The following is a 71,189-nucleotide window of genomic DNA, read 5'->3' on the forward strand; positions in this document are numbered from 1 at the left end:
TGTCCGACAGGCAAACACTGAACCGCTGGCTCTGAAAAGTTCCTCGTTGGGTGGGTTTGATTTCTCAGTGTTGCCAAATGTCCCACCAATGTATTTTTCATCCATCCCTCATCTAACAGGCCCCCTGGAGGGAAAGATGCACAGAGCCATCACCCCAGCCATGCACAAGGCTTGGTCTCCTCTCTGGGCAGAGGCCAGGGGACAGACTCGGGTAAGTCACAGTCCATGGGGCAGATAGTAGCAGAGCCAGCTCCAAGATGAAGCTGATTTCATGAGACAATGCTCTTACTTGCCATTGTAAAGGGGGGGGCAGGTGCTGGGTCCCCCCACATAAAGCAGAACTCCCTGTCCTACTGCTTTAGGTACCAGACCTTATTCGCCTCCCAAAGCTGGGAACAGAACTCTGGATTCCAGCCCTCTAGCTCTAACACACAAGACCCCACTCCCCACTGGAGATAGGACCCAGTAATCCAGGCTCCCAGCCCCTGTCCATCACTCTAACCAGTAGGTACCACTCCCCTGCCAAAGCTGGAGATAGAACCCAGGAGTCCAGGCTCCCAATTATAGCCATTTGGCACCATTCCCTTTCCAGAGCTCAGAACAGACTGCTGATGCAGAGATAACTGCTTTTAACTAAATCTTTATCTTAAATACAACTCTCCTTCATTAGCCGGCCATGAGACTAGCCCTCACCCCAGCCCATTTAACAGGGCAGCGCCCTAACCCCTGAGCTATGGAGCCAAACAGCTTTACCCCCTGCCCACCTGAGTTCAGCACCTGTGTCGATGCTCTTGTCTGGGTCTCACCCAGGTGCTCCAGCTACTGGAGTGATGACATCTCAACCCCCAGGGGGAAGCTCATGGGGACATCTCGGGGGAGACTTTGGAGTCTGCCATGGAGCCTAAATCACATCTACTAACGCACCACTGCCATGAGATACCCACAGGCTAAGGGAGCCTACACCCTGCCCACACCTCCTATGATCTCTCAAAGAGAGCACTGGGGTGGGGTGAGGTGAGGTGGGGGAATGTCTGGGCACTGGCTTCTCTGGGGCCCAGTTACGGAGCTTTCCTGCCCCATGAACGAGGGGAAAGGCAGAGCCCAGTGCAGTCACTTCTTTAGGGGGAGCGGTGACAGAGAAGGTAATTTCCAGCTGTACCCTTGAGAGACCTTATTACATTGTCTAAGAACCTTCGGGGTCCATTCTATTCAATGAATGGTTTATGGCTTACGGGGGGTGAGATTTTATGGAACCTCTTGAGTGGGAGATGGGACAGACGTGAGACCAGAGGGTTCAAAGGGCTACATTGAGCAATGTGCTAGACAAGAATGGGCTTTTGGAACAACAAGGGCTAAGTGGTTTTCCTGACGGATTTCTAGGGAGAGATGAATGCAACATCCCCACATCTGGTTATGCAGAAACCCACCCAGCCCTTTGTAGCTAGGCCCTGAGGTGTGGGCCATTGTCTGCTGATCACCTGGTACACGAGGCCAAGATCAAAGGCCCAAGCATATAAAGGAAAGACTGAACTGTTCTTGATTCTGAATCTGAGAGTCATGAATCTATAACCATGTGGGGAAAACAGTTGTGCGTTTGAAGGACCGACACATACTAGAGCCAGGAGCTGGAGTTGGGGTCGCATCTGATAAGCTAGTTAGGCCTGGTCTACACTATGACTTTAATTTGGATTTAGCAGCGTTAAATCGAATTAACCCTGCACCCGTCCACACAACGAAGCCATTTATTTCGAAATAAAGGGCTCTTAAACTCGATTTCTGTACTCCACCCCGACGAGCAGAGTAGCGCCAAAATCGATATTGTCATTTCGAATTAGGGTTAGTGTGGCCGCAATTCGATGGTATTGGCCTCCGGGAGCTATCCCACAGTGCACCATTGTGACCGCTCTGGACAGCAATCTGAACTCGGATGCACTGGCGAGGTAGACAGGAAAAGCCCTGCGAACATTTGAATTTTATTTCCTGTTTACCCAGCGTGGAGAGCACAGGTGACCACAGAGAGCTCATCAGCACAGGTAACCATGCAGGCCGATAATCGAAAAAGAGCACCAGCATGGACCGTACGGGAGGTACTGGATCTGATCGCTATATGGGGAGAGGATTCAGTGCTAGCAGAACTTCGTTTGAAAAGACGAAATGCCAAAACTTTTGAAAAAAATCTCCAAGGGCATGATGGAGACAGGCCACAATAGGGACTCAGATCAGTGCCGCGTGAAAGTCAAGGAGCTCAGACAAGCCTATCAAAAAACAAAGGAGGCAAACGGTCGCTCCAGGTCAGAGCCGCGGACATGCCACTTCTACGCCGAGCTGCATGCAGTTCTAGGGAGGGCCGCCACCACTACCCCACCTCTGACCATGGCTTCCGAAGTGGGGATAATCTCATCAGCTACACCTGAGGATTCTGCGGACGGGGAAGAGGAGGAGGAGGAGGACGACGAGTTTGCGGAGAGCACCTAGCACTCCGTTCTCCCCAACAGCCAGGATCTTTTTCTCAGCCTGACTGAAGTACCCTGCCAAGCCAGTATCCAAGACCATGACCCCATGGAAGGGACCTCAGGTGAGTTTACCTTTTAAAATATAAAACTTGTTTTAAAAGCAAGCGCTTTTTAATGATTACTTTGCCCTGAGGACTTGGGATGCATTCGCGGCCAGTACAGCTACTGGAAAAGTCTGTTAACGTGTCTGGGGATGGAGCGGAAATCCTCCAGGGACATCTCCATGAAGCTCTCCTGGAGATACTCCAAAAGCCTTGCCACAAGGTTTCTGGGCAGTGCAGCCTTATTCCGTCCTCCATGGTAGGACACTTGACCACGCCATGCTTGCAGCAAGTAATCTGGTATCATTGCATGACAAAGCCTGGCAGCGTATGGTCCCGGTGTTTGCTGGCATTCAAGCAACATCCTTTCTTTATCTCGCTGTGTAATCCTCAGGAGAGTGATATCGCTCATGGTAACCTGGTTGAAATACGGGAATTTAATTAAGGGGACAGAGGTGGCCGTTCCTACTGGGCTGTTTGCTTGTGGCTGAAAAGAAATCCTTCCCTGCAGTTAGCCAAGCGCAGGGGGGGGGGAGAATTGGCCCAGCGCTTTTCACGTTTGGCTAGCAAGGATCTTCCCTGATACCAGCCACGCAGTGGGGGGAGGGGTAAAGCGATCATCCAGAGAATTGGAGCGGGGGGGGGGGTTAGTTTGTTTTCTGCTGCTGAAGGTTAACAGGAAAACTGCAGCACTCAACGGGCTTTGCTTGGTATGTGGAAAAGGAGGGCGCAGAAGCCGAAAGACAATGGCTTACCATGGCCGCATGCAAGCCGAATTCTGTTGCCCGGACCTGCGTCTGTGATCTCTAGCAGCAAAGCCACAGGCACTCAGTATTAAGAGGCAAAATGCAACCTTGCACAGAAATCACGTGCTATGTAATAGTGTTGGTCACCGTGAAAGAGTATAAGCATTGTTCTGCAAAATGTATCTTTTTAAAAAATTCTCTCCTTTTTTCCCTCCCTCCAGCAGCAGCAAATTTTTCAAGCCTCCCTCCTCCATCCCAAAGGCTATCTCAGATAAGGCGTCGGAAAAAGAAGACGCGAGACAAGATGTTCGCAGAAATCATGGAATCCACCCGCAGTGAAAGAGCTCATCTGAATGAGTGGAAGGACACGGTTTCAAAGTATAGGAAAGAAGCCAGTGAACGTGAGGACAGGAGGGACCAACGTGAGGACAGGAGAGACGCTCGAGATGAGAGGTGGCGGCAGGAAGATCAGAGGAGGCAGGATGCAAGGCTGGGGCTGCTGCGTGAGCAAACAGCCATGCTCCAGCATCTGGTGGAGCTTCAGGAACGGCAGCAGGATAACAGAGTGCCACTACAGCCCCTGTATAACTCCCCTCCCCTCTCACCATGTTCCATAGCCTCCTCACCCAGACGTGTAAGAACGCGGGGGGGGGAGGCTCCGTACACCCTCCCATTCCACCCCAGTGGACAGCCCAAGCAAAAAGCTGTCATTTTTTTAAACCTTTTTTTAGTGGCCTTTTCCTTCACGCCGATCCTCCTCTCAAACCCCACCCGGGTTCTCTCCCTCTTTTTATAATCAATTAATAAAGAATAAATGATTTTTAAACGATAGTGACTTTATTTCCTTTGAAAGCAAGCTGGGGGAAGGGGGAGGGTGTGTTCCTTAAAGAGAATGAGTCAATAAAGGGGGAGGGTTTTCATGAAGGAGAAACAAACAGAAATTTCACACTGTAGCCTGGCCAGTCATGAAACTAGTTTTCAAAGCTTCTCTGATGCACAGCGCTTCCTGGTGTGCTCTTCTAATCGCCCTGGTGTCTGGCTGTGCGTAATCAGCAGCCAGGCGATTTGCCTCAGCCTCCCACCCTGCCATAAATGTCTCCCCCTTACTTTCACAGAGATTGTGGAGCACACAGCAAGCAGAAATAACAATGGGGATATTGGTTTGGCTGAGGTCTGAGCGAGTCAGTAACGATCGCCAGCGACCTTTTAAATGGCCAAATGCACATTCTACCACCATTCTGCACTTGCTCAGCCTGTAGTTGAACAGGTCCTGACTCCTGTCCAGGCTGCCTGTGTATGGCTTCATGAGCCATAGCATTAAGGGGTAGGCTGGGTCCCCAAGAATAACTATTGGCATTTCAACATCCCCAACGGTTATTTTCTGCTCTGGGAAGTAAGTCCCTTGCTGCAGCCGTTTAAACAGATTAGTGTTCCTGAAGACGCGAGAGTCATGAACCCTTCCCGGCCAGCCCACATTGATGTTGGTGAAACGTCCCTTGTGATCCACAAGTGCTTGCAGCACCATTGAAAAGTACCCCTTGCGGTTTATGTACTGGGTACCCTGGTGCTCGGGTGCCAAGATAGGGATATGGGTTCCATCTATCGCCCCACCACAGTTAGGGAATCCCATTGCAGCAAAGCCATCCACTATGACCTGCACATTTCCCAGAGTCACTACCTTTCGTAGCAGCACCTCAGTGATTGCTTTGGCTACTTGCATCACAGCAGCCCCCACAGTAGATTTGCCCACTCCAAACTGATGCCCGACTGACCGGTAGCTGTTTGGCATTGCAAGCTTCCACAGGGCTATCGCCACTTACTTCTCAACTGTGAGGGCTGCTCTCATCTTGGTATTCTGGTGCTTCAGGGCAGGGGACAGCAAGTCACAAAGTTCCATGAAAGTGCCCTTACGCATGCGAAAGTTTCGCAGCCACTGGGAAACGTCCCACACCTGCAACACTATGCGGTCCCACCAGTCTGTGCTTGTTTCCCGGGCCCAGAATCGGCGTTCCACGGATAGAACCTGCCCCGTTAACAACATGATCTCCAAAGCACCGGGGCCCGCGGTTTGAGAGAATTCTGTGTCTGTGTCCATGTCCTCATCACGCTTGTCGCTGCGCTGCCATCGCCTCCTCCTCCTCACCTCGTTTTTCTGGTCCTGACTCAGCATAAACTGCACGAGAACGCGCGAGGTGTTTACAATGTTCGTTACTGCTGTCTTGAGCTGAGCGGGCTCCATGCTTGCCGTGGTATGGAGTCTGCAGTGTTCACCCAGGAAAAAAGGCGCGAAATGGTTGTCTGCCGTTGCTTTCATGGAGGGAGCGGTGAGGCTGTACCCAGAACCACCTGCAACAATGTTTTTTGCCCCAACAGGCACTGGGATCTCAACCCAGAATCCAATGGGCGGGGGAGACTGCGGGAACTATGGGATAACTACCCACAGTGCAACGCTCCGGAAATCGACGCTAGCCCCGGTACATGGACGCACACGGCCGAATTAATGTGCTTAGTGTGGCCGCATACATACGACTTTATACAATCTGTTTCCAAAATTCGAACTATATAAATTCGGATTAATCCCGTAGTGTAGACATACCCTTAGAATGAGTGGTTCTATTGTTGTTTTTAATACGTTTTCTCTGTCATGCTTTCACTTGGAGATCTGAGAACGACCTGTGTGGTAACTAGTACTGTGGCAAGTTCTGTAATTGTGCAATTAAGGTGTGACGAAGTGGGGATTTCCCTTTATGTTGTATGTGAGCCTATGTGAGTCTTACTGTTTTGCATGAATGCTGTGTGTGCCTCAGTTTCCCTGTGTATTGCACCAATGTCTAGGTGGTGGGAATAAGGGGGGGTGACTTTTGCAGGGGCTTCTCCAGCTGCCTGCACAGATACTATGGCTGCCCCTTCGTAACCTGAGACCCAGGAGGGGGATGAGACCAGGTGACTCTTGGCCTGGGAAGCAAGACAAAGGCCGGAGGAGGAGCAACGGGCGGGGCAGGGGTCAGGCAGCTGGAAGCGAGTCAGTCTCGGCTGCCTGGGGACGCAGGGGGAGACCAGAGCCCTGGCTCTGGGCTCCCCTCCTCCCAAGATGGACTTGGCTGAAAGTCACTGATTTCTGTGCTAACAACTTCTGTCCTACGCTGTGTTCCTGTCGACTAATAAACCTTCTGTTTTACCGGTTGGCTGAGAGCCATGTCTGACTGTAGAGTTGGGGTGCAGGGCCCTCTGGCTTCCCCAGGAGCTCCGCCCGGATGGACTCGCTGCCGGAAGTGTACGGTGTGGAAGGGGATGCTGAATGCTCCAAGGTGAGACCCAGTAAGGTCGAAGCTGTGTAAGCTTCTTGCCCTGGAGACAGTCTGCTCAGAGAGGGGAGGCTCCGCTCCCCCAGAGTCCTGACTGGCTTAGTACGGAGTAGTTCCAAAACATTGCACCGGTGACTCCATGGAAACTGGTGGTAAAAGTGGGATAAACTGCACCCCGTGGACACAGCATCCTGCAGTAAATGACTCGGGAGCAGTAAAACAAAGGGGGATTAGCGAGAAATGGGCATGCTGAAGGCTCCAAGAGGTGTGGTTCCAGGAGGCAGAGAAGCCTACAGCTTAACCCCGAGAGAGGTGGACCCCCGAGAAGGGCTGTCGCACTGAAGGGGTTCCTCCCAGGGATTGTGGGGAGCTGAGAGAGCACAGGCCTAGGAGTCCATGGCCACTTGGGATCAGCATGGAGATGGCCTATAACTATCCCCTTAAGAAGGAAATTGTAGAGCTGTGCAGAGAGAGAGGGCTGCACATTGGAAAGCTCACCAAGGCACAGCTGATTGCTCAGTTGGAAGAGGATCCCCCCTCTAAGGAGCTGGTTCCTGACCCAGCTGGGGGTGAGAGAGAGGCTGGGAGCAGCCGGGTCTCCTGGAGACCCATGTCCCTGACCAGCAGCGGGTCTCCACTGGGTTCCCTGTCAGTGGATCTGAGACGGATGGAATTGGAGCTGAGATTGAAGGAGTCAGAGGACCATGAGAGGTAGGGAAGGCATGAAGCAGAACAGCAGGAAAAACAGAGGCAGCATGAACTGGCGATGGCCGAGCTGAGAGGCAGAATGACCTGGCCAGGGGTGAGTGGGGATGGACCCCAGAGTGCCAATTCCGCTGGGAACCTTGACACTAAATTGCAGCCCCAGGTTAAGGAGGGGGGAGATATAGATGCCTTTCTCGTGGCCTTTGGAACCAGGCTGGCCCTGCGGAAATGCTCCAGTGTCTAGCCCCCTTCCTGGGTCCCAAGGCCATAGAGCTGTTTAGCCAGATGGGCCGGGTGGCAGACTAGCTCCCACTCCTGTCCCCAGCATATATGTCTGCGTGGGCTCTCCTGGGATCAGGCCCCTCAGACATCCAGTGGGAGCAGAAGGTGGTGGTCAATGGAGAGTCATTCCTGGGGTGGTGAGATCATGGGACAGAGAGAACTGTTGTCAGGCCCCAGGTGGTGCAGCCTCTCCAGGTGCTGAGGGGCTGTGACACCTGGGTGAAGGTCCTACCTTTCAGCCTCAAGGAGGCACTGGTCACCTGCCAGCGCGATCAGTTACTGAAGGGGAAGGAGAATTTTACCCTAATGTACATTGATGATATTTGTGCCATTAGCCAGACCTGGGAGGACCATATGCCCCAGGTGAAAAGGGGCTGAGTCGCCTTCAGGATGCAGGGCTGACTGTAAAAGCTGGGACGTGCAAGGTGGAGATGGCAGCATAGGCGTGCGCAGCACATTTCATTAGGGTGTGCACCCAGGGAATTTTTTTTTTTTTTTAAAGGCAAACATTATAAAAGTTGGGGTGTGGGAGGGAGTGCGGGGTGTGGGAGGGGGTGCTGTGTGCAGAAAGGGGCTCAGGACAAGGGATTGGGGCAGAGGAGGGGTGTGGGGTGTATGTGGGGGCTCAGGGAAGGGGGTTGAGGTGCAGGAGGGGTGCGGGGTGCAGGAGGGGTGCAGGGTAGGAGGCTGGGGTTCAGGAGGGGTGCAGTGTGCAGGAAGGGGCTCAGGGCAAGAGATTGGGACAGAGGAGGGGTGCAGAGTGCAGGAGGCGGCTCAGGGCAGGGGATTGGGGTGCAGGGTGTAGCAGGGGGCTCAGGGAAGGGGGTTGGGGGCAGGAGGAGGCTGCGGGGCAAGGTGCAGGCAGGGGGCTCAGGGCAGGGAGTTGTGGGGCAGGGGGTTGGGGTGCAAGGTGCAGGCAGGGGGCTTAGGGCAGGGAGTTGTGGGGCAGGGGGTTGGGGTGCAAGATGCAGGCAGAGGGCTCAGGACAGGGAGTTGGGGTGCAGGAGGGTAGGCTGTTTGAAGGCAGGCCCGGGGCTGGGGATCTGGGCTCCCCCGTCCCGGCAGGCAGGCAGGCTCGGGGGCCGGGCAGAGGGGGCCGGGCTGGGCGCTTGGGGCCAGGCCGGGCAGAGGCAGCCGGGCGGATCGCAGAGGGGCTGGGCTGCTCCCAGGGCTGGACTCAAGGCCGAGAGTGCCGGGCCGGAGCCCCCGAACAGCGCCGGGGAGCTGAGCTCGCAGTCGGGCTGCGGGGGGGGCCTGTGGGCCCGGCTCGCCCCCTGCCCCGGGCCTGCTGGCTCCCGGGCCCCACTTAAGGTGGGCTGGGCTCAGGGGTGGCCTGACCCCCCCGGGTGGTGCCCGGGCCCCTGGCCAGCGCGGGGAGCCGCAGGCGGGTTTGGGGCCCTGGACGCTGGGGGGGGGGCTGGGGCAGCACCCCCGCAGGCCACCTTAAGCGGCTGTGTTGGTGCGGCCGGGTGGGAGGCTGCCAGGGAGCACATGGGGCTGTTAAAGCAGCCAGCCCGGCCCTGGGGAAGGGGAGCCCGCCTCAACAGGGTGCAGGCTGGGGGCTCAGGGCAGGGAGGGGGGCTGCAGGAGGGGTTCGGGCTCCGCCCGGCCCGGCACCACTTACCCACAGAGGCGCGCTCCCTGCCTGCCAGTGCCCCACGCCGCTCACCACGTCCCCGCGCAGCCCCGGGGGAGGGGCAGCACAGGGCTCTGCACGCTGCCCTTGCCACGCCTCCAGGTACCTCCCCTGAAGCTCCCATTGGCTGCGGTTCCCCGTTTCTGGCCAATGGGAGCTTCGGGAGGCGGTGCCTGGAGCAACCCCTCGGCCCCAGAGACATGGTGCCCTGATGGCTGCTTGTGAAAGCAGCGCGGGGCCTGCGGCACCACGGGGGGCAAATCCCGCGGGCCGGATCCAAAGCCCTGAGGGGCCAGATCCGGTTCCGGCCCATGGGCATTAGGGTGTGCCCGGTCACACCCCGTGTGCACACCTATGGATGGCAGATGTGCTGTGCTTGTGCCACAAGGCGGGGAGCGGCTGCCTAAAGCCAGAGCTGGCCAAGGTGGGGGGCGATAAGAGACTGGCCTGCTCCCCAGACTAAGAAACAGGCCCAGGCTCTGTGTCAGCTCCTATTACTGAGCTATGCAAGGAGGGTAAGCCAGACAAGCTGGTCTGGACTGGGCAGTGCCAGAGGGCTCTCTGCACTCTGAAGGAGGATCTGGTCAAGGGCCCAGTGTTGGGAAACCCAGACTTTGACAAAACCTTTGTGGTGTTCACCGATGCCCCAGACACAGAGCTGGACGCGGTGCTGAGGCAGGCCAATGCAAGGGGGGAGAAATACCCCATCATGTACCTGAGCAGGAAGCTGCTGCCCTGGGACCAGGGCTATGCAGCCATAGAGGAATGCCTGGCCATGAATGGGCTCTTAAAAGACTGCAAGCGGATCTATTTGGGTGACACTACACTGTGTACCCAGACCACTTGCCCTGACGTGGGTGCACCAGATGAGAGGGGCCAATGCTGAGTTCCTGAGGTGGAGTCTGTCCTTCCAGGATTATGAGATGGAGGTGGTCTACGTTAAGGGGAGTGCAAATGTAATAGTTGGTGCTTTGTCCTGGAGAGGGAGGCCTGAACTTCACCAGGTCACTGGCTAAAGTGACCCCGCTCAGTTCGATCTTGAAGGGGGAAGAGATGTGACGAAGTGGGGATTTTCCCTGGTTATGTTGTATGTGAGCCTATGTGAGTCTTACTGTTTTGCATGGATGCTGTGTGTGCCTCAGTTTCCCTGTGTATTGCACCAATGTCTAGGTGGTGGGAATAAGGGGGGGTGACTTTTGCAGGGGCTTCTCCAGCTGCCTGCATGGATGCTATGGCCGCCCCTTCATAACCTGAGACACAGGAAGGGGATGAGACAAGGTGACTCTTGGCCCGGGAAGCAAGACAAAGACCGGAGGAGGAGCAACGGGCGGGGCAAGGACCAGGCAGCTGAAAGCAAGTCAGTCTCGGCTGGCTTGGGTCGCAGGGGGAGACCAAGGAGTGAGGCTGCTGACTCCCAATGAAATCAATGGATGTCAGGAGCCTCAACAGGAGCCAAACTCCTTGTCAGCCTTTAGCTCTAGGGGCCTTTAGGTGCCTAAGCCCCTTTGTAAACCTAGCCCCTGGGGCTGGCCCATGGGAGTTGGACACCTCATTCCCTTAGGTCTCTTGGAATAGCTCAGCCCCTCCAAATAGCAAAACAGGACACAGCTATTCCTCTCTCCTGACCGGGGATGTGGTGTTGATATCACAAGGTGGCAGACCCCCTTGGTCCTGTCTTAGGCGCATGGTTGGCTTGTGCTAAGCCCTTTGTGCTGGGGAGAGCTCCCCGCGCTATGGGCCTGAATGGACACAAACAGGGTCAGCGTCCGTTCCAAGGTCTGTTTGTTTTACGGGGCCACTGGCCCAGTGCACTGATGTTACCGGCACTGGTTGCATTGCACAATGCTGCCCATTCCGCAGTGTTAGCTGAGCCCGGGAGTCCCTTCCACCCCCCACCCCCCCCCCGACTCCCCACGGACTCTATATAACAGGCACCTACTGGGGGTACAGCATCAGCGACACTCTGCAGACAGCTCGTCTATTTCCCAAGGGGACAGGAGCTGAGGAACCAGGACTTTGGCCAGGAGGAGACCGCGCCACGGTTAGTTCCTGAGCTGATCTGAATCTTCAGGCCGGAGATCCCACAGGTATAGACAGAGGAGATGGCTCAGTTAATTGGCTGCGGGAGGGCAGAATGTCGGGTGGTGAGGGCAGGCGCAATTAGGTGTCAGAGCACTTGGATCCTCTACCCAGCTGTAGGAAGGGGAAGGATCTATGGGTTAGAATAGTGGGGGGCTGGGAGTTGGGATTTGTGGGTTTTCTCCTTAGCTCTGGGATGAGAAGGGAGTCCAGTGAATTAGAACAGTGAGGCTTCAACTCGGGGTTCCTGGGGTCTAGCCCCAGCTCTGGGAGGAGAAAACAATCAATCAAATAATCAGAGGCAAGGAGGGGGGAGTCTGGGAGTCAAGACACCTGGGTTCTATCCCCAGCTCTGGAATAGGAGTGGGGTCTAGTGGTTAGAGCAGCCCCCCACACACACTCCAGGGGATTAGTTTTTGGAGTGGAATCCATTTTAATCAGGACTCCTGGGTTCTATCCCCAGGTCTGGGATGGGAGTATGGTCTAGTGGGTTAGAGCGGGGTGGGTTGAGACTCAGGACTCCTGCCTGTAGGAAAGAATATGTCACCTAGAGATGGGAGTAGAGGGCTCAGCAGACCCCACTGTGGTTCCTCTGAGCACTGGAGCAGGACTTTCCACCAGTTTAGATCTTACCTGTGAGCTGCAGAATTTCAAAACACAAAGCAGGTGAGAGGGGCTGGGTCAGTTCATGCAGAGAGGGGGGCTCAGAGCTCAGGCTGTCTGCTCATTTTAAAGTGTCTCTTTAAAGGGGGAATAAAGAGACTGGGTTGAGAGGACATAATCGCCACAGGGCGACATTCAGCGTCCCATGCTGTGCAAAGCTGGGCTGACCGTCTGACCAGCAGTACCTGGGTCCCCTGTGGGATACTTAGAATCCACTGATGCCAAGCACATGAGCTGCTACTGCTGGAGGACTGTGGCTGAGGTCTGCAAAGGGGCCTAAGGGAGTTAGGGGATCTCTTGTGGGATTAGGACATCTAACTCTGGAAGGCTCCTTTCAAAATCCCAGCTCAGGTCCCCCATCTGGCAGACTCATAAACCTCTGGGGATCAGCTATGAGAGAGATGGAAGCACAAGCTGGGTGGGGGTTACAAAGCAGTTCTGAGTGGGGGATCTCTCTGGAGATTAGTTTTGGGGTGGGATCCACTGTCTAACCCAAGGGGAAATTTGAGACCAGTCCTTGCCTTGATGCATCCCTTCCTCACCCATTTCCTCAAGAAGCCCAGTAGAGCTGGGGTGTTCACATTCTGAACCACCCTCGGTGAATTGCCTCCCACCAGAACCATTCCTAGATTTTAAAGCCAGAAGAGGCCATTCAATTCTCTAACCTGACCTCCTGTATATCACAGGCCAGAAAATTTCACCCAGTTACCCCAGCACTGAGCCCAATCACTTGTGTTTGGCTAAAGCACCTTCCACAAAGCTGTCTAGTCTGGATTGGAGCCAGCCAGAGATGGAAAAGGTGGAGTTTGTTCCCCTTGGTCATTTGTTCCAATGATTCCCCATCCTCACCGTTAAAATCTGGGACCTTTTTTCTAAGATCAATTTGTCTGGCTTTCAGCCCTAGGTTCTTTCTCTGCCATTCTCTGCTAGATTGAACAGACACTGAGTGTCTGGTGATTTCTCCCCCGGAAGGTCCTTATACACTGTCATCACCTCTCAGTCTGCTGTTAGATACATTAACAGATCGAGCTCTTTAAATCTCTCACTCTCGGGCATTTTCTTTAGCCCTTAAATCATTGTTGTGTCTCTTTTCTGCTCCTCCTCCCATTTTTCAACATTCTTTCCAGAAGGTGGACCCCAGAACTGGATGCCGTATTCACAGTACACCAGTATCGGTCCCACCAACACGGTATACAAATCACCTCCCTGCTCCTACAGTCTAAAATGTGGCTAGGGTGAAACAACCACAGAAGGAAAGGAAAGCGAAAGAGAGGGCTTCAAATCAATCTTTCCTCTATTTACCTGCCAAGTGAAGATATCAAGGGTCATTGTTTCCCTAGAAAGAGCTGAGAACAAAAATAATTGTGTCAACAGCAGAGCTTTCTGATCTCTGCTTGGCTAACAGAGTCAAGGACTCCTGCTTTGTATAAAATAAAACAAACAAGCCACGTCTCCTTTTCAATCCGAAGTCTAGACTCCAGGTGTATTAGATTAGGAGATTGCAAAATGCCCTGATACCGTGGGGATGGGCGAGGCATTCAAGGACTAAGGTGAGGCTGGAACTAAGGGTACGTCTACACTACCTGCCGGATCGGCGGGTAGTGATCGATCTATCGGGGATCAATTTATTGCGTCTAGTGTAGATGCGATAAATCGATCCCCGATCGCTCTGCCATCGACTCCTGTACTCCACCGTGGCAAGAGGCGGAAGCAGAGTCGACGGGGGAGTGTTGGCAGTCAACCCCGCGCAGTGAGGACACGAGGTAAGTCGACCTACGATACGCTGACTTCAGCTACGTTATTCTCGTAGCTGAAGTTGAGTATCTTAGGTCGATTCCCCCCTCCAGTGTAGCCCAGGCGTAAGAGCATCAGCCCCATTTCATAGAAGGGGAAAACAGAAGCACAGAGAGGTTAAGTGACACCATAAGTACCAGCAACATTTTTTTAGGGCCGTCAGAAACAGGAAGTCTGTCAGACAGGCAGTGGGGCCTCTAGACAACCAAGGTGCTAAAGGAGCACTCAAGGAAGACAAGGCCTTTGTGGAGAAGCTAAATGAATTATTTGCCTCCATCTGCACTGCAGAGGATGTGAGGGAGTTTCCCCACACCTGAGCTATTCGTTTGGGGTGACAAATCTGAAGTACCATCCCACATTGAGGTGTCAATAGAGGAGGTTTTAGATCAAACTGATAAATTAAACAGTGATCGGTCCCCAGGAGCAAATTGGATTCACCCAAGAGTTCTGAAGGAGCTCAGATATGAAATGGCTGAACTGCCAACTGCAGTATGTAACCTATCATTTTAATCAGCCTCTGGAGCAGATGACTAGAAGGTTGTGAATGTAATACTGATTGTTAATAAAGGCTCCAGGGGTGATCCTAGCAATTACATGCTGGTAAACCTAACTTCAGTACCAGGCAATTTGGCTGAAATTATAGTACAGAACAGAATTATCAGACACATAGATAAACACAATTTGTTGGGGAAGAGTCAACACAGGTTTTGTAAAGGGAAATCTACTAGATGGAAATCACCAATCTACTAGAATTCTGTGAGGGGGTCAAGCATGTGGACCAGGGTGATCCAATTGATATGATGTACACAGGTGGATCACTGCATAATTGCCCTGTTTTGTACACTCTACCTGAAGCTCTGGTACAGGCCATTGTCAGAGGCAAAATATTGGGCTAGATAGACCATGGTCTGACTCTGTACGGCCACTCTGAAGTTCTTATCTCTCAATGTGTCCTCAGGATCATCTGGCTGGTGCCATGGCTCTGAAAGTGACCCCCGTGCTGCTGCTGCTACTGGCTTCTGCACTGGTGCTGTTGGGAGCATCAGCCAGCCAGGAGCAGTATGAGCGGTTCCTCCTTCAGCACTTTGATGCAAAGCCAAAGGGTCGTGACGACCGCTACTGCAACAACTGCATGCGCTACATGATGAAGGAGGACAGGAGGAGGGACAGAAATCCTGGGCCAAAAGTCTGCAAGGAGACAAACACCTTTGTCCATGGGAACAGCGATGATATCAAAGCCATCTGCACTAGCCATGGAGGCAGGAACTATGTAACCAGAACTGGCCAGGCCATGCGCCAGAGCCTCAGACCATTCCAGGTCACCACCTGCACCTGGCATGGAGGGAAACCCCTCGACAACTGCCAGTACTGGGCGACCCGAGACTCAAGGATGATCATCGTTGCCTGCGATGAGCATGAGCACCCTGTGCATTTTGCTGAGAGCCAGATCTGACGGGGCGATGAGGAGGCGACTCCCGATTCCCTCGGATTCTGCTGCTGCCTCTTCTGGTGCAGGGATCTTGGGCTGAAATGTCCTCATCATACGCTGCTGTCCTGTAGTGCCCATTATACAGTATAGCCGCCCCTTCCCCACCCCACCCTCTGATGCCCCTAGTGCCTATTATACAGTATAGCCGCCCTTCCCCACCCTTCACCCTCTGCTGCCCCTAGTGCCTATTATACAGTATAGCCGCCCCTTCCCCACCCTCTGCTGCCCCTAGTGCCCATTATACAGTATAGCCGCCCTTCCCCACCCCACCCTCTGCTGCCCCCGTGCCTATTATACAGTATAGCCTCCCCTTCCCCACCCCCACCTTCTGCTGCCCCTAGTGCCCATTATACAGTATTACCACCCCTTGCCACAACCCCACCTTCTGCTGTCCCTATGTCATCTCCCCTCTCTGACAAATAGCAGCCGTCTCAAACAGTGTCCTTTCATTAAGAACTATCTGCCAGTTTCACCTTGCTGGTGTTGCGTATTCACTCTAAGAATGGATAATCCTCACATTCGTCATTTTAAGTGTTATATTCGTCATTATTCTCTTCATCATTTTTGAACATTTGTCTCCTACCTGCCATTCTCTGTGCTCCCTAAACGCAATAAAACCTGAAACCTGCAAAGCAATTACTGTGTCACTGTAACGGGGTCGGCACCTGCCTCTCGCTAGTGACCCCTGTCTCTGGCCAAGGGTGCCTGCAATCACTCAGTTCTTTTCAGCAGGGCACCACCCACCTCTCACGAGTGCCCCCTCTGGACGATGTATCTCTTGGCGGGTCTTTAGTGACTCAGTCCTCTGGCCAAACTGCCTACACTGCCCCTCCCTTCTGGGGTACACTGTCCAACCAGGCCTATCTCAAAACCTTCAGTAATGTCTTGTAGCCCTCCCCAGGCTCCAGCGTCTCTGTAGTCTTCCCCAGGCTCTGGTCCTTAGTCTGACCAACAGGGCCTCAGTACCCTTGTTGGCCAGCTTACATGTGAATATTCCTGCTCTGGGGTGGAACATCACCCCCAGGCCTTCCTCTCTGAGGGCTCTTCACCTGCCCTTTAGTCTTCTGACCCCAGCTCTCCAGCTGGGTCAGTCTCAGTTCAACCCCCTTCTGGAGGTAACAGTTCCACGAACAGTCCCTTCTCTGGGCCTGTCTGCACCCCCATGATGGGGTGGAGGGTGGAGACCCAGGCTCACCCAGTACGCCAGGTCCCAGCCCAGAGACTCTCTAAATAGCAGCCATGTGACACGTCCCTTTAACTAACTGTATATCCCTGGGGCACTTCCCTGTCTTAAGTCAGTCCTGGCAGCCAGCCAGAAGCTATTCCCTCATTTCCCCAATCCCTGCCAGCAACTATCTGCCTTAGCCCTTGCCAGCGGCGGCTCCAGGCACCAGCGCTCCAAGCGCGTGCCTGGGGCGGCAAGCCGCGGGGGGCGCCCTGCCGGTCCCTGCGAGGGTGGCAGTCAGGCAGCCTTCGGCGGCTTGCCTGCGGGAGGTCCGCCGGTCCCGTGGATTTGGCGGCAATTCAGCGGCGGGTACGCTGAAGCCGCGGGACCGGCGGACCTCCCACAGGCAAGCTGCCGAATCCGCGGGACTGGGGACCTCTCGCAGGCGTGCCGCCAAAGGCAGCCTGCCTGCCATGCTTGGGGCGGCAAAAAAGCTAGAGCCGCCCCTGGCCCTTGCAGCCACCCAGGATCACCACTTGCTTCCGTGGTCCCTGCTAGAAGACTGATGTATCCAGGCCCTTTAAGCTCCAGCAGCCAGCCAGGAACTCCTCTTGTTCCCCCAGTCCAGGGGTCTCAAAGTCCCAGCCTGCAGGCCAACTGCGGCCCAAGAACCTCCCCACTGCGGCCCACAGAGGAGAGACCGATGCAGCCATGCTGCTGGCTTTGTCTGTTGCAGGCGCTGCCCCCCACAGCTCCCATTGGCTAGGGGAGAGGGACAGAGATACCATCACTAGTCGCTGGGCAGAGTCAGCCATGGAGGCAGCATCATTAGTTGCCAGGCAGATTCAGCCATGGAGGCAGTGTCACTTTTTTCCACAATGAATATAAACAAGTCAAAATACCGAATGCAACTATCTGATGCACACCTTGCTGCAATCCTGAAGGTTTCAACTGCTCAGTCACTGAGGCCAAACATCAACAAACTGATAGAACTGAAGCATTGCCAGGTGTCTGGCTGTAACGATGCTGGCTTTGAGAGAGTCAATTCAGGACAAATTGCTTAAAGCAGGGCAGTTACAGCCCAAGGCTGGAGTTCCTTTACTATTAAGGCGCCAAACAGAGAGGACTTTGGTTTTACCCCACTGGCTAACCACAAGTCACACAAGCAATTCCCTTAGAAACTCCAGTTTCCCAGTATCACCACCAGTGCCATTCATTATGGGGACGAATGGTTATGAAAACCAATGCCCCAATAAAAGAAAAAAGATTCTCTCGATCCCAAAGGACCAAGCCTCAGACCCAGGTCAATATTCAAGTTAGATCTTACTCACAAATCACGCTGCTGCTAATCCTTCAGAATTTAAAATCTAAAGGTTTATTCATAAAAAGAAAGAAATATAGATGAGAGCTAGAATTGGTTAAATGGAATCAATTACATACAGTAATGGCAAAGTTCTTGGTTCAGGCTTGTAGCACTGATGGAATAAACTGCAGGTTCAAATCAAGTCTCTGGAGTACATCCACAGCTGGGATGGATCATTCAGTCCTTTGTTCAAAGCTTCAGTTTGTAGCAAAGTCCCTCCAGAAGTCAGAAGCAGGATTGAAGACAAGATGGAGAAGCTGCAGCAGCTTTTTATAGTCTCTTCTAGGTGTAAGAATACCTTTGGGTATGGCTACACTTGCAGCTGTACAGCGCTGTGAGTTAAACCTGTCTTTGTACAGCTGAGTAGAGAAAGTGCTGCAGTCTGTCCACACTGACAGCTGACAGCACACTGTCGTGGCCACATTTGCAGCGGCATTATGGGCAGCTATCCCAGCATGCAAGTGACTGCAACGTGCTTTTCAAAAGTGGGGGGTGGGGTGGAGTGTTACAGGGAGCGTGGGGGGAGAGAGAGTGGGTTTTTGGAGTGCTGAGAGTGTCAGCACGCTGCCTTGTAAGTTCCGACCCCCCTCCCTCCTCCACCCCTCTCTCACTCACTGAAAGCAAACAGCAGCTGTTTGTTTTTTTCTCATAGACCAGATAAGCAGCCACTCACCGAAACGGACCCCAACCTCCCTCCCCCCGCGCCGCCTCTCTCTTCAAGCAAACATTAGCTGTGGGCGTTCCAAAGGCAGCCCCCCTGCCTGTCTCTTCTCATTCAAAGCAAACAGTAGCTGTGTTTGTTTTTTTGATAAGCAGCTCCCGAAACGGAGTGTCGGGAGTTCACAACAAAACAAAGAGAGGAATCACAACAAAACAAAGAGAGGAAGCTTCAGTTAAAAGGATTATGAGGAGTTTCCGGAGGTCAATCACTGCATAATAAGGTTACTCCCCGTTTACACTGGAGCAGCAGCATCTCAGCCACTCCACAGCAGCTGTTAATCCTCTCAGGGAGGTGGAGTACCTGCAGCGCTGTAGCCACAGAGATACAGCGCTGTACGTGCCTTGCCAGTGTGGACGGGGAGTGAGGTACAGTGCTGTGGGCGGCTTTATTGCACTGTAACTCTCAAGTGTAGCCAAGGCCTTTGTTCTTACTGTGGAAAATTACAGCAAAATGAAGTTGGGAGTCACATGGGCAAGTCACATGTCCATGCATGACTCAGTTCTTTACAGGTGGCAGCCATTGCCCACATGGCATCTTGAATATCCCCAGGAAGACTTTTTATGTGGATTGGAGTCTCCCAAGGTCTGGGATGGGTGTGGTAGGACCCTGAGGCCTCCAGCAGGGGGCCTTTGGGCCTAGTCCACCCCAGCACAGTCACATTGGGGATAGCAAGGATGTAAGCCGCTGAACACTTTAAGAGTACTGGAAATGTGTTGTGGTTTTCCAATGAGATTCTCTGTGTTTTCAAGTCCCATCTCAACCTTTCACCCCCGTCTTGGGAACAGAACTCCGGTGTCATGACTTCCACCTCTGGCCCTGCTCTAATCCACTAGACCCCAGTCCCATAAAGAGTTTGCAATTAAACCTAGGAGTCCTGAATCTTCATCCGCCCTTTTTTAACCCCGTGGAAACCGCTCTCCTCCCAGGGTCAGTATAAGGGAGGCCATCCAGAGAACTGCCCACAAGGGGAGATCTTGCACCTGCCTATACTGGACCAGGCCAACAGCCATGATGGGTTCCCAAGCTAGACGGACCCAGGGTCTATTCTCTTGTGGCAACTCCAATTCTCTTGTGCTCATCTCCTTTGGCCATTAACCAACTGCAGTATATGTGAGCGATATACAGCTACTCCAAAAGATGGAGAGATACAACAACACAGACTCAGGTACCTCTTTGTGTGGTGGGCCATCCAAGGTAAGCCTGCACTCCAACCCCACACCCCAATTCCTTGCCCCAGCCTTGAGCCCCCCTCAACCTGGAGCCCCTTCCTGTACCCCAGACCCCTGGTCCCAGGCCAGAGCCCTGACCTCCTCCTGCACCCCAACCCCCTGCCCTAGCCCAGAGCCCCCTCCCACACCCTGAACCCCTCATTCCAAGCCCCACCCCGCAGCCCTCACCCCCGCACCCCAACCCTCTGCCCCAGCCCCGAGCCCCTCCCACACCCCAAACCCCTCATCCCCAGCTCCATTGGGTCGTGGACATCAACAATTTTCTTCAACTGGGTCTCCAGAAAAAACATTTGAAAACCACTGATCTAGCCTGACCTCCTGTATAAAACAGGCCAGAGAGCTGCCCTGGATTAATTCCTGTTTGAATTTAAGTAGATCGTCTAGAAAAACACCCAATCTTGATGTGAAGACAGCCAGTGATGGAGAATCCACCACGACCCTTGGTAAGTTGTTCCAAAACTAAATCATCCTCACTGGCAAAAATGTACCCCTTATTTCCTTCTCAATTTGTTTAGCTTCCTCTTCCAGCCATTGAATCATGTTATCTGCTAGACTGAAGAGTCTGGTATCAAATATTTATTCTCCATGTAGGTACTTACAGACTGTGCTCAAATCACCCCTTCTCTTTGTTCAGCTAAATAGATTGAGCTCCTTTGAGTCTCTCACTATACAGCATGTTATCTGGTCTTTAATCTTTCTCATGGCTCTTCTCTGAACCCTCTCCAAATTATCAACATTCTTCTTCAATTGTTGATGCCAGAACTGGACACGGCATTCCAGCAGCAGTAGCGCCAGTGCCCAATACAGAGGCCATTTAATCTCTCTTCTCTTGCTCGAGATTCCACTATTTATGCATCCCATGTTCACATTAACCCTTTCAGCTACAGCGTCACTCTGCAAGCTCCTGTTCAGGTAATTATCTACCATGACCCCCAGATCTTTTTCAAAGGCACTGCTTCCCAGGGTAGAGTCCCACATCCTATCAGTATAGCCCTCATGGTCTCTTCCTGGGTGTATGACTTCACATTTAGCCATATTGAAAACAGGTTGTTTGGACAGATAGATTTTTACAATTTGTTTTACAGTAGCACCTCAGAGTTACGGGAAAGGAGGTTGTTCATAACTCTAAATGTTCGTAATTCTGAACAAAATGTTATAGTTGTTCTTTCAAAAGTTTACAACTGAACATTGATTTAATACAGCTTTGAAAATTTACTATGCAGAAGAAAAATGTTGCTTTCCCTTTATTTATTTATTTATTTATTTTTGTAGTTTACACCTAACACAGTACTCTACTGTATTTGTCCTTTTTTTTGTCTTTGGTACTTCCTGATTGCGTACTTCCGGTTCCAAATGAAGTATTTTTGTTGTGATGTTCCCCTCTGGTGTTGTCTGGACTGGTGATCTGCTAGGTCACTCCAATCAGCCTTACCCTGCTCTGCTGTGAGAACCCCCACTCCTGGACTGTTCACACACAGCCTCTGGCATGTAAGCTGCTCCCAGCTACTTGCAAGCGAATGACACTAGCCAATATCTCCAGTCCCAGACACAATCCTAGGAACCTCCGTCTTGCAGTGTCCAGTTATACCCACTGGACGCTACAAGCTTATATGAGTTCATCAATTTAACAAAGAAATTGATATGTACCAGGCTTGTTCTCCCAAGGGGAGCCTCTGACACACTTCAAACCAAAAGCACTGCTTCAGGTAGAATAAAGAAACAGATTTATTAACTATAAAGATAGATTTTAAGTGTTTATAAGTCAAAGCATTACAAGTCAGATTTGGTCAAATGAAATAAAAGTAAAACACATTCTAAACTGATCTTAACACTTTCAATGTCCTTACAAACTTAGTATCAGGGGGTAGCCATGTAAGTCTGTATCCACAAAAACAATGAGGAGTCCAGTGGCACCTTAAAGACTAACAGATTTATTTGGGCATAAGCTTTCATGGGCAAAAAACCCACTTCTTCAGAGGCATGGAGTGAAAATTACAGATGCAGGCATTATTATACTGACACATGAAGAGAAGGGAGTTACCTTACAAGTGGAGAACCAGTGTTGACAGGGTTAATTCAATCGAGGTGGATGTGGTCAACTCCCAATAATTGATGATGAGATGTCAATACCAGGAGAGGGAAAGTTGCTTTTGTAGTGAGCCAGCCACTTCCAGTCCCTATTCAAGCCCAAATTAATGGTGTTAAATTTGCAAATGAATTGTAGCTCTGCAGTTTCTCTTTGAAGTCTGTTTTTGAAGTTTTTTTGTTCACAAGTATGGCTACTTTTAAATCAGTTATAGAATGTCCAATTCTCCTACTGGCTTTTGTATGTTACCATTCCTGATGTCTGATTTGTGTCCATAGAGACTGTCTGGTTTGGCCAATGTAAATGGCAGAGCGTCATTGCTGGCACATGATGCCATATATCACATTAGTAGATGTGCAGGTGAATGAGTCCCTGATGGTGTGGCTGATGTGGTTGGGTTCTCTGATGGTGTCGCTAGAGTAGATATGGGGACAGAACCTCTCCAGCACATCATCAACGATCTACAACCTATCCTGGAAAACGATCCCTCACTCTCACAGATCTTAGGAGACAGGCCAGTCCTCGCTTGCAGACAATCCCCCAACCTGAAGCAAATACTCACCAGCAACTACACACCACACAACAGAAACACTAACCCAGGAACCAATCCCTGTAACAAACCTCGTTGCCTACTCTGTCCCCAGAGGGGCAATTAATTGGCCAGATAATTAATGACATCTTCCTCTAAGTCTTCTGTTTCACACTCTGTCAGACAGGACACTGCTGCAGCCTTTGGTAGTTATTTGTGTTATCAGTAGATTAGATTAAAAACACATTTAGGGCCAGAATCTTTGCTTGGAGCTTGGCCAAATGTGAATATAAAATCACCTACGGGGTGACCCAGGGACCTTGCGATGCCAATTGGCAGAGGGCATATGGGTTACAGGAATCCCTGGGTCTGAGATTTACATTCTAGTTCACCTGAAAATGTCATGTAGGGGTCTGTAATAACAGCCTGCATCAGACTGGCCCTGTGAATCATTGCAAGCTGTATGCCTGGGGGAGATTTAAGGAGTTATGTATCTCTGATAAAAATTACGTTCTCTAGGTCTGTGAGTTAATACAGGCTCCCAAAGAGCAATCCACATTCTCCTGACAGACAGTGAGGAAGAGATGCGTCCCTCTCTCTCTGGCGGGTCACATGAACCCTGAGTCCTATACGTTCCATGGTGGGGATCCACCCACATGCCCGAGCCAAATGCTCACAAAGGACTGTGAAATCTTCAAAGAGAGGAAATTACCAGGAAGTGTTTACAGCACTCCTCGTTAGGGGTAAGACAACGAACTTTTGGAACTATGCCTAGGAAGGGCAGCAGACCCCACAGTTATTCCTGCAGGACAGCTGCCGGAGGGCTTGATTTTCTGAGATGGAGTCATGACCACCCTGGTTGAAACTGCTGGGGAAAGAACTTGGGGATAAGAACTTGTAGGCGGCAGGGGAATGCTTTATTTGTTGGGTTTCGTCTCTAGAAAGCACCTTATGATGTTGCCTTATACGTCACCCTTTGTGTCCAATATTCTGGCTCTCGTCACTTGAACCTCTGTTCTGTGCTCATCCACTCATTCTTGTTTGCACTACGGATCTCAGTGATGATCCTTTGTGAACCGCAAACCCACACACTCCGCGAGCACCTGGTGGAACGGTGCTGGGCACTCCAGAGGGCTGGAGGCTGGACGAGTGCCTACAGCTCACATGTGCAGAGAACAAGGCCTGCAAGATACCGCATGTGTTCCCAGAGGCTGGTGCTGTCCTGACAAGCCGGCCTCATGTAAAGGGGGGAAGGCACCACACAACCCTAGGTACCCCGGAAAGTGTTCTAGGGTTAAAGGGATTTTTAGTTAACTTACTTAAAGACAAGTCCTGAGTGAAATCTGAACTCACAATGCTGGGTGGCTAAGGACTAGCTTCAAGAGCGAAGTCACAGAACCGCCGATTGGGCTAGTCACCTGTCCCGGCTCCCAGCACAGCGCTTGGCTGTTGTGCGATTCTTTCCTGGGAGCGTCATGTGAGGTCTCCTGATTCACGGGGCTCCCAGGAGAAGGGAGTAAACTTCCCTCATCAACCACCTCTCCCACTATTGCGAACCCTGCCTCTCCACCCCCAAGGATACCTGAAAGAAACTGGAACAAAAGACAGTAACTACTGGGGGTGTGAGTGATTGCTGGACCCAGACTAGAAGGAGACTAGTCTGTAAAAGGAAACTTAATGGGTGAGGATTTTATCTGTATTCAATTTTTATTACTGTACTAGACTTAAACTTGCGTGTTTTATTTTATTTTGCTTGGTAACTCACTTTGTTCTGTCTGTTACCTCTTGGAACCACTTGAATCCTACTTTCTGTATTTAATAAAATCACTTTTTACTTATTATTTAACCCAGAGTATGTATTAATACTTGGGGGGAGGAGGGGAAACAGCTGTGCATATCTCTATCAGTGTTATAGAGAGTGAACAATTTATGAGTTTACCCTGTATAAAGCTTTATACAGGGTAAAATTGATTTATTTAGGGTTTGAACCCCATTGGGAGTTGGGCATCTGAGTGTTAAAGACAGGAACACTTCTATGAGTTCCTTTCAGTTAAGTCTGCAGCTTGGGGGCAGGTGGTTCAGACCTGGGTCTGGGTTTGCAGCAGGCTAACGGGTCTGTCTCAAACCAGGCATGGCACTGAAGTCATAAGCTGCCAAGGCAGGAAAGCAGGAGCAGAAGTAGTTTTGGCACATCAGGTGGCAACTCTAGGGGGTTTCTGTAATCCAACCCGTCACACAAGGTATTCAGAGTGCGGGAGGGGGCTGTGGGTTAGGCAGGGGATTGGGGTGAAGGAGGGGGTTTGGACTCTGGGCTGCAGCTGTGGGTTCTGGGGTGGGGCCGGGTATAAGGGGATTAGGGTGTGGGATGGGCTCTGGGTTGGGGCAGGAGGTTGGGCTGCAGGAGGGTGTGAGGGCTCCAGCTGGGTGTATAGGCTCTGTGGTGGGCCCAGGGATGAGGGGTTTGGGGTGAAGGAGGGGGCTCTGGGTTTGATGGGGGCTCGGGGTTGGGGCACGGGCTTACCTCGGGCAGCTCCCAGTCAGCAGCATAGCAGGGCTAAGGTATGCTCCCTGCCTGTCCCGGCTCCACACTGCGCCCCGGAAACGGCCCGGGGGTCTGGCCCCTGGGGGGGGGGGGGGGGGGGGCAGGAAGCTCCATGCTTTGCTCTCACGTGCAGGCACCGCCCCCCCTCCCCAGCTCCCATAGGCTGTGGTTTACATCCAATGGGAGTGCAGAACTGGTGTTTGAGGTGGGGGTAGTGCGTGGATCCCCATAGCACACACTCCACCCCACCCCCGGCAGCGGCAGGCTGTTTGTGGAGTTTTAGCCTCCCCTGGCCTCTTATACCCGTCACCATGCTGCCAAGAGTAAGGCCAGGTTTACAATGCAGCAGGGGCTCGGACAAGGCAAGTCCTCCAGTCCGGGGTCACAACGCAGTGGGGCCGTATCCTGCGTGTCTCCCCTTCACTTTTCTGATTTTCCCCCCAGAACATTCCCCGAGTGGAACTGATCTCCAAGAGCTATCACCCGCGTGATGCCATCGAGGGGAGCGTAGGGCCTTCACAAACCGGCCTCAGTTTAGGACCGGGTCGTGCACGACAGCAGGGGACTAGGCTGCCCCAGGGAGATATGCACTAACAATGCCTGACTTATTCGATCACAGCACTGACTGCTGTGCTGGGGATCCTCCAGGTCCCAAACGCTTCCCCTACGAATATTCCCATCTCTCTGCACTGCCACTGACTTCTGTGTGAGCAAGACTGAGCCACATCCCTGTCCCTGCCTCGGTTTAACACACCAGTGGGATAGGGGAAGATCCTGGTCTGGTCTGTGTAAAGGGCTTGGAGGCCGAGTGCTGTATCACGGCAAAGGGGCACTGCGGTGGTGATGGCTGCTCTACGTGCCCTGCTGTTCCTGGGAGCTGCAGAGCAGTGGGTGAAGGGGCAGGGGCAGGAGAGGCCATCTCTATCTCCGTACTGCAAACCTCTCTGGGACAGAGCCCCATAGGTGGCCGTTGGGTCCAGGGACTCTTCCAGCCCCATGGAGACTTTGGCTGCAAGCGGATGAGCCATTCACTGGCGAACCTCAGAGGAAACAGATTTGTTCCCGGATTCCTCTCCCAGATAAGCACCCGGAGCCAGTCAGACCCTGCTGAGCTGGGTCAACATTGCAGCTGGCACCCTGCAAAAAAAGAGGTCCTATACCTCATTCCCCGACTGCCACCGAGCCACCAAGCCAGTGCCCACACAGGGACTAGGGGCAGGGCCTCTGAAAAGGAAAGGCTTCATATCCAATCTCCACCCCCTTGAGCCAGCCAGTTCTGGGGCCAGATCAGAGCCAGTGCCCCCTAAAGAGGAAAAGGATTGCTCTCCCCAGACCTCTCAGCCAGCTAGTCCCCTAAACCTAGGGCTGGATTGGAGCCTCTGCACCTTATCCTGTTCCCTGATTCCTCTGAGCAATCTAGCTGTATTTCTGACATGCTGCTAGGGTTAAATAACTCTGGATAACCAGTGACTCTGCACCCAGTCCCCGCAAAAACTCTCCCCCACCCCCGATTCTGCGTATGCAGGAAAGTATTTTATTGCAAGAAGCAGCGAGAAAATTGAACTCAGTGACAGCTTCCCCAGGGCTCAGCCTGAGACAACATCCACACAGCATCCAGTGGATCAGGGATGGGGAAGAGCTGTACAGTATAATGGGCACTAGGGCAGCAGGGAGTGGGGGATGGCGAAGGGGTGGTTATCAAGGGGTTCATGGGAATTTTGATCTATCCTGGGAGACTAAAATAGGGCACTCGAACCAGATCAGACTGGGGTTTCAGAGCCGCTTGGCCTCTTCCACTCCTGGTGGTCGGGGCAGCCCAGCCCAAGTCCAGGCCAGTTGTGTTTGGATCCTGCCCAGTGAGGCGGGTGCTGGGCTCAGGCTGAGGGTCTCAGTGCAAGCTGCGGGGGCTGGGTGCCCGGATTTTCACTTGTGTGGATGGGAACTGGGCACCCAGAATGGGAAATCACCCCGCAGGCCCCAAGCTGCTGGCCCATGGGATAGAGGGGAGAGGCTGAATTACCCGGTGGAGACTCATGGCTGGCACTGCCCAGGAGGGGCGGGGACAGGGTAGGAAAGCCCCCAACAAAAGAGGACTGCCTATGAGTGAAAGGGGGTGGCGGACAGCAGGGGAATCCCCTGCTCCCTGCTCATGGCAGATATGTTGGCTCTAAGTGCACGGGCAGCCGCTGGACACAGGCCACGCGGACCCTGGTGACTCCAGTTGCAGCTCTGTATCTACAACGCCCTGGTCGGGAGCCGGGCAGCACCCGGCACGTGGTGACGCTGAATGATCTGTTGCTGTCATAGAGGTTGCGACTAACGGGTCTTCCTCCGCTGCTGCATATGTCTCGGAGCTGGCCGGCAGGGGCGTGGATGAAGGTGTTGGTGGGTTTGCATCGGCGGCGGGTCAGGCCCCGGCGCTGCATCAGGAGGTTGCAGTAGAGCCTGTCATTGGGGGCGCTGGTCTTGGGGTGGTCAATGTGTTGTCTCACAAACTGCTGGTAGCTGGCGCCTTCACTGAGCTGGGCCAGGGTGGCAGCCAGGAGGATGAGGGGCAGCAGGAGCGAGGGGCGGGGTCCCCTTGGGGCCATGGCCATCTCTGTCACTAGATCGACCTGCAGTGGGAAGTGGGGGGAGATAGATGAAGACAGCGCTGGCTGGGGATCTGCCTCCTCCATGGAACCTCCAGGAACTGAACCCCAAGCCTGCCATTATACCTCCCACCCCACCCTGCCACCCAAAAACCACCACAACCCATGATCCCATCCCACTCTATCCCCAGGGCCCCTCATCTCCCACCCAACTCTTACCCAAATATAGGAGAGTTATTATTTTTATCACATGGCACCTAAATACCCTGCCAAAGACCTGGGCCCCCATTGTGCCATGTGCTGCACAGACTACAGTTGAAATCAGGGCCTTCTCCCTCTAACCCATTATTCCCCACTCCCCTCCCAAAGATGGAGATAGAACCCAGGAGTCCTGACTCCCAGTCCACCTGCTCTAACTACTAAATCATGCTGCATCCCAGAAACAAACCCTGCAGTTGCAGCCCCATGTGACACTGTTCTCTGCTCTCTCCAGGCTGGTGGAATCTCCTGCAACTTACCCAAGTCCTTGTTCCTTCGCTGTCATCGGAGCGACGGAGTCCAGTGACTGCTGAGCTGAACCTCACCCTGATTCCTCTGCCCGTCTTGGCATGAGTTATATAGCACCCAGCCGGGCATGGAGGGCGAGGTCAAATCCAGTAAACAATTGTGTCAGCAGGACTTCCTGATACCTGGCAATTAAAATCGGTGACATGGTAGGAAGGGCATGGGTGGGGAATAAATAGCACATGTCCTGCTAGACACCTGGGCTCCACAGAAACATCTCAGGGTGCGTCTTCCCAGCAAGCGAAGGTGTGATTGTAGCATGGGTGGGCAAAGCCGTGCCAGCTTTAATCTAGTGAGTGCCAGACTGCCAGGACATTGGGTACCAACTCTAGTTGGTAGCCCATGCTGAAGTCCATGCCACTATGTCTCCACTTCCTTTTAACCTGTGTTAGGTGGATTAAAGCTAGCGTAGCAATGCTGATGTGTGCTACAAATACTCTTCATTTACTGCAGACGGAGCCTGAGTCCTGACCCACTGGCACCTTCCGAATCCAGCCCTAGCCTAGAAACTTGCAGCCCTGCCAGTTCCCCTCACTCCTGACCTGCAGCCCCTGCTCTCCCAGCCCTGGCCTCTCCCCACCCACACAGAGCTCTGCTAATGCCCCTCAATCTCAACTTGCAGCTCCCTACTGTCTCTCTGCCCTTGGCTCCCCATGGATACATTCGTGTTGGTGCCTTTCAATTCTGACCAGCAGCTTCACCACCCTCCCCTCTGCAGGCAGCTTTGGACCTTAATGAGGAACTATAAAAATGGCTTCTTCTCATCTGATTAGCAGGCCATCATGTCTCCGAAAGCACATCAGAAAGAGAGCGGGAGGCAGAGCTCTGCACCTAAACGCCCAGAGGGCTGAGATTTTCTCAGGCACATAAGGAATTTGGAGGCCATGAGAACTAGTGGGAAACTGAGCATCTAAATCCCTTTGGCGATTTGAAGGTGGCGGTCACAGGACCCGTATCCCTGGGGATGTCGGGCTTTCAGAACATGAAGAGAGGAGATTAGTCGGCTCCCAGTAGATCAAACTCAGACTTAAGGGCCGGGTGTGATGATGCAACTCGCACATCCACGTACGGTGGCCACTCACGCATTCCCAGAATCCCAGAAACGGTGGTACTTCTGGGAACGGTGTGTGTGTCCCCACTCCCACCAGCGTGACCTAGCAGACATGGTGCACATGAGGTCACGCCATACGGAGGATGCAATTTCAAAGAGCGCATCACTCCACCCCCGTGAGTGCCAGGTCACACTGGCCGTGGCAGAATGGCGCATTCTTCAAAAAGGTGTCCCCTATCCAACACTAGACAAAAGCACATCCCATTGTGTCTGGGGACAAACCACCTAAAAAGAGGTGTGTCTGGTTCAAAACCAGATGTATGGCCAACCTGCAGCTAAGTGATTTTTTCCCTTCAGGATAAGAACAATTCTCTGAAGGAAGAAGAACCCCCTATTGGATGCCATTGGGTGTCTGCTAGGTTTACCATATTGCAGTCCTGGAAAAAGAGGACACTCCAAGGGGCCCCGGCCCCGCCCCAACTCCGCTCCTTCCCCACCCCTGGTTCTGCCCCAACTCCGCCCCGCCCCTGCCCCGCCCCCACCCCAACTCCGCCCCTTCTCCAAAGTCCCCGCCCCAACTCTGCCCCCTCCCCTGAACGCTCCGCCCCCCTGCTCCTCCCCCTCCCCTGCTTCCCGCGAATCAAATGTTCGGAGAATGGAGTGGTCTCTAGTAGTCAAAGACCCTTCTTCTCCATCCCCTCCAGTCTATGTCTATCCTATTGCTGTCTAACCCGCCCCAGCTCCTCATCTGATTTCAACTGCCCCCCACTACTGTTCTGGATTCCTTGTCCCAGTTTCCTGGTCCTGTCTCACTCTCCTCTCTCCCCGCCCCCATCCCTCAGATGGGATGTTCGTTCCAGATTGGCAAAATTATAAGGCTTCCCAACATTTCAACACTTCCCATTCTAAATTTTCGGTTGCTTAACTATAGGCTAGTTCTGCCTACAACAAAGCATATTCAGAACCTCTGATTAAAGGGATTATAAATGTAGCAACCTCCATCATAACTAGTCACCAAAGATTGAACCCGAGCCATCCAGACTTAAAAGCATGAGCTTCTACTACTTGAGTTCAAGATATAACTCCCTTAGCTGGTAGCTATACAGTTATCCTCTAAAAATTCACCAGAGGAGGGCACAAAACACATGTTGGACAGTGAATTACAAAAGTGCCAAATATTATTATTAGACCTGCAATACTTTTCACAATGAACATCAGCGGGGGAAAAACTGGGAGTTTAAGAATATTTGGAAAACAATTTTAGAATAACATTCAGTGCTGTGGTTTAAAAGAAAAAAACCTGTTAAAACTCATAACTTAGCAGCATTCAGTGTTTGAAAAAAAACAACTTCTAGGAGGGATACAAGTTAAGAATGTTGAAACAGGAAAATGTTATGCTTAGTTACCACTTGGGCAAGGCGGCGTGCTATGTAATACTTGCAAGATTTCACTGTAATGTTTTACAATATATAGCAGCGCAATACTGATTCCATTGATATGGTTGAGCAATTCATGCTGATTTTATTTCAGCCCACATCTTAATAGTTTTGAATACTATAGATCACAATTTTCAGCTCAGTTGGTCTGAACATGCAGAGCTTTAAAATTGCTATGCTCTAAACTGTATATTAACTACAATTTTATAAACCTGCATGTCAGAGAACTGTGTGCCACTACTACTAGACAGTGGCACAAGGCAATTCAGTGTGAATCACAGAAATGTAGGACTGGAAGGGATATCAACAGGTCATCTAGTCAAACCCCTGCACTGAGGCAGGACTGAGTAATAACAACACTAGACCATCCTTGACAGGTGTTTGTCTAACCTCTTAAAAAACTCCAATGACTGCTATTCCATAACCTCTCTAGGTAATTTGTCCAGTGCTTAACTACCTTTACAGTTAGGAAGTTTTTCCTAATGTCTAACCTAAATCTCCCTTGCTACAATTTAAGCTCATTGCTTCTTTTTCCTGCATGTCCTGAGTGGGACGGGGGTGGGTCCAGGCAGTGGGATTGGGGGGAGGGAGGTCGAGGGAGTCGGTGGGTGTGTGGGGATGGACGGGGGAAGCAGGATGGAGGAACTGAGGGGGACAGGATTGGGACTGGGGGAATTGGGGGGGCTGAGGGGGATGGGACAGGACTGGGATGGGGGAGTAGGGTAGGGGCTGAGGGGAGCATGAATGGGACAGGGTAGAGAGAGCTGTGTAGAGTGGGGTGGGGCAGGGGAGACAATGGGGCTGGGCTGGGGAGGGTCGGGGGGTTGGGGAGAGGGACAGGGTCTGGAGGGGATGAGACAGAGGGGAGCAGGACTGGAATGGGGGGAAGTTGAGGGGTGGGACAGCAGGGGCAGCGATGGGGGTGGGATGACGGGGGAGGCTGAAGAAGAGATTTGGGGTAGGGCAAGGCTGAGGGCAGTGGGTTGTGGGGAGCAGGGGGACTGTGGGGGAGGCTGTTGGAATGGGGGCAGGGACTGAGGGCAGTGGGTTCGTGGTGGGAGGTACAGGGGGGACTGCGGGGGAGGCTGAGGGAACAGGGTCAGGGTGGGGTCTGAGGGCAGTGGGTCGGGTCTACACTGGCACCTCTCAGCATTGCTGTGCTGGGTGGCAGACCTGCACCAGCGCTACCCTGGCAATGGAAGAGTCCTCAGTGGAAATGCAGACTTCATGACACAGACCCTCCACGTCACTTCAAACCTAGCGCTGCTCTGGTCAGTCGCTAGGCTCTTGTCACTTTCAAACCCATGCAGGGTATCTGGCTCTTTTTCAGTTCTCAGGTTAAGAAAAGCCTCTGCATTTTGTGAGGGCTTCAGGATTCACTTTCCTACTTGACAAACTGTCTGCCTGACACATTGCTCCCAGGGCATTCATCTTTATTCATTATCGGCAGGTCCATCAGATTAAAGAGCAACACAGGGGAAGCAACACAATGGTGTCATGGATTTTTAATTTTTCAAACCACTTTGGCCTCAACAGGGATAACAGCAAATCTGGACAGAGCAGATGTGTGTCAGGATGGGTTTGGGTTTTTTTTTTTTTAAGTGAAAATGTTTGGGTCTGAGCAAAGGCTGCAAACTTCCCTTTGGAAACCTCTGCTGATCTTTTGCCCCAGGGGCTAAAGACAGCCTGGAATCCGGGACAGATTTCCACATCCATGCAGGGTGAGATGATCGGGGGGGAGGGGAGGGACTGTGGGGGAGGCAGAGGGAACAGGGTCGGGGGGCTGAGGGCAGTGGATTGAGGGTGGGGGGCACAGGGGGGACTGCAGGGGAGGCTGAGGGAACAGGATCAGGGTGGGGGCTGAGGGCAGTGGGTCTGAGGGGAGCCCCCCAGAGGGACCTGCCAGGGGGCCAGGTGAGCCCAGCAGTGCTTACCTGGAGCGACTCCCAGGAAACATCCAGCAGGCAGGTCCCTCCCAGTCCCTCTGGCTCCTTCCTACGGTTGGGTTGGGTTGGGTCAAGGGGAGGGGGCGGGGGGGCTCTCTGCCCGGTGCCCACTGCCTGAGTCTACAAGCCCTGCCCCGCTGCAGCACGCAACGGAGCGAGACCTCCTTGCTGCTTCTCTGTGTGCTGGGGGCAGGGGCAGGGCTGCGCTCTGCAGGCTCCTGCCGGCCGGGCAGCGGGCCCCGTGGGCTGGCGCCGCCGCGCCGGGAGCTCAGCTGTGCGCTGCCCCAGGGCCCAGGGAGGAAAGGTGAGTGGCACCGGTGGCGCCGCCTTGCCGCAGTTCCCCTCTTATAGGGTGATCAGACGTCGCGGTACCGCTTTCCGCCAGCGCGGCTGCCCTGTCAGCCGCTTTTGGGTCTTTAAATAGCCATCCAGGGGGAAATCCCGGACATTTTTAGCTTTTTACAAATTCCCCCCGGACGGCTATTTAAAGACCCAAAAGCCGGACATGTCCGGGGAAACCCAGACGTATGGTAACCCTAGTGTCTGCCCTATTTGTGAAGGGAAGAAATGTGTGCTTGGAATTTTAATAATGAAAGAAGAGAGAGAGATGAGGAAGGACACGATGAGACAGAGAGAGAGAGATTGACACAGGAGTGTTGTAATTTTTTTCTCTTGGGATCAAAGACAGGTCCGGAGTTTTCAAAGGGAACAGGTTGGGTTGAGCAGGGTTGGAATTTAGGCTTGCTCGCCCATCGGCTCTGGGCACAGGAAGGAAGGTGGTGTGTGGAAAGAGACACTTGGAGGAATGCATGCAGATAAACACACAAGACACAAACACTCACAGGGCACAACATTGGAGACAGACAAGGCTCTGACTGATCCAAGCCAGGTGTACTTGCCTTGCACTGGACAGGGAAGGGTTAACCCCGCACTGTAGGCCAAGGAAGCCACACACAGTTTGCCCCTCCTGGGCATGCTCCAACTGGAGCACCAGTATAAAAGGGAGCAGCTCAGCTCAGTCAGGGCTGACCACCAAGGAGAGAAGACACACGTTGCCAGCTTGAGCCTTGAAGCCACTGAAGCCCCAGATTGTAGAAGCCGGACCCGCTGAGACCCAGGTTCATACCTGGCTACCTGAGGATGCCTGAGGGAGAGTGGAGCTGCAGAGGGCTGCACAGGCTGAGGAACCCAGATACCCTGGAGACACTGGGCTCGCTGCATCAGGACAAAGGGTAAGAAGTAGCCCAGGTAGACAATACATTGATCCGGTGGTGGAACTGAGTTATAAGTCAGTGTGTTTCACTAGGATCCCCGCTGACTCAGTGACGAGTACACTCGCCACTGACAGGGCCCTGGGCTGTGGCCTGGTGGAGTAGGGAGGGCCCGAATCCCCTTATCCCAGCCAGCAACCCCCCCCCTTGGTGATGGCCCAGCCCCTCTTACAGCCATTAAACCACTTCTATAGTGACTCTTGCCATTGGCCCACACAGTTCCAAGGGAGAGGGCATCTATATTGATTCTGTCCACTAGGCCACATAGCCCTGTGAGGGAGGGCCCTCTATACTGACTCTGGCCATTGGGCCATTCAGTCCTGAGGGAGAGGGCCCCAATATGGACTCTGTCCTTTAGACCACACTGCCCTGGGGGAGAGGACAGCTACATTGACTCTGGAAACTAGGCCAGGCTTGCCTGAGTTTAAGGGCGGCAAAGTGGACTTAGCCACAGGACTGTAACACTCTTGCCCTACCCAAAGGGGGGACAGGGTGTACTCGCCCTGCGACACCCCAACATAAGATAAAAACAGGCACACTAGTTGGAGAAGAAACCATGCAAGATGCATCCAAGCAAGAGTCACACATGCACAAAGCACAAACACACACAGAAGAAACCGAACATGAGACACACAAGGCTTGCACAAGCCAGGGATTCAGACACACAAGGCTTGCACAAGCCAGGGATTCAAACACACCAGACAAAAAAATGAAATACACACGACTGACCCACACAAACACAGACACAAGCCCAAACATGACACAGGGACAGATGTGACTCTTAAAAGCAAGAATTTTGGATTTTCCTTTTGGGGCAGTGAATACCAGTGGAAAGATGCTTGTATCCAGAGGTGAAAGTGTCAAGGCTGCTTCCCCACTTTGAACTTTAGGGTACAAATGTGGGGGCCTGCATGAAAACTTCTAAGCTTAACTACCAGCTTAGATCTGGTCCGCTGCCACCATCCCAAAGCTAATTCCCTTCCCTGGGTAGCCTTGAGAGACCTTCACCAATTCCCTGGTGAATACAGATCCAAACCCCTTGGATCTTAAAACAAGGAGAAATTAACCATCCCCCCTCCTTCCTACCATCAACTCCTGGTGAATACAGATCCAACCCCCTTGGATCTAAAAACAAGGAAAAATCAATCAGGTTCTTAAAAAGAAGGCTTTTAATTAAAGAAAAAGGTAAAAATCATCTCTGTAAAATCAGGATGGAAAATAACTTTACAGGGTAATCAAACTTAAAGAGCTCAGAGGACTCCCCTCTAGCCTCAGGTTCAAACTACAGCAAACAGTGGTAAACACTCTAGTAAAAGGTACATTTACAAGTTGAGAAAACAAAGTAAAACTAACACGTCTTGCCTGGCTGTTTACTTACAAGTTTGAAATATGAGAGACTTGTTCAGAAAGATGTGGAGAACCTGGATTGATGTCTGGTCCCTCTCAGTCCCAAGAGCGAACAACCCCCAAAACAAAGAGCACAAACAAAAACCTTCCCCCCTCCCCAAGATTTGAAAGTATCTTGTCCCCTTATTGGTCCTTTGGGTCAGGTGTCAGCCAGGTTACCTGAGCTTCTTAACCCTTTACAGGTAAAAGGGTTTTGGAGTCTCTGGCCAGGAGGGATTTTATAGTACTGTACACAGGAGAGCTGTTACCCTTCCCTTTATAGTTATGACAGAAAGTAAGCCAGTATGGTCCGGTACGCCAGAGCCAGTACGCCATGCCGGACTGGACCAGCTTCCACGGCAGTGATTTAAAGGGCCCAGGGCTCCAGCCGCTGCAGGGAGCCCCGGGCCCTTTAAATCCCCGCCGAAGCTCCAGCAGCCGGGCTCCTGTGATGATTTAAAGGGCCCGGAGCTCCTTGGCGTCCGGAGCCCCGGGCCCTTTAATTCACCCCTGAGCCCTGGGGCTCCCAGCCACCTCTGCAGCTGGTAGCTCCGGGGTGATTTAAAGGCCCTGGGGCTCCCAGCCACAGCTAGAGCCTCAGGGCCTTTAAATCTTGAAAGACCCCGCCTCTTCCGGTTTAGGCCACGCCTCTTCCGGTTGAGCCACGCCCCTGCTCAGGACTCCGGCATACCAGTAAGTCCTTTAAGTTACTTTCACCTCTGCTTGTACCAGTAGAGCTGACTGGTGTCAATAGCACACTGCCTGATTGGCTACATTGCCTTATTTGCTGGAAGTGTCACCGGACCTGTTCTTGAGTCCATTACAGATCTTCAAAGCCCAAGTCGCCACCCTGGAGGCGCAAGTTGAAGCCAAGCTGCCTTCAGCTCTGATCCCGACAAACCCAAGTTCTTCCTAGCTGATACATTCCATAGCAATCATGATAAATTTAGTGGATTCCTAAATTAGAGTCAGCTTGACCTAAACAACAATCTGAAAAATGAACTGGCCTGGGTGGAATCCCCATCCGGCCTTCATTAAGATCTACGACCAACTGACCGAACGCCTCCAAAAAGAAAGATGGTTCACCTAGCTCCTGCCAGCTCCAGCCCCACCATCATCGGTCCCTTTTCTATCGCCAAACTGATGCAAGTCACTCAGGTCCTGCCCCGCCTCTCCAACGTGGGGAAGAACAGACGTCTAGCATTGGGCCTCTGCCTATACTGTGGGGAACCAGGATATTTTGCATCAAGCTGCCCTCTCACAGAAATGCCAGGCCCCACCCCTGATAGGGTCATCCAGGCTGGGTTGGTGCCCTTCCCCCCCTCCACAGTAGTCCACACCAACACTCATCCCTGGAGATGGCCAATAAGCAACCAACATATCTCCAACTCCCCCTCCAGCTCTGGCACCGGGCAATGCCCAGCACTAACCTAGAGATGCTGTTGGACTCGGGTACCTTCAGGCAATTCCATGGATGTGGATCCCATCCAAGCATATCTTCTCCCCACCCAGTGCATGGACTTTCCCAAGTTAGTGGAGTCCATAGAGGGGTTCCTCATTTCATCAGGACCAGTCACCCACAAGATGGCTCGCTTAGAGTTCACTGCCTTTTGAGGCCACCAAGAATCCTCCAGTACGGGCTACTATGCACCATATTCCTCAGGTGTCCTAGGCAAATTCTGGCTCATTGCCCACAACCAATGTATCCACTGGCGGTCAGGCACTGTACTCTCTGACTCCCCATCTTGCCGACAATCCCTTTTCCCGAGAGCTGACCTCGGACCAGCAACCTTTTGTGACTTACTCAGTCCTCCAAAGAATTCAGATGTGAAGAAAGGATCCAAAGGTGACCCCAGCACCCTATAACCTCCTCAATAGAGCTAGGGATTCTTGTTAAATATCAACACTTATGCCAACATGCTTGACAGAAAAAAACTGACACCCTGCTGACCCATCACAGCCGTGATGCCACATCAATCTGACCCTGAGAACAGAGGTTCCCTTCAGGTGCATTAACTCCCTCTTTGAACCAAACTATAGGCACTCTTGAAGAAAACCTGCAGAAGGGGTTGATTCGCCCCTTCATGTTCCCAGTGTGGTCCCCAATCTTCTTTGTGGCAAAGAAAGAAAGCTCCTTCTGGTCCTGTGTGGACTTCCAAGCTCTGACAAAGATTACAGGTACATCCTTACCACTTATTAATGAGCTGTTTCAAAGACTCTCCCCTGCAAAGGTCTTCAGAAAGTTGGACCTGGTGAGGATCCGGAAAGGAGATGAATGGAAGACCTCCTTCCATACCAGGAATGGCCACTATGTGTATTTGATCATGCCTTTGCTGTTGTGCTGTGCCCCACCAACCTTCCTGCACTTCATAAATGACATCTTTAAAGACATGCTGGATAAATTTGTTGTCATTTACCTGAACAACATCCTCATTTTCTCCAAAAGTCAGGACATAAGAACGTAAGAATGACCATACTGTGTCAGACCAATAGTCCATCTAGCTCAGTATCTTGTCTTCTGACACTGGCCAGTGCCAGACGTTTCAGAGGGAGTAAACAGAACAGGGCAATTATCGAGTGATCTGTCCCCTTTCATCCACTCCCAGCTTCTTCCAGTCACAGGCTAGGGATACCCAAAGCATGGGGTTGCATTCATGACCATCGTGGATAATAGCAATTGATGGACCTATCCTCCATGAACTTACCTAGTTCTTTTTTGAACCCAGCTATACTTTTGGCCTTCACCGCAACTCTTGACAAAGACTGAACAGAAGAGAGCAAATATTGAGTGATCCATCCCCTGCCGTCCACTCCCAGCTTCTGGCAAACAAGGGCTAGGGACACCATCCCTGTCCATCTTGGCTAATAGCCATTGATGGACCTTTCCTCCATGAACTTATCTAGTTCTTTATAAATGCTGTTATACTCTTGGCCTTCACAACATCCTCTGGCAAAGTGTTCCACAGGTTGACTGTGCGTTGTGTGAAGAAATACTTCCTTTTGTTTGTTTTAAACCTGCTGCCTATTAATTTCATTTGGTGACCCCTACTGTGACGGTGTACCCCATAAGGCTTCATGGGAATATGCTTATGAATGTATATATAATATAACTGGAATATGTTTTATGCTACATATGCCGTGTAACATAGCTCTGTAAAGGTTATGATCTACTGAATCTATTAATCCTATTTGTATGCATGTATCATTTTTGTATTCAAAGTCGTGAATATTGACTTGGCACTGGCTTGATTTTTAAGTAGTCTTTGTAAAGCATTTGGTCAGCTTCTTGAAAAAGGAATGTGTAAATTAAGTGCCCAATCAAGAAGCACTTAAGGGACAATGGATCTTGGGAGGCTCCAATCCACATAAGAAGTCTACATGAGGACGTTCAAGATAGCAGGTAAGCCATGGCTGCTGCCTGTAAAAACTGAGTCATGCATGGACGTGTGACTTACCCATGTGACTCCAAAACTCCATCTTGGAGCTGGACTTTGCACATGAGAGAGGAGGGGGTCTCCACCCAAAAGAGAAAGTCTATTTAAACCTGTGGGAGACCCCTCCATTTGGTCTTCATCTCCACCCCCAAAGATACCTGAAAGGGACTGGAACAAACGACAGTAACTACAGGGGATGTGAGTGATTGCTAGACCCAGACTAGAAGGAGACTAGTCTGTAAAAGGAAGCTTACTGGAACTGGTGAGGTTTTATCTGTATTCACTTTTCTTAGACATAGACTTGAGTGTTCTATTTTATTTACTTGGTAATTCACTTTGTTCTGTCTGTTACTACTTGGAACCACTTAAATCCTACTTTCTGTATTTAATAAAATCACTTTTTACTTATTAATTAACCCAGTGTATGTATTAATACCTGGGGGGGGGGGGTAAACAGCTGTGCATATCTCTCTATCAGTGTTATAGAGGGTGAACAATTTATGAGTTTACCCTGTATAAGCTTTATACAGGGTAAAACGGATTTATTTGAGGTTTGGATCCCATTGGGAGTTGGGCATCTGAGTGTTATAGACAGGAACACGTCTGTAAGCTGCTTTCAGTTAAGTCTGCAGCTTTGGGGCACATGGTTCAGACCCTGGGTCTGTGTTGGAGCAGACGGGAGTGTCTGGCTCAGTTAGACAGGGTGCTGGAGTCCCAAGCTGGCAGGGAAAGCAGGGGCAGAAGTAGTCTTGGCACATCAGTTGGCAGTTCCCAAGGGGGTTTCTGTGATCCAACCCATCACACCTACTTCTTGTATTATGAGAAGGAGTAAATAACATTTCCTTATTCACTTTCTCCACACCAGTCAAGATTTTATAGACTTCAATCATATTCCCCCTTAGTCATCTCTTTTCCAAGCTGAAAACTCCCAGTCTTATTAATCTCTCCTCACCTGGAGAGGAGAGATTTCATTTTTGTTGCCCTTTTCTGAACCTTTTCCAATTCCAATATATCTTTTTTTGAGATGGGGTGACCATCGCAGTATTCAACATGTGGGCATACCCTGGTTTTATATACTGGCAACATATTTACTGTCTTATTATCTGTCCCTTTCCTAACCGTTCCTAACATTTTTGACTGCTGCTGCACTTGGAGTGGATGTTTTCAGAGAACTTTCCACAGTGACTCCAAGATCTTTCTTGAGTGGTAACAGCTAATCTAGATCGCATCATTTTATATCTATAGTTGAGATTCTCTTCTCCAATGTGCATTACTTTGCATTTGTCAGCATTAAATTACATCTGCCATTTTGTTATCCAGTCGCCCAGTTTTGTGAGAAGTTAGCGGAAGGCTCCAGCACCTGGTGGGCTGTGAAATCTATGGTGCAGATGAGAGGTCTTGGGAGCTGCTAGACGACATCCAAGGGCTGGATTTTTGGCAAGAGTTCCAACAGTAGTACCCAGAGAAACCAGGCCCTGGTGCCCCAGGAGGCACCCTTGGGAAGGAGGAATAAGGTCAGAAATCAATGGCTGCAGCAGAGCCAGCCTGGAAGCAGGGCAATCTAATCAGCACAGCTGGCCTGTAATAGGCTACCTGACTGGCTACGCCACCTGATTGGCTGGAAGAATCAGCAGACTGGCTCTTAAGCCCCACAGCAGCAGCAATTTGGTGACTGCTCAAAGCATTTGTCCATGGTCACAATAACTGTCTTGTTCCAGCTCTGCTACTGCCTGGAATCCAGCCCGGCTCCTGCCTTGACCTCAGCCTTACCCCCACCTTACCTTACTCCGGGTAACCCCCTGGTCCTGAGCCTCAGCTCCGATTCCTGGTTACTAACTCCTTTTCTCACCTCTAGGCCTGACTCCTGCTCTGACCACAAGGCACAACTGACCATATCCTGGTCACTAACAGGTATAAAGCATGGTTATACTGCTCTACCTGCATGCACACTAGGATAGCACTGGACTAATAGCTACATCAGTACAAAAACTGCTCTCTGTCTATCCACCCATCCCCAGACACACCCCTCTCTGTCTCTCTATAATTACATTTGTGCCCATCCCTGTGTGGGAGCAGGACTGGCAGATGCTACAAGAACGTGGGAGGTTGTTATTGCCATGAGCATACCTGGCAGGTAGGACTGATGGACCCGCCAAGCTGAGAAGGAGGTCAGGTGTTATTACCATGCAAACTGGGAGTCCAGGGCCCGTGTTTCTTTGGTCTCTTAGAAGCTTCTGAACAAGCTCTCGTCCTGGTTTTGCTTAGGAGGTCATGTTGGTCCCTGTTACACTCCTTCACTTCTAGAGTCTCATCAGCTTTAAAAAGGTCCTGTCGGTTCCTTGCATCCGTGGGATTTGGGACCTGAGCAGCGTGGGAGTTGAGGCCAGCAATCTTGGTTTTATTCTTTATAGGATCGAGTAGGTTAGGACGGGGAGGCTGGGAGTCCTGACTCCTGGGTTCTATCTCCCCATCCATGAGGGGAGTGGTGCATAGTAGTTCCAAAGTCAGAACTGGACACTACTCCAGCAGTGGTTGCACAGTGCCCAATAGCAAGTTAAAATAACCTCTCTCCTCCTTCCTGGAGATTCCCCTATTCACCTCTTTTGGCCACAGCATCACACTAGCTCTTGCTCAGTTGACTGTCCATCAGGACCCACACTCCTTAGCACACCTATTGTTCTACTAGGGCAGAGTCATTGAGTGTTAATGACCTTTGATTGTCCAGTAGTAGCTTCCAGTCAGGGTTTGGGAGATACCTGACCTGTCCTTGTTAGCAACAGTGGCTTCAATACACACTGGGGTATAGCATACGGAGAGCTCATACAATCAGTCAGAATCCATAAGGTTTACATAGGCCTTGGCTACACTTGAGAGTTACAGCGCAATAAAGCCTCCCCCAGCGCTCTAACTCACTCCCCGTCCACACTGGCAAGGCATTTGCAGCGCTGTATCTCCGTGGCTGCAGCGCTGCATGTACTCCACCTCCCCAAGAGGAATAACAGCTGCTGCAGAGTGGCTGAGACGCTGGTACTCAAGTGTAAACAGTTAGTACGCAGTGATTGACCTCCGGAAACTCCCCATAATCCTTTTAAGTGAAGCTTCCTCTCCTTGTTTTGTTGTGATGCCTCTCTTTGTTTTGTTGTGAACTCCGGGCTCCCGGAGCTGCTTATCAGAAAAACAAACACAGCTTGTCATAACTATAAAGGTAAGGGTAACAGCCCTCCTGTGTACAATACTATAAAATCCCTCCTGGCCAGAGACTCCAAAACCCTTTTACCTGTAAAGGGTTAAGAAGCTCAGGTAACCTGGCTGACACCTGACCCAAAGGACCAATAAGGGGACAAGATACTTTCAAATCTTGGTGGGGGGAAGGCTTTTGTTTGTGCTCTTTGTTTTGGTGGGAGTTCGCTCTTGGGACTAAGAGGGACCAGATATCAATCCAGGCTCTCCAAATCTTTCTGAACAAGTCTCTCATATTTCAAACTTGTAAGTAAACAGCTAGGCAAGGCGTGTTAGCTTTATCTTTGTTTTCTCAACTTGTAAATGTACCTTTTACTAGGGTGTTTACCTCTTTTTGCCGTAACTTTGAACCTAAGGCTAGAGGGGGGTCCTCTGGGCTCTTTAAGTTTGATTACCCTGTAAAGTTATTTCCCATCCTGATTTTACCGAGATGATTTTTACCTTTTTCTTTCATTAAAAGCCTTCTTTTTAAGAACCTGATTGATTTTTCCTTGTTTTTAGATCCAAGGGGGTTGGATCTTGATCCACCAGGAGTTGGTGGGAGGAAGGAGGGGGGATGGTTAATTTCTCCTTGTTTTAAGATCCCAGGGGTTTGGATCTGTATTCACCAGGGAATTGGTGAAGAGTCTCTCAAGGCTACCCAGGGAAGGGAATTAGCACATTGGGAGTGGTGGCAGCGGACCAGATCTAAGCTGGTAGTTAAGCTTAGAAGTTTTCATGCAGGCCCCCACATCTGTACCCTAAAGTTCAAAGTGGGGAAGCAGCCTTGACACAGCTACTGTTTGCTGTGAATGCGTAGAGGCAGGCAGGGGGGCTCCCTTTGGAACGCCCACAGCTAATGTTTGCTTGAAGAGAGAGGTGGCACGCGGAGGGGGGGGGGTTCCGTTTCAGTGAGCGGCTGCTTATCTGGTCTGTGAGGAAAAAAACAAACAGCTCTGTTTGCTTTCAGTGAGTGAGAGAGGGGTGGAGGAGGGAGCGGGGTTGGAACTTGCAAGGCAGGGTGCTGACACAGTGTCGGCACTCCAAAAATCCACTCTCTCTCCCCCCACACTCCCTGTCACACTCCACCCCACCCCACCTCCCGTTTTGAAAAGCACATTGCAGCCACCTGAATGCTGGGATAGCTGCCCATAATGCACCACTCCCAACACAGCTGCAAATGTTGCAAGTGTGGCCACGCCACTGCGCTGTCAGCTGTCAGAGTGGACAGACTGCAGCGCTTTTCCTTACTCAGCTGTACGAAGACAGGTTTACCTCACAGCGCTGTACAGCTGCAAGTGTAGCCAAGGCCATAGGATGTTTGCAATTTGTTGTAGCTGCATTGGTCTCAGGAGTTAGAGAGACAAGGTGGGTGAAGGGATATCTTTTACTGGCCCAACTTCTGTTGGTGGAAGAGACAAGCTTTCGAGCATAAACAGAGCTCTGCTTAATCTCGAAAGCTAGTCGTTTTCACCCACAGAAGTTGATCTAACAAAAGAGATTACCTCACCCACCTTGTCTCTCTAAGGGTTACATAAATGGATTCCACAAGCTAACACCTGGGTAACTATGGAATCACTTTCCCGGAGGGGAACATTTCTGACAGTTAGAGGTTGTCTTATGTATTGAAACAGGGTAGGAGCTGGGTCGGAGCTCGCTGGCCCATTAATGTTGATTTTCAATAAGTCTTGGAGCACTGGGGAAGTTCCAGAAGATTGGAAGAAAGCTAAATTTGTTCCAATATTTAAAAAGGGTGAACGGGATGACCCAGGTAATTATAGACCTGCCAGCCTGACATCGATCCTGGGCAAGATAATGAAGTAGCTGATCTGGCATTATCCTCCTTAAAGAAATAAGGAGGGTAATGTCATTAATGCCAATCAACATGGGTTTATGGAAAATCGACCCTGTCATACTAACTTGATAGCTTTTTTTGATGATATTACAAGTTTGGTTGATAAAGGTAATAGTGTTCACATAGTATACTTAGACTTTTGTGACATGTTTGGCTTGCTAAAGCATAATATTTTGATTACAGCGCTAGAACAATACACAATTCACGTGGCCCACCTTAAAAGGATTAAAAACGGATAGTTCTCAAAATGCAGCTTTAAATGGGGAATCATCATGGAGTGGGTTTGTTTCTGGTGACGTCCCAAGGGGTTTGATTTTTGGCCCTACATGAGCCTCCGGTACAATGCTACAGGCAAAAGGGCTAATGGGATCCTGGGATGAAAGAAAAGGGGAATCTTCAGTAGGAGCGGAGAACTTATTTGACCTCTGTATTTATCATTGGTGTGACTGGCGTTGGAATACTGTTTCCAGTTCTGGTGCCCACAATTGAAGAAGGATGTTGATAAATTGCAGAGGGTTCAGAGAAGAGCCACAAGAATGACTACAGGATTAGAAAACACCCCTTACAGTGGGAGACACCCCTCAATCTGTTTAGATCAACAAAGAGAAGGTTCAGGGGTGACTTGATCACAAACTACATGTGGAACAAATATTTGATAATGGGGTCTTCAATCTAGCAGAGAGGTCTAACACAATCCAATGGTTCGATTTAAAACTAGAAAAATTTAGGCAGGAAATAAGGTGAAAAATTTTAATGGTGAAGGAAATTAATCATTGGAACAATTTATCAAGAGTTGTGGTGGATTCTCCATCACTGACAAGTTGTTAAATCAAAACTGGATGTTTTTCTAAAAGCTCTGCTCATGGAAGTATTTTGGGGCAGTTCTCTGACCTGTGCTACACAGGAGGTCAGACAAGATAATCACAATTGCCCCTTGTGTCCTTAGAATCTGTGAATCCAGAATGACTCTGTTGTAGGGGGAGAGACACATGAGTTTTGCAGCAGGTTCTCCTGCAACTTACCCAAGTCCTTGTTCCTTTCCTGTTGTCGGAGCGATGGATCTCAGCCTCTGCTGAGCTGAACCTCACCCTGATCCTCCTGCACGTCTTGGAGCATGTTATATAGAGCCCAGCCAGAGAGGGAGGTGGAAGAGTGGGAGGACTAAATCCAGGAAGCAATTGGGTCAGCAGAGCTTCCTGATATCTGGCAATTAGAAGCAGTGTCCCAGCAGGCCCCCAGGCATGGGTGGGGAACAACCAGCACAGCTCTGGGCTCCACAGAAACATCTCAGGGTGCGTCTACCCAGCAAGTGAAGGTGTGATTGTAGTGCAGGTGGGCAGAGCTGTGCCAGCTTTAGCCTAGTTAGTGTGGGTAAAAACAGCAGGCAGCAGAGACTTCACCATGGGCTAACTGCCCCAGTACCAGCCCGCCAGGGACCCTGGGTACAACTCTGGTTGGTTGTCTGTGCTGCAGTTCAGGCTATCATGTCTCTACTGCTCTTTTTACCTGTGCTAGCTAGATTAAAGCTAGCATAGTGTAACCCTTCTGCCTATCTAAGTTGGCAGCAACAAGGGCCGGGTTCTGTATCTAGAGGTTCCGTTTCAATAACGCAATGCAAAACCGGCTCGAGCCCCCACCCAGTGACCTGGGACAATTACATACCCCCCCCCCCCCGGGCGCCGCTAGGAGGCAATACTTCCCCTCTCGCAAGCACGGAGTCTGAGGCTTGGTCTACACTCACCCCCCAAATCGAACTAAGGTACGCAACTTCAGCTACGTGAATAACGTAGCTGAAGTTCGAAGTACCTTAGTTCGATCTTACCTCGGTCCACACGCGGCAGGCAGGCTCCCCCGTTGACTCCGCGGTACTCCTCTCGTCTAGCTGGAGTACCGCAGTCGACGGCGAGCACTTCCGGGTTCGACTTATCGCGTCCAGACAAGACGCGATAAGTCGAACCCAGAACTTCGATTGCCAGCCGCCGAACTAGCGGCTGGGTGTAGACATACCCTGAGTGTAGCAGAAAATGCAAAAGACTCACCCCAGCAAATTGGGCTGTGTCCTTTCCCTTTGGTTCTTGAATCCAGCAACCCAAAAATCACCCAGAGTCCTCAAAGTCCAACACCCCCAAAGTCTCTTGGGTCCAGCAACCACCCAAAGTCCCAAAAGTCCAACAACCCCCAAAGTCTCTGTCCCTGGTCAGTGCAACCCCAGAGTAAAAGGGGGGCACGCAGGGTGTTAAGGGGCACCTTACGTGATCCGAGGCTGGCCGGCCATCTCTCCGCAGCCTTCACCACGAGCCAGTCCACTTCCTGCCGTCCCACGAACTGCTCTGCGAGCTGCTCTGCTCCAGCCGTCTCCGCAAATGGCTCCGCTCACTGACCTGTGAGCCGCTCCAGCCGTCCCCACAAACAGCTCTGCTCGCCGCTCCTTCCGTCCCCGCAAGGCTCTGCGCCGCTCGCTGCTCCTCCAGCCGTCCCCGCAAACTTGCTTCGCCAGCCGCTTAGCAATATAGCTTCAGGCTCCCCCACTATTTAACACAGCTCTCAGTGATCTCAGCTCTTAATAACTTTAGCTCTTTTGCCATTTCAGCTCATAGTAGGGGAGCCACAGTGCTGGTGCACCATTGGCCCAAAGTGAATTCAGCTCAGCAGCCTGTAACTAGACTCCTAATAGAATCAAATTTAGCTCTGACATTCAACAGTGGAGAGAGGAGAGGAGGAGGAGGAGGTGGTGGTGGTGCAGCAATTGGTGTTTCAAGCCCTGAAAGGGGGTCCATACCATCAGGTACAAATACCTATCCCTATCCTCTCACAATTCACTGGGTTTTGTAACCCATGCCCCTTGTCTAGCAAGTGCTACTTAATTACTGGTGAGTCTCTCTGTCATACAACAGTTCCACTGGCCTTGATTCACCGAATCAGGGTAACAACACTTTATTCTTCCTGCCCCAATAACAGAGAAACTGGGGATCCCACACCAGCCAAAGTAACCACTTTCAGTTGTTGTTGTCCCAGGCTAGGCGGGTAGGTGTGTCTATGCAAACGAGGTCAGCCCCTGAAGTTCTTTTCAACCCTCACCATAATTCACCACCAGATGTCAGGGTAGAGCTTATCCTGACTCTGCTTACAATAGGATCCCCCACCCATGCTGCCATCACACCTTCGTTTGCTGTGTAGATGCACCCTAAGTCCTGACCCACTGGCACCTTCCTAATGCAGTCCTAGCCTAGAAACTCACAACTCTACCAGTGCCCCTCACTCCTGATCCGCAGCCCCCTGCTATCCCAGCCCTGGACTCTCCCCACCTACCCACACAGAGCTCCACTAATGCCCCTCGATCTCAGCCTGCAGCCCTCTACTCTCTCTCTGCCCTTGGCTCCCCTTGGACAGATTTGTGCTGATGCCTTTCAATCCTGACCAGCAGCCCCACCACCCTCCCCTCCACAGGCAGCTCTGGACCTTAATGAGGAACTATAAAAATGGCTTCTTCTCATCTGATTAGCAGGCCACCGGGTTTCTGAAAGTATAACCCACACACCTCCAGGGTGTGGTGTTCTGTCCCATCTAGTGGCACCGAGACCACTTAGAGAGAGATTAATGAGTCTGCTCTACAACCTTAGCTAACAGCCCCATGGCTTTTTACCTCATGCAGTAGAGGCTCAGGCATTTAGCTGCAGAGGTCCCAGGTTCGATCCTGCTTGCCGAGAACTGGGGTCTGTCAGTGTTACAAAAGCACAGCAGAAAGAGAGTGGGAGGCAGAGCTCTGCATCCAAACACACCAAGGGCTGAGATTTTCTCAGGCACCTAAGGAATGTGGATGCCATGAAAATTAGTCAGTGTCTAAACCCCTTTGGTGATTTGAAGGTGGCAGTCACTGCACACGTATCCCTTGGGCTGCTGTGCTGTCAGCACAGGAAGAGAGGAGATTAGCCGGCTCCCAGTAGATCAAACTCCCCCAGAGCACATTCAAAAACAGCCCCAGCCAGACATGAACTCATAGCACCAGCTTCACAAGAGCAGCCTACTGAGCAATAGAGTCGCATGCTGGTGCACTACCTGGAGAAACAATGAAAAGGGCCGGGTATGACGACACACCTTGCACATCCACGTATGGTGGCCACTCACACATTCCCAGAATCCCAGGAATGGTGGTACTTCTGAGAACGGTGTGGCCCCACTCCCACCAGCATGACATAGGAGACGTGGTACGTAGGAAGTCTCGCCATATGGAGGATGTCATTTTGAAGAGCACGCCACTCCACACCTGTGTGTGCCAGGTCACAATGGCCGGGGCAGAACTGCGCATTCTTCAAAAAGGTGTCCCCTGTCCAATACCTGACAAAAGCATATCCCATTTTGTCTAGGGACAAACCACCTAAAAAGAGGTGTGTCTGGTTCAAAATTAGACAAATGGCTAACCTACATCTAAGTGATTCTTTCCCTTCAGGATAAGAACAATTCTCCAAAGGAAAAAGAACCCCCTATTAGATGTAATTGGGTGTCTGCCCTATGTGTGATGGGAAGAAATGTGCGCTTGGAATTTTAATAAAGAAAGGAGAGAGAGAGACGAGGAAGGACGGAATGAAAGAGAGAGAGAGATTGACAGAGGAGTGTTGCAATTTTTTTCTCTTGGGATCAAAGCCATGTCCAGAGTTTTCAAAGGGAACAGGTTGGGTTGGGCAAGGTTGGAGTTTCGGCTTGCTCGCCCATCGGCTCTGGGCATAGGAAGGAAGGTGGTGTGTGGAAAGAGACACTTGGAGGAATGAATGCAGATAGACACACAAGACATAACAACACTCAGGGCACAACACTGGAGACAGACAAGGCTCTGACTGACCCAAGCCAGGTGTACTCGCCTCACACACTAGACAGGGAAGGGTTAACCCCACACTATAGGCCAAGGAAGCCACACACCCTCACCCCTGCTGGTCATGCTCTAACTGGAGCACCAGTATAAAAGGGAGCAGCTCAGCTCAGTCAGGGCTTACTGCTGAGGAGGGAGGATGCATGTTGCCAGGTCCACCCCAGGAGCTGCTGAAGCCCCAGATTGTGGAAGCCAGACCTGCCAAGACCCAGGCTGATACCTGGCTACCTGAGGACACCTGAAGGAGAGTGGAGCTGCAGAGAGCTGCACAGGCCGAGGAACCCAGAGACCCCAGAAACACTGGGACCGCTGCATCAGTAGGACGTAGCCCAGAGGGACAATACATTGATCCAGTTGTTGAACCGAGCAATAAACCAGTGTGTTTCACTAGGATCTCCACTAACTCTGTGATGAGTATATTCACTACTGACAGGGCCCTGGGCTGGGGCCTGGTGGAGTAGGTCGGGCCCAGGTCCCCCTACCCCAGCCACCAAACCCTCCCTAGGTGGTGGCCCATCCCCCCTTACAGCCATTAAACCATGCCTATAGTGACTCTGGCCATTGGGCCACACATCCCCAAGGGAGAGGGCATCTATACTGATTCTGGCGACAAGGCCACATAACCCTGTTAAAGAGGGTCCTCTATACTGACTCTGGCCATTGGACCACTCAGTCCTGAGGGAGAGGGCCTTTAGGCCACACTGCCCTGGGGAAGAGGACAGCTATATTGATTCTGGACATTGGGCCACACAGCCTGAGAAACAGGGCACCTATATCAACTCCAGCCACTAGGCCAAGGTGCCCTGAGGTTAAGGGTGGCCCGGTGGACTTAGCCACAGGCTGTAAATCTCTTGTCCCGCCAAAAGGGGGGATGGGATGTATTCAACCTGCGGCACCCTGACAAAAGATACAAACATGAACACAAGTTGGAAGAGAAGCCATGCAATATGCATCCAAGCAAGAGGCACACATGAGAAACCTAACATGAGACACACAACGCTCGCACAAGCCAGGGATTCAAACACACAGAACACAAAAACACACCAGACAAAAAACGAAACACACAAGACCAATCCACAGAAACACACACAAGCCCAAACATGACACATGGACAGATGTGACTCGCAAAAGCAAGTATTTTGGATTTTCCTTTTGGGGCAGTGAATACCAGTGGAAAGATGCTTGTACTGGTAGAGCTGATTTGTGTCGATAGCACACTGCCTGATTAGCACCATTGCCTGATTGGTTGGAAGAGTCACCAGACCTGCTCTTAAACCCATTACAGACCTTCCAAACCCATGTTGCCACCCTGGAGGCCAATTTTCAAGCAATGCTGCCTTCAGCTCTGACCCCTACAAGCCCAAGCTATCCCTATCTGATGCATTCCATAGCAATCATGACAAATTTAGTGGTTTCCTAAATTAGAATCAACTTCACCTAAACTACAATGTGAAAGATTAACTGATCTGGGTGGAATACCCATCCGGGCTTCATTAAAATCAACAACCAACTGACTGAACACCTCCAAGACAAAGGATGGTTCGCCTGGCTCCTGTCATCTCTGGCCCTGCCATCACTGGTGTGATGGGTTCGGTCACAGAGATCCCCTTGGACTGTCACCTGATGTGCTGAAATTACCTCTGAGCCCATTTTCCCTGCCAGCTTGGGAATTCAGAACCCTGCCTTGTTGAGCCAGACACGCTAGCCTGCTGCAACACAGACCCAGGATCTGGGCCACGCCCCCAAAGCTGCAGGCTTTAACTGAAAACAGGTCCACAGGTTGCCTGTTTCCAGCACCCAGTCACCCACTTCCCAATAGGATCCAAACCCCAAATAAATCCATTTTATTCTGTATAAAGCTTATATAGGGTAAATTTGTAAATTGTCCACCTTCTATAACACTGATAGAGAGAGATGCACAGCTGTTTGCACCCCCCCCCCCCCCCCCGGTATCAATCACTTACTCTGGGTTTATTAATAAACAAAAGTGATTTTATTAAATATAAAAAGTAGGATTTAACTGGTTTCAAGTAATAACAGACAGAATAAAGTAAGTTACAAAGCAAAATAAAACCAAATACGCAAGTCTAAGCCTAATACATAAGAAACTGTTTACAGGTAATATCTCACCCTCAGAGATGTTCCAATAAGCTTCTTTCATAGACTAGACCCTTCCGAGTCTGGGCCCAATCCTTTCCCTGGCACAGTCCTTGTTAGTTCCAACAGATATCTCAGGTGGTAAGCAGGGGTTTTCTCATGAGTGCTCACCCTCTTTGTCCTGCTCCAACCCCTTTTATAGCTTTGGCACAAGGCGGAAATCTTTTGTCTCTCTTGGTCCCCACCCCTCCTTCTAAATGGAAAAGTATCAGATTTAAGATGGATTCCATTATCAGGTGACATGGTCACATGTTACGGTAAGTCCCCTAGTCTCCATTCCCCATGGGCTGGCCCACACATACACAGGAAGCCTTTCAGGTATCTAAGGCCATTTACAACTGATTGTTTCTGGAGCACCCTTAATGGCCTTCACTTAATCTGTTTACATCAGTGTTACAGGTTTATATCTTATTCTCCTAACTCCAGATATAGAAATAATACATACAAACAAATAGGATGAACACACTCAGTAGATTACAAGCTTTCTAATGACACCATACAAGGAGTATTTAGCATAAAGCATATTCCAGTTATGTCATATTCATAAGCATATTTCCATAAAGCATATGGAGTGCAATGTCACAACCAGTGCCTTTTCTGTCACCAAGCCCATGCAAATCACTCAGGTCTGGCCCCGCCTCTACAACATGGGGAAGGATGGATGTCTGGCATCTGGCCTCTGCCTATACTGTGGGGAGCCCCACAGTTCATCTGTCAGTATATAATGCCTGCATCTGTAACTTTCACTTCATGCATCTGAAGAAATGAGGTTTTTTTACCCACAAAAGCTTATGCCCAAATAAATCTGTTAGTCTTTAAGGTGCCACCGGTCTCCTTGTTGTTTTTGTGGATACAGACTAACACGGCTACCCCCGATACTTGATTACCCTTTGAGGCCACTAAGAATCCTCCAGTATGGGCTAATTTGTGCACCACATTCAACAGTTGTCCTTGGTTTCTCCTGCCTCGTTGCCCACAACCCATGCATCCACTGGCAGTCAGGCACTGTACTCTTTGACTCTCCATCTTGCCAACAATCCTGTTTCCCCAGAGCTGAACTGGGACCAGCAACCTGTTGTGGTTTACTTGGTCCTCCAAAGAATTCAGAGATGAAGAGAGGATCCAAAGGTGACCCCGGCACCCCCATGACCTCCTCAATTGTGCTGCGGATTCCTGTTAAATGTCAACAATATGCCAACACATTTGACAGAAAAAAATTGACACCCTACTGCCCCATCACAGCCGTGACTGCCATATCAATCTGCCCCTGGGAACAGAGGGTCCCTTCAGGTGTATTTATTCCCTCTTTGAACCCAAACTATAGGCACCCCGGAGCTATCTTGAGGAAAACCAGCAGAAGGAGTTGATTCATCCCTCCATGTCCCCAGTGAGGGCCCAGATCTTCTTTGTGGAAAAGAAAGAAAGCTCCTTCTCGCCTTGTGTGGACTTCCAAGCTCTGAAAAAGGTTACAGGTACATCCTTACCACTTATTAATGAGCTGTTTGAAAGACTCTCCCCTGCAAAGGTCTCCACAAAGTTGGACCTGGTGAGGATACAGAAAAGAGATGAATGGAATGGCCACTGTGTGTATTTGGTCATGCCTTTGCGGTTGTGCAGTGCCCCGGCAAACTTCCTGCACTTTATAAATGACATCTTTAGGGACACGCTGGATCAGTTTGTTGTCATTTACCTAGATGACATCCTCATTTTCTCCGAATGTCAAGATAAGAACATAAGAACGGCCATACTGGGTCAGACCAAATGTCCATCAAGCCCAGTATCCTGTCTTCTGATACTGGCCAATGCCAGTTGCCCCAGAGGGAATGAACAGAACAGAGCAACTATTGAGTGATCCATCCCCTGTCATCCACTCCCAGCTTCTGGCAAACAGAGGCTAGGGACACCACCCCTGCCCATCCTGGCTATTAGCCATTGATGGACCAATACTCCATGAATTTATCTAGTTCTTTTTAAAGAACTTTTGGCCTTCACAAGATCCCCTGGCAAAGCATTCCACAGGCTGACTGTGCCTTGTGTGAAGAAATACTTCCTTTTGTTCGTTTTAAACCTGCTCCCTATTAATTTCATTTGGTGACCCCTAGTTCTTGTGTTATGAGAAGGAGTAAATAGCACTTCCTTATTCACTTTCTCCACACCAGTCATGATTTGATAGACCTCTATCATATTTCCCCTTAGTTGTCTCTTTTCCAAGCTGAAAAGTCCCAATCTTATTATTCTCTCCTCATACGGAAGCTGTTCCATGCTCCTAATCATTTTTGTTGCCTTTTTCTGAACCTTTTCCAATTCCAATATATCTGTTTTGAGATGGGGCGACCACATCTGCATGCAGTATTCAAGATGTGGGCTTACCATGGATTTACATAGAGGCAATATGATAACTTCTGTCTTATTATCTATCCCTTTCCAAATGATTCCCCACATTATGCACTTTGATTGGATGTTTTCAGAGAACTATCCACGACGCCAAATCTCTCTCTTGAGTAGTAACAACTAATTTAGACCCCATCATTTTATATGTAGAGTTGGGATTATGTTTTCCAGTGTGCATTTGTCATAACTATAAAGGGAAGGGTAACAGCTCTCCTGTGTACAGAGACTCCAAATCCTTTTACCTGTAAAGGGTTAAGAAGCTCGGGTAACCTGGCTGACACCTGACCCTAAGGACCAATAAGGGGACAAGATACTTTCAAATCTTGGGGGGGGGGAAGGCTTTTGTTTTGTGCCCTTTGTTTTAAGGGGTTGTTCGCTCTTGGGACTGAGAGGGACCAGACATCAATCCAGGTTCTCCCCATCTTTCTAAACAAGTCTCTCTTATTTCAAAATTGTAAGTAAAAGCCAGGCAAGGCGTCTTAGATTTACTTTGTTTTCTCAACTTGTAAATGTACCTTTTACCAGAGTGTTTATCTTTGTTTGCTGTACTTTGAACCTAAGACAGAGGGGGGTCCTCTGAGCTCTTTAAGTTTGATTACCCTGTAAAGTTATTTTCCATACTGATTCTACAGAGATGATTTTTACCTTTTTCTTTAATTAAAAGCCTTCTTTTTAAGAACCAGATTGATTTCTCCTTGTTTTAAGATCCAAGGGGGTTTGGATCTGTATTCACCAGGAGTTGGTGAAAGGAAGGAGGGGGGAAGGGTCAATTTCTCCTTGTTTAAGATCCAAGGAGTTTGGATCTGTATTCACCAGGGAATTGGTGAGAGGTTTCTCAAGGTTTCCCAGGGAGGGAATCCAGTGAGAATGGTGGCAGCGGGACCAGAGCTAAGCTGGTAGTTAAGCTTAGAAGTTTTCATGCAGGCCCCTACATTTGTACCCTAAAGTTCAAAGTGGGGATACAGCCTTGACAGCATTACTTTGCATTTATCAGCACTGAATTTCATCTGTCATTTTGTTGCCCAGTCGCCCAGTTTTGTGAGAAGCTACAGCAGAGCCAGCCTGGAAGCAGGGCACCCTAACAAGTACAGCTGGCTGGTAATAGGCTGTCTGATTCGCAACGCTACCTGATTGGCTGGAAGAGTCAGTAGACTGGCACTTAAGCCCTGCAACAGCAGTTCAGCAACTGGTCAAAGCATTCATCCATGATCACAATAATTCCTTTTCTGTCTAGTTTCAGTCCTGCTCCTGCCTGGGACCCAGCCTGGCTCCTGCCTTAACTTCAGCCTTACCCCTACCTTACCTTACTCTGGGTAACCTCCTGGTCCCGACCCTCAGTTCCAATTCCTGACTACCAGCTCCTTCTCTAACCACTAGGCCTGACTCCTGCTCCAACCACAAGGCACAAGTGCTCATGTCCTGGTCAATGACAGGTATAAAGCATGGTTATACTGCTCTACTTGCATGCACACTAGGATAGCACTGGACTAATAGCTACATCAGTACAAAAACTGCTCTCTATCCACCCATCCCCGACACACCCCTCTCTCTCCCTCTGTAATTACATTTATGCCCATCCCTGAGTAGGAACAGGACTGGCAGATGCTACAGGACTGTGGGAAGTTGTTATTGCCATGAACATATCTGGCAGGTAGAACTGATGGACCCGCCAAGCTGGGAAGGAGTCCAGGTGTTATCACCATGCAAACTGGGAGTTTAGGGCCCGAGTTTCTTTGATCTCGCAGAAGCTTCTGAACAAGCTCTCATCCTGGTTTTGCTTAGGAGGTCATGTTGATCCCTGTTACACTCCTTCACTTCTAGAGTCTCATCAGCTTTAAAGAGGTCCTCTCGGTTCCTTGCATCCGGTGGGATTTGGGACCTGAGCAGGGTGGAAGTTGAAGCCAGCAATCTTGGTTTTATTCTTTATAGGATCGAGTGGGTTAGGACAATGTCAGCTGGGAGTCCGGGTTCCTGGGTTCTATCTCCCCATCCATGAGAGGAATAGTGTGTAGTAGGTCCGAAATCAGAACTGGACACTGTTCTCCAGCATTGGTTGCACCAGTGCCCAATACCAAGGTAAAATGACCTCTCTCCTCCTTCCTGGAGATTCCCCTATTTACCTCTTTTGGCCACAGCATCACACTAGGAGCTCTTGTTCAACTGACTATCAACCAGGACCCACACAACTTGGCACCCCCATTGTTCTACCAGGGCAGAGGTTAATGACCATTGATTGTCCAGTAGTGGCTTCCAAACAGGGTGTGGGAGATACGTGACCTGTCCTTGCTAGCAAACAGTGGCTTCAAATACACACCGGGATTTAGCATTATGCATAGTGTTCAGACCATATGCAGAGCTCATACAATCAATGAGAATCCATAAGGTTCACATAGGTTGTTTGCAACGTTGTTGTAGCTGCATTGGTCTCAGGAGTTAGAGAGACAAGGTGGGTGGTTCGAGCATAAACAGAGCTATGTGTAATCTCAAAAGCTTGTCATTTTCACCCACAGAAGTTGATCCAACAAAATATACTACCTTGCCCACCTTGTCTCTCTAAGGGTTACACAAATGGATTCCACAAACTAACACCTGGTTAATTGTGGAATCTCTTTTCCGGAGGGGAATGTTTCTGACAGTTAGAGGTTGTCTTATGTATTGAAACAGGTTAAGAACTGGGTAGGAGCTCACTGGACAATTAAAGTGGATTTTCAATAAGTCTTGGAGCACTGGGGAAGTTCCAGAAGATTGGAAGAAAGCTAAATTTGTTCCAATATTTAAAAAGGGTGAATGAGATGACCCAGGTAATTACAGACCTGCCAGCCTGACATCGATCCTGGGCAAGATAATGAAGTAGCTGATATAGTATTCGATTATTAAAGAAATAAGGAGGGTAATGTCATTAATGCCAATCAACATGGGTTTATGGAAAATCGACCCTGTCAGACTAACTTGATAGCTTTTTTATGAGATTACAAGTTTGGTTGATAAAGGTGATAGTGTTGACATAATATACGTAGACTTCTATTACGCGTTTGGCTTGCTAAAGCACAATATTTTTATTACAAAATAGAACAATACAGAATTCACATGGGAGTGCAGGTTTTACAAACGCCTGTCAGGAATGGTCTAAATAATATTTAGTCCTGCCATGAGTACAGGGGACTGGACTAGATGACGTCTCGTGGTCCCTTCATGTCCTATGATTCTGCAGAGTGGGTGTGTTTTTGGTGAAGTCCCACAGGGATTGATTCTTGGCCCTACATGAGCCTCCAGTGCAATGCTGCAGCCAAAAGGATTAATGCGATCCTGGGATGAAAGAAAAGAGGAATCTTCAGTAGTAGCAGAGAGGCTATTTGACCTCTGTATTTGGGTGCCGCTGGAATATTGTGTTTAGTTCTGGTGCCCATGATTGAAGAAGGATGTTGATAAATTGCAGAGGGTTCAGAGAAGAGCCACGAGAATGACGAAAGGATTAGAAAACCTGCCTTAGAGTGGTAGATACAAGGAGCTCAATCTGTTTAGTTTAACAAAGAGAAGGTTCAGGGGTGACTTGATCACAGTCTAAAATTACCCACATGGGGAACAAATATTTAATAACGGGCTCTTCAGTCTAGCAGAGAAAGGTCTCACACGATCCAGACAGGAAATAAGATGAACATTTTTAATGGTGAGGGTAATTAACCATTGGAACAATTTACCAAAAGTTGTGGTGGATTCTCCATCGATGACAAGTTATTAAATCAAGACTGGATGTTTTTTCTAAAAGATCTAATTTAGGAAGTATTTCGGGGCAGTTCTCTGCCCTATGCTATACAGGAGGTCAGACTAGATTATAACAATTGCCCCTTCTGTCCTTAGAATCTATTAATCCAGAGTGACTCTGTTGTAGGGGGAGAGACACAGGAATTCTGCAGCAGGTTCTCTGTTTCCTAAGAGATTTTTTTTATGTTTTGACACACCGAGGCCCTTACAAACGCACCCCAGACATTTGGGATTTGCAGTAAGTGTCTTATAACAGGGAGAGGTAAGAGAATCCAGCTCAGTCACAGCTTCCAGAGCTCAGCCTGACACAATCTTTTCCCAACATCAGTCCCACCACCACATGGGTAAGTGATGGGAAGGGGATGATATACTGTATAATGGGCACTAGGGGCAGCAAAGGTAGGTAGACACACCCTGAGCTGTTTTGGAGGAGCCCTGTCTATTCCACACCCATGCCCTGCCTGCTGGGCCACTACTTTTAATTACAAGATATCGGGACGTTATCCTTACCCAATTGTTTATTGTTTTCCCCCTCACTCTCCTCCCCCTCCATACCTAGCTGGGCTCTATATAACCCGCCCCGAGACGGTCAGGAGGATCAGGGCGAGGTTCAGCTCAACAGATGCTGGGATCCATTGTTCTATTGACAGCGAAGGAACAAGGACTTAGGTAAGTTGCAGTAGATTCCACCAGCTGGGAGTGAGGAGAGAACAGTCTCATATGGGGATTCTATTGCAGAGTTTCTTTCTGAGAGGCAGCGTGATCCAGTGGCTATGGAAGAAGTGCTCGGAGCCAGGACTCCTGGGTTCAGAGCGTGGGGAGCAGTAGGAGAGAGGACAGGGTGTAGGGGCTGGTGTCAGTGGGGCTTAGTGCAACACGTCGCACAGTGGGGTGGGAATAATCATAGAATCGTAGGACTGGAAGGGACGTTGAGAGGTCATCTAGTCCAGTCTCCTGCACTCATGGTAGGACTAAGTACTATCTAGACCATCCCTGACAGGTGTTTGTCTAACCTGCTCTTAAAAATCTCCAATGATGGAGACTCCACAACCTCCCTAGGCAATTTATTCCAGTGCTTAACCACCCTGACAGTTAGGAAGTTTTTCCTAATGTCCAACCTAAACCTCCCTTGTTGCAGTTTAAGCCCATAGCTTCTTGTCCTATCCTCAGAGATTAAGGAGAACAATTTTCTCCCTCCTCCTAGTTACAAGGAGGGGGCAGGGTTTTGGGGGCAGAGTGGGATGGGAGAGGGAAGAGGCTTTGGGCCCAGCAGGTTCCATAGAGGAGGCAGATCCCCACCCCGAACCATCTCCATCCATCTCCCCCTTGTGTCCCCGCTGCAGGTCGATCCAGCAACAGACACAGCCATGGCTCTGAGGGGACCCAGCCCCACATTCCTGCTGACCCTGGCCCTGCTGGCTGCCTGTGTGGCTCTGACCCTCGGGCAGAGGTGGAACCTGCTGAACGACATATTCCGGAAAGACCATGTGGACTACCCCAAGACACGCGCCATCAACAACAACGCCTATTGCAACAAGATGATGTGGGACCGGGTGATGTACTTGAGGTACACCAACACCTTCATCCATGCGACGGCCAAGGATATCAACAAAGTCTGCACAACGGCTGGGTTATCCGCTGGGCCCTACCGGCACATGAGCACGAGTTTCTTCAGCATCACCACCTGCACACTTAACCCCTGGAGCATCTCTTACACCGGGATCAGCGCAAACCAAAAAATCGTCATCTCCTGCTTGAATCGTCTCCCTGTTTTCTATGTGAAGAGCACATAGGGCCAGCGCTAGGCATGGAGGGTAGGCAGGGGACCCGGCTGCTTCCTCCAATCCTGCTCCAGCTCCTTCGTGACAGTCACCACACCTAGCTCCTCACCTACCTCTGAACACAGGACAAATTGTACAGGTGTTTCGTCCCCTCACCTTCTGCTGCCCCTAGTGCCCATATATATATAGCCTCTCCTTCCCCACCCCCACCCTCTACTGCCCCTAGTGCCCATTATACAATATAGCCGCCCCTTCCCCACCCCACCCTCTACTGCCCCTAGTGCCCATTATACAGTATAGCCACCCCTTCCCCACCCCCACCCTCTACTGCCCCTAGTGCCCATTATACAGTATAGCCGCTCCTTCCCCACCCCCACCCTCTGCTGCCCCTAGTGCCCATTATACAGTATAGCCACCCCTTTCCCACCCTCACCCCATCCCACGTCATTTCCCAGCTGCCACAAATAGCGGTCATGTCAAACTCTGTCCTTTCATTAAGAACTATCCACCAGTTTCACCCTGCTGGTGATGCGTATTCACTCTAAGAATGGATAATCTTCACTTTTGTCATATTAAGTGTTATATTTGTCATTGTTCTCTTCATTAATTTTGAACATGTTCCCCTTGCCTGCCATTCTCTGTGCTCCCTAAACACAATAAAACCTGAAACCTGCAAAGCAATTACTGTGTCACTGTAACGGGGTCGGCACTTGCCTCTCACTAGCGCCGCCTGTCTCTGGCCAAGGGTGCCTGCAATCACTCAGTTCTTTTCTGCAGGCTGATACCCACCTCTCACGAGTGCCCCCTCCAGCTGATGGATCTCTTGGCGGATCTTTAGCGACTCAGTCCTCTGGCCAAACTGCCTACACTGCCCCTCCCTTCTGGGGTACACTGTCCAACCAGGCCTACCTCAGAGCCCTCAGTAATGTCTGTAGCCCTCTGTGGGCTCCAACATCTCTGTAGCCCTCCCCAGGCTCTGGTGCTCAATCTGACCAACAGGCCTAGGTCAGTACTCTAGTTGGCCAGTGTACATGTGAAGGGCTTCCTCCCTGGATGCTCTTTGCCTGCCCTTTAGTCCTCTGACCCCGGCTCCCCAGCTGGGTCAGTCTCAATTCAGCTCCCTTCTGGAGGTAACAGCTCCACGGACAGTCCCTTCCCTGAGCATGTCTACACCCCCCTGTCGGGGGGGGGGTGATGGGTTGGATCACAGAAACCTCCTTGGGGCTGCCAACTGATGTGCCAAGACTACTTCTGCCCGATTTCCCTGCCAGCTCGGGACTCCAGCACCCTGTCTTGCTGAGCCAGACACGCCAGTCTGCTCCAACACAGACCCAGGGTCTGAACCACATGTCCCAAAGCAGCAGACTTAACTGAAAGCAACTTACAGAAGTGTTCCTGTCTTTAACACTCAGATGCCCAACTCCCAGTGGGGTCCAAACCCCAAATAAATCTGTTTTACCCTGTATAAAGCTTATACAGGGTAAACTCATAAATTGTTTGCCCTATATAACACTGATAGAGAGATATGCACAGCTGTTTGCCCCCCCCCCCCCCGGTATTAATACATACTCTGAGTTAATTAATAAGTAAAAAGTGATTTTATTAAATACAGAAAGTAGGATTTAAGTGGTTCCAAGTAGTAACAGACAGAACAAAGTGAATTACCAAGTAAAATAAAATGAAACACAAGTCTGAGTCTAATACAGTAAGAATTACAGTAAGAGTACAGATAAAAACCTCACCCTTAGAGGAATTCCTGTAAGCTTCCTTTTACAGACTAGTCTCCTTCTAGTCTGGATCTAGCAATCACTCACACCCCTTGTAGTTACTGTCCTTTGTTCCAGTTTCTTTCGGGCATCCTTGGGGGTGGAGAGGCTCTCTCTTTAGCCAGCTGAAGACAAAATGGAGGGGTCTCCCAGGGGTTTAAGTAGACTTTTTCTTGTGGGTGGAGACCCCCTCCTCTCTTCTATGTAAAGTCCAGCTCCAAGATGGAGTTTTGGAGTTTTGGAGTCACATGGGCAAGTCACATGTCCATGCATGACTAAGTTTCTTACCAGTCAAGCACATTCCTGGGAAAGCTGTGATGTGGATTGGCATCTTCGAATTCATTGTTGGCTTAAGTGGTTCTTGATTGGGCACTTAATTTGCACATTCTTTTGAAAAGAAGCTGACCAAATACTTTACTAAGGTTACTTAGAAATCAAGCAAGTATACAGCCAATATTCCTAACTTCAAGTACAAAAATGATACATGCATACAAATAGGAGAAATGTATTCAGTAGATCATAACCTTTACATAGATATGTTACATGGCATATGTAGCATAAAACATATTCCAGTTATATCATATATACATTCATAAGCATATTCCCATGAAGCCTTATGGGGTACACCATCACAGGGGGGGTGGGACCTAGGCTCACCCAATACCCTGGGTCCCAGCCCAGGGACCCTCTATGTAGCAGCCATGTGCCACATCTCTTTAACTAACTGTATTTCCCTGAGGCACTTCCCTGTAGCCTGTCTTAAGTGAATATTGGAAGCCAGACAGTAGCTATTCCCTCACTTCCCTGGTCTCTGCCAGCAACTACCTGCCTTAGCCCTTGCAGTTCCCTCCATCCCTGCTCAAAGACTGATCTACCCAGACTCTTTCAGCTCCTGCAACTGTGGATTGCCACGGGCACGCAGGGGCGAAAGAAAATGCAGGCCTGTTATTTACCAGGCTGCACGTGGCAATAGACTATATTGGTAAGGGATGCAAGGAGAGTATGGGTCACGATGCAAACTGCAGACACACACACACACAACTAAAATTAATCAATTTAAAGTTTTATTGGGGATAATTACAAGGGGTAAGGGAGCAGTGTTTGATTAGCTAATAGAGTTAATGAAACTTAAAACACACAATGACTAAAATATCTACTAACAATATTTATAAACAAAGATGCAGCAATTAGTAATAACTGATACTTACAAATACAAACCAACGCATAACGACCAGGAAACGTAGAAACTCTGTTTGAAACACGTGAGCTGAGAGAGAGGCTTCGAGGTGATCAGGCTCGGTTACGGGTGTACACAGGATACACAGGATTCGTTTTTCTTTCTCCTCTCCCTGCCTGCACATGGCAGGCAGCCCATAAAGTACCAACTATGACATCATAGAAATGTCATAGGGGACGAGGCCCAAAACCTGTTTGAGTTCATTTCTGATTGGCACAAGCAAAGTTTACACCAAGTAGGGGAGCAGGTGCCTCAAAGTCTGGCTTCGCCCCCAAAAGGTGAGGAAATGCATATTGCTTTAGAATGCGTGCAACACTGAATGACAAAAGAAGAGGCCAGGGCAATACCGGTATGGGCAAGTTTTACAGGATGCAGACAGGAACTCATCTCAACAGCAACCAGCTTATTTCCTTCTCAATTTGTCTAGCTTTCTCTTCCAGCCATTGAATCATGTTATCTGCTAGACTGAAGAGTCCGGTATCAAATATTTATTCCCCATACAGGTACTAATAGACTGTGCTCAAGTCACCCCTTCTCTTTGTTCAGCTAAATAGATTGAGCTCCTTTGAGTCTCTCACTATACAGCATGTTATCTGGTCTTTAATCTTTCTCATGGCTCTTCTCTGAACCCTCTCTAAATTATCAACATCCTTCTTCAATTGTTGATGCCAGAACTGGACACGGCATTCCAGCAGCAGTAGCGCCAGTGCCCAATTAAATTGAGCAAATTAATCCCTCTTCTCTTACTCGAGATTTCACTATCTATGCATCCCACATTATCCCTTCCAGCTACAGTGTCATGCTGGGAGCTCATGAGCAGATAATTATCCACCAAATCTTTTTTGAAGACACTCATAGACTCATAGACTCATAGACTTTAAGGTCTGAAGGGACCATTATGGTCATCTAGTCTGACCTCCCGCATGATGCAGGCCACAAAAGCTGACCCACCCAATTTCCCTTAACTCAGCTGTTGAAGTCTCCAGATCGTGATTTAAAGACTTCAAGTCACAGAGAATCCTCCAGCTTGCGACCCCTGCCCCATGCTGCGGAGGAAGGCGAAAAACCTCCAGGGCCTCTGCCAATCTACCCTGGAGGAAAATTCCTTCCCGACCCCAAATATGGCGATCAGTAGAACCCCGAGCATACAGGCAAGATTCTCACTGCTTCCCAGGGTAGAGTCCCCCACCCTACCAGGATTGCCCTCCTGGTCTCTTCCTGGATGTATGACTTCACATTTTGCCAGATTAAAAACAGGTTGTGTATTTGGATAGATCGATTTTTACAATTTGTTTTTGACCAATTTGCATCTCCAGTAATAATTGTCTTCCTGACAGCACAAACTGCAAAGAGATGGGCTCATCCAGGATTCAAATCCCGATCTCGTCCACCCAAAATGAAACCCATATCCCTTAGATTTAGACCAACAAGCCGCTTGTGTAGAAAGGCCTGCAGCCAGCACCTCACCTCTAATTGTCACCACATGGCGCTGTCCTTGCACAGACAATGGATCCTTTGTGCCACCTGCTGGTGCGAATTCATCATCATCATCTCCTGTAGCAAACCACAGCTCCGCTCTCCGTCAGCGATTCATTGCCAAAAAACAGCTGGGAGCGGCATTCAAATATCACATGGGGAGATTCCAGCTCCTGCCCTTTAGGGGCAATTCTACTCAGCCAATAAGGAGATGGGGAAGGTCCCTGGGGCAGCTCCCTGTAGGAATATTAATAAAGTAGATAATTAATTGGGTAATTCGTTGGGGTTTTTTTCCTATTACATTTTTATTAAATTTTAATTTCACACACACACACAACAAACTACATATATATGGTAATAATTTGCTACCTAACCTTAATTACACTTGAAACATTTCATTATATATCGTATAAATGCTTAAAATATGTCAATTATTTGTATTGCCATTTGCAAACAAACCAAATTTGTTTATAAAAATCCAACTGATTTTACATCTTATTCCACCTTATCTTTATTTTATGTACAGAGAAACTGAAACACAAATAGGGTAAGATAACGAACAGAAGCAAACTTCAGAGGTGGGAAGGAAGTGGGCAGAGAGGAGGGAGAATTATTTGGTCCGTTAATTAATGATATCTTCCTCTAAGGTTTCTGTTTCACACACTGTCAGACAGGCCTGAAAATGTCATGTAGGGGTCTGTAATAAAAGCCAGCATCTGACTGGCCACGTGAATCATTGCAAGACGTATGCCTGGGGGAGGTTTAAGGAATTATGTATCTCTGGGCTTAGTCTCTAGAAAGCACCTTATGATGTTGTCTTATACATCACCCTTTGTGTCCAATATTCTGGCTATCGTCACTTGAACCTCGGTTCTGTGCTCATCCACTCATTCTTGTTTGCAGTACAGATCTCAGTGATGATCCTGAGTCACTCTTACCAATTTCCTTTGGGAACCACAAACCCAGATGCTCCGAGAGCACCTGGTGGAACGGAGATGGGCACTCCAGAGGGCTGGAGGCTGGGCGAGTGCTTACAGCTCATATGTGCAGAGAGAACAAGGCCTTCAAGATACCGTTTGTGTTCCCAGAGGCTGCTGCTTTCCCGGCAAGCCGGCCTCACACAAAGGGTGGGGGGTGGGGATGGGGCACCACACGACCCTGGGTACACCAGGAAGTGTCCTAGGGTGAAAGGGACTTTTAGTTAATTCTCTTAAAGACAAGTTCTGAGTGAAATCTGAACTGGGTGGCTAAGGACTGAGCTCCAAGAGCAAAGCCACAGAACCGCTGATTGGGCTAGTCACCTGGCCTGGCTCCCAGGACAGCGCTTGGCTGTGGTGCGATTCTTTCCTGGGGGTATCATGTGAGGTCTCCTGATTCACAGGGCTCCCAGAAAAAGGGGGTAAACTCCCCCCACGAATCCCCTGTCCCACCGCTGAGAACCCTGCCTGATCTCCCCCCTCCCTTGGCTTGTGGTCCCCCCGCTCCCCACCTCGCCTGCAGCTGGAACCCCTCCCCGATGCCCACACACACACTCCTCCAGCCTGCACTCCCCCCACCACGCCCATCGGGACAAGGGGGCTGGGAGCCAGGTTCTGTTCCCAGCTCTGGAACTGACCACGGAAACTCCCCAGGCCCTAGAGCCTGCTGGGAGCTGGAATGCTTCTCCGGGCCTTGGGGAGCTTCCCCAACAGGTACCCCCAGGGCAAAGAGACTCACCATCTAGGCCCCCCCTCGCAGCCGGGTGCTTCTCCCCACTCCAGCCCTACTGACCAGCCAGCTAGGCCCCTGGGGGCTCCTTGGCAGCTGTGACCTGCTCCTCTTGCCCCTTTCAGGGTAATCCAGAGCCCAGCCCAAACCACAGGAAAACCCCATGTTTGGTGGCCTCAATGCTGAGGAGGCCCCCATCCAGGGCTTGTCTTTGGTGTCCCTGGCAGCCTGCCCTTCTCCCCCAGGTCTGGGGAGAGATTGGGGGACCCAGGCCTTTCCTCTGGACTCCTGCAACTTTCCTGTCCCTGCCTGTCAGGGTCTTCCCCAGGTTCCTGACCCTCTGTTCCCATCATGTCCTCACAGCTTCTTCCCAGCTGGCTATGGAGGAGCTTCTGCCAAGCTGCTCCCAGCCCCTCCCGCAGTCACTGGGCTGCATTTCACACAGTCCTCCCGGCCCCCCCAGAGGGAGCTGGGGTTGGGGTTCAGGTGGACACGCCGCCACACACACGACTGTGTGATCCCTGGGCAGAGACGAGCAACACACAGCCTGTGACTCTTCACCAGGGGAAACAAGCCAAACCAGGTGTGCGATCCTCCTGGCGACGAAGCCCAGGTACATATCACCTCCATGTAGCTGGCCAAGGTCAGCCCGATGCCCCCACCTGGGGTTCACTTCACCTAGCTACACAGAGCTAAAGTGCAGCACCTTGCTCCCGGAGGCTGTCCCATGGGGAGGACAATGGTAAGTCTCTGTGCAGCCGAGGGTGGCTGCCTTCTGTAGAGTGCGTGAGAGTGACTCTGTGTGTGTGTATCTAGCAATTCCTACTCCTTGTCACCCAGCCACAAGCCCGTGGGCAAACCAATCAGCCTTGCAGCCCAGCCCAGACAGGGGCGTTTACCAGGGAAAGCCCTGGCTGAGAGCCCAGGGGAAATTGCTGCAAAATATCACTGAGTCTGCGTCTCTCTTTCCCTCTGCCTCTCTCTGACAGCTGGCTCCAGCGCTCAGCAGGTAACGCCCCGGCCTTGGGAACCAAGCATTCTGATGTTTGCATCTCACCAGGGTGTTGCCTGCTCTTTCGGATGCACAGGGGGAGTTTTGTGCCAGGCAGGGAACATCTGAGAATTAACCCTCAGGATTCCCCCCCCCCACCCAGAGTCAGTCTCTCTCATTACGTTCTTTGCATGAGCCCAATTTGAATTCTGCCTCTCGGCCCCACTATCCTTCCTGCCCCCCCAGCCCTGCCCCCAATCCTGGGAAGTGCAAAGAGCTGGTGAGGGTGGGGCAGACGTCACAGCAAGATGCAGTGCCCTGGAACATTAGGATGGAATGGGACTGCTCCTTCTGGGGAGTGTGGCCAAAAATGGTACCAGCCGTGTGCATGTGTGTGTGTGTTTGTGTGGGTGTGTGAATGTGCGTGTGTGTCCATATGTCTCTGCTGTCCCCAGTGGGAGGGGAGGAGTCCTGTTGAGGTGTGGGCGGCTGGGAGGTGTGAATTGGCATGTGTATTTGTATGGGTTTGTGTCTGGCTCTCCATGTGTCTCTATGTGTATGTGTACATGCTGCTAGGATGCCTCCCCCTGGCCGCACACGGGATTAGCTCCATTCAAGTCTGTCCCCTCTTCTGTCATGCACTGTCCCCATGGCCCCTCTCTCTCTCAGCATGCTCCTTCTTCGGACCTTGGTCCTCCAGTCTGGCCACTCTCTGTGTTCCCCCCCTGGGGGTACCACAGTGCCACTGTCCTCATGCCGCTCTGGACAGGCTTCCAATCCCTGGTCAGGTCCAGTGCCACTTTCCCAGCGGCTGGTAGGGGAACCCAGACCCACCCACTACCCCCGGTTCCAGCCTAGTTACCCCTCTGTCCAGCAACTATGGTCTGCTCCATCTCAGACCCTGTTTCTGTTTCCCTGGGTGTTAAAGGAAAAGGCTTCATATCCAATCTCCACCCCCTTGAGCCAGCCAGTTCTGGGGCCAGATCACAACCAGTGCCCCCTAAAAAGGAAAGGCCCCGGATTGCACTCCCCAACCCCCTGAGCAAGCTGTTCCCCCTAACCTAGGGCTGGATCGGAGCCTCTGCACCTTATCCCGTTCCCTGATCCCTCTAAACAATCTCGCTGGATTTCTGACATGCTGCTAGGGTTAAATAACTTTGGATAACCAGTGACTCCGCACCCAACCCCCGCAAAAACTCTCCCCCTCGTTCTGCATTTGCAGGAAAGTATTTTATTGCAAGAAGCAGCGAGAAAATTAAACTCAGTGACAGCTTCCCCAGAGCTCAGCCTGAGGCAACATGCACTGGATTGGGGATGGGAAAGGGCTGTACAGTATAATGGGCACTAGGGGCAGCAGAGGGTGGGTATGCGGAAGGGGTGGCTATACTGTACAATGGGCACTAGGGGCAGCAAAGGGTGGGGTGGGGAACGGGCAGCTGTCAAGGGGTTCATGGGAATTTTGGTCTACCTTGGGAGACTAAAAGAGGGCACCCAAACCAAATTAGTCTGAGATTCTCAGTGCCAGCTGTGGGGACTGGGCACCTGGATTTTCACTCGTGTGGCTGGAAACTGGGCACCCAGCATTGGAAATCCCCCTGCAGGCCCCAAGCTGCTGGCTCATGGGATAAGGGGACACACTGATTGGCCCTGTGGAGACTCATGGTGGGTGCTGCTCAGGAGGGGCAAGGATGGGGCAGGAGAGCCCAAAGCAACCCCAGGAGCAAAGTGGGGTCAGGGGGCAAGAGGGATCCCCTGCTTCCTGCTCATGACAAGTAAGTTGGCTATAAGTGCACGGGCAGATTAGAGTTACAGGCCACTCGGATTCTGGTGACATGAACTGAGGCCCTGTATCTACAGCGCCTTGGGCAGGAGCCGGGTGCCTCCCGGCACGTGGTGACACGGAAAGTTCCTTTGCTGTCATAGAGGTTCCTCTTGATGTGTCTCCCTCCGCGTCCTCAGATGTCTCGGAGCTGGCCAGCAGGCACGTGGATGAAGGTGTTCTTGGGTTTGCAGGCGGGGCGGGTCAGGCCCCTGTGCTGCATCAGGAGGTCACAGTAGTTCTGGTTGTTGGGGACTCTGGACCTGGGGAAGTCAACATGCTGGTTCACAAACTGCTGGTAGCTGGCGCCTTTGCTGAGCTGGGCCAGGCCAGTGGTCAGCAGGACAAGGGGCAGCAGGAGCACAGGGTGGGGTCCCGTCGGGGCCATGGCCATCTCTGTCACTGGATCCACCTGCAGTGGGGAGTGGGGGAGACGGATGGAGACAGCGCAGGGTGGGGATCTGCTCCTCCCTGGAACCTCTTGAGCCTGAAGCCTGGGTCTCCCATTATCTCCTCCCACCCTACTTTGCCCCCAAAGGCCCATCCCCACCCATGACCCCATCCCACTCTACCCCCAGGGCCCCTCACCCTCCCACCCAACTCTGCCCCAAATATGGGAGAGTTATTTATTTTTATCACATGGCACCTAAATACCCTGCCAAAGATCTGGGCTCCCATTGTGCCATGTGCTACATAGACTCCAGTTGAGATCAGGGCCTCCTCCCTCTAACCACTGTTCCCCATTCCCCTCCCAGAGGTGGAGATAGAACCCAGGAGTCCTGATTCCCATTCCCCCCGCTCTAACCACTGGATCATGCCGCCTCCCAGAAACAAACCCTGCGGTTCCAGCCCCATGTGACACTGTTCTCTCCTCTCTCCCAGCTGGTGGAATCTCCTGAAACTTACCCAAGTCCTTTTTCCTTCGCTGTCATTAGAGCGATGAATCCCAGTGACTGCTGAGCTGAACCTCACCCTCATCTTCCTTCCCGTTTTGTAGCAGGGTATATAGAGCCAAGCAGGACTTGGAGGCGGGAGGAGTGGGCCGGGAAATCCTGTAAACAATTGGGTCAACAGGACATCCTGATATCTGGCAATTCAAAGGAGTGACATAATAGGCAGGGCATAGGTGGAGAATAAATATCAGGTGTCCTGCTAGAGACCTGAGCTTCACAGAAACATCTCAGGATGTGTCTACCCAGCAAACGAAGGTGTGATTTTAGCGCAGGTGGACAGAGCTGTGCCAGTCTTAATCCAGCTAGTGCGGGTAACAATAGTGGGCAGCACAGGCTTCACCACAGAGTAGCTGCCCCAGTAACAGCCCACCAGAGACCCTGGGTACCTACTCTGGTTACCAGCCTGTGCTGAAGTCCAGGCCACTATGTCTCGACTGCCCTTCTTCCCTGTGTTAGCTAGAATAAAGCTAGCGTAGCAATGCTGATGTGTGCTGCAAATACTCTTCATTTACTGCAGACGGAGCCTGAGTCCTGACCCACTGGCACCTTCTGAATCCAGCCCAAGCCTAGAAACTCGCAGCTCTGCTGGTGCCCCTCACTCCCGACCCACAGCCCCTGCTGTCCCAGCCCTGGCCTCTCCGCACCCACACACGCAGAGCTCTGCTAATACCCCTCGATCTCAGCCTGCAGCCCCCTACTCTCTCTCTGCCCCGGGCTCCCCACAGACACATTTGTGCTGGTTTCCTTCAATCCTGACCAGCAGCCCCACCACCCTCCCCACCGCAGGCAGTCCTGAACCTTAATGAGGAACTATAAAAATGGCTTCTTCTCATCTGATTAGCAGGCCATCAAGTTTCCAAAAGCACAGCAGAAAGAGAGCAGGAGGCAAAGCTCTGCATCCAAACACCCGGAGGGCTGAGATTTTATCAGGCACTAAGGAATTTGGAGGCCATGAGAATTAGGGCATCTAAATTCCTTTGGTGATTTGAAGGTGGCGGTCACAGGACACGTATCCCTGGGGCTGTTGGGCTGTCAGAACAGGAAGAGAGGAGATTAGCCAGCTCCCAGTAGATCAAACTCAGACTTAAGGGCCGGGTGTGATGACGCACCTCACACACCCACGTACGGTGGCCACTCACCAGGGCCAGCTCCAGGCACCAGCGAAGGAAGTAGGTGCCTGGGGCGGCCAATAGAAAGGGGCGGCACTCCGTCCATTATTGGGGCAGCACCTCCGGGTCTGCGGCGGCACTTCGGCGGCAGCTCAATCGGGTTTTTCTTTTCTTTTTTTTTTTTTCCTGCGCCGCTTGGGGCGGCAAAAAAGCTGGAGCTGGACCTGCCACTCACGCAATCCCAGAATCCCAGAAACGGTGGTACTTCTGGGAATGGGGTGACCCCACTCCCACCAGGTGACCCCACACCCCACTATCAGATGTGGTGCACATGAGGTCATGCCACATGGAGAACACCATTTTGAAGAGCGCACCACTCTACCCTCGTACATGCCAGATCACGTGGGCTGGGGCAGAATGGTGCATTCTTCAAAATGGTGTCCCCTATCTGATACTGGACAAAAGCACATCCCATTTTGTGTGGGGACAAACCACCTAAAAAGAGGAGTCTATGGTTCAAAACCAGAAGAATGGCCAACCTGCAGCTGTGTGATTCTTTCCCTTCAGGATAAGAGCGATTCACCGAAGGAAGAAGAATTTCCAGTGGATGCCATTGGGTGTCTGCCCTATTTGTGAGGGGCAGAAATGTGCTCTTGGAATTTTAATAATGAACAGAGAGAAAGGGAGATGAGGAAGGACACGATGAGAGAGAGAGAGAGAGAGATTGACACAGGAATGTTGTAATTTTTTTCTCTTGGGACTGAAGCCAGGTCTGGAGTTTTCAAAGGGAACAGGTTGGGTTGGGCAGGGTTGGAGTTTTGGCTTGCCCGCCCATCGGCTCTGGACACAGGAAGGAAGGTGGTGTGTGGAAAGAGACACTTGGAGGAATGCATGCAGATAGACACACAAGACACAAACACTCACAGGGCATAACACTGGAGACAGACAAGGCTCTGACTGACCCAAGCCAGGTGTACTTGCCTCGCACTGGACAGGGAAGGATTAACCCTGTGCTGTGGGCCAAGGAAGCCACACCCACTTTGCCCCTGCTGGTCATGCTCTAACTGGAGCACCACTATAAAAGGGAGCAGCTCAGCTCAGTCAGGGCTGACTGCTGAGGAGGGAGGATGCACATTGCCAGGTCCAGCCCAGGAGCTGCTGAAGCCCCAGATTGCAGAAGCCAGACCTGCCAAGACCCAGGCTGATACCTGGCTACCTAAGGATGTCCGAGGCAGAGCAGAGCTGCAGAGAGCTACAGAGGCCAAGGAACCCAGCGATCCAGGAGACACTGGGACCACTGCATCAGGACACAGGGTAGGAAGTAGCCCAGAGGGACTATACATTCATCCAGTTACTGAACCAAGCAATAAGCCAGTGTGTTTCACTAGGATCCCTGCTGACTCAGTGACGAGTACACTTACCACTGATAGGGCCCTGGGCTGGGGCCTGGTGCAGTAGGTCGGGCCCGGGTCCCCCTACCCTGGCCACCAAACCCTCCCTAGGTGGTGGCCCATCCCTCCTTACAGCCATTAAAC

General features: G+C 50.8%; 3 protein-coding genes across 3 annotated transcripts; 2 read left to right on the forward strand and 1 right to left on the reverse strand.

Moving 5' to 3' along the window:
• The first annotated feature begins 11,093 nt into the window (after window positions 1–11,093).
• On the forward strand, window positions 11,094–15,397 carry LOC112116152 (angiogenin-2-like). The gene is made up of 2 exons (XM_024213482.3): window positions 11,094–11,315; window positions 14,723–15,397. Exon 2 carries the CDS (start codon window positions 14,741–14,743, stop codon window positions 15,215–15,217), a length of 477 nt encoding a protein of 158 aa, XP_024069250.1. The 5' UTR covers window positions 11,094–11,315; window positions 14,723–14,740; the 3' UTR covers window positions 15,218–15,397.
• Window positions 15,398–27,035: 11,638 nt separating this feature from the next.
• On the reverse strand, window positions 27,036–27,485 carry LOC112116128 (ribonuclease-like). The gene has a single exon (XM_024213462.1). The coding sequence runs from the start codon at window positions 27,483–27,485 to the stop codon at window positions 27,036–27,038; it is 450 nt and encodes a 149-aa protein (XP_024069230.1).
• Window positions 27,486–58,182: 30,697 nt separating this feature from the next.
• Window positions 58,183–58,608, forward strand: LOC112116153 (ribonuclease-like). Its single transcript, XM_024213483.1, has one exon. The coding sequence runs from the start codon at window positions 58,183–58,185 to the stop codon at window positions 58,606–58,608; it is 426 nt and encodes a 141-aa protein (XP_024069251.1).
• The last annotated feature ends 12,581 nt before the right edge of the window (window positions 58,609–71,189 follow it).

Source organism: Terrapene carolina, unplaced genomic scaffold (assembly GCF_002925995.2).
Source record: "Terrapene carolina triunguis isolate 2854851 unplaced genomic scaffold, T_m_triunguis-2.0 Scaffold612, whole genome shotgun sequence".
Lineage (NCBI taxonomy): Eukaryota > Metazoa > Chordata > Testudines > Emydidae > Terrapene > Terrapene triunguis.

Excerpts from the sequence above, each read along its gene's own strand:
- LOC112116153 (XM_024213483.1), top strand. The coding sequence starts at position 58,183 with ATGGCTCTGAGGGGACCCAGCCCCACATTCCTGCTGACCCTGGCCCTG.
- LOC112116128 (XM_024213462.1), bottom strand. The coding sequence starts at position 27,485 with ATGGCCATGGCCCCAAGGGGACCCCGCCCCTCGCTCCTGCTGCCCCTC.
- LOC112116152 (XM_024213482.3), top strand. The coding sequence starts at position 14,741 with ATGGCTCTGAAAGTGACCCCCGTGCTGCTGCTGCTACTGGCTTCTGCA.